Raw genomic sequence first — 72,089 nt, 5'->3', positions numbered from 1 at the left:
CCTAAAGAGGCCTAAAGTCTACCACGCTGCCACGGATCCACAAGTCCACTACCCCCCAGGTCCAAGTCAAAGCCTGATAAGCTTCAAACGGGGTAAAATCTGTCATAGTCAGTCTCAGTCAAGTCAGTCCAAGTCAAGTCTGTCTCAAGTCAGCGTGGCCCTACATGAAATTGTCCAAGTCCACTATAAGTCCCAGTAAGCCCTGTGGTCTCTGAAGTCACAGGTCACCTCCTTGGACCTAGCCAAGCTGTATAGACTGTTACATATGTCTGACTCAGTAAAGCTGCCGTTGTTCCATAACTTGGCGCTGGATTCATTCCCCCCCCCCCCCCCCCCCATGCCTAGCCCAGGATCCAGCGGTATACCTTTGGGTGGTGTAGAGGATAAACCACACCCTGGCGTAATGAACACAAGGGGTTGATGCCATCTGCCCTTAGGGTAATTCAATCTGCCCTCATCACATTCTCACCACACTGTCATTTATAAAAACATTTTGAGCGTTTTATGAGACCCCCACCAATCTCGAGATGTAGCCGGACGAAGCGTGCAGCAGTGTGCTCCACTCCCTGGCTCGATGCTAAAGCCATGTTCACACGGCAGAATGTCCGCGCAGAGAATTTCTGTGTGGACATTCCATTGACAGCAGAGCGCCGGTGTGAGGTGCAGAACTGCGTCCTAAGCTGTTCTTTGTTCGCCCATCCCTTCAACTGTCTGGAGATTTCCGAACATACTGCGAGGGTAGGGGAGGGCAGAGCTGGGCAGGACGCAGCTCTGCATCTCCCTCAGCCCCGTCCACAGTTCCCTTCTCGCACCTCCCTCAGAAAGAGAGGAAGGACGTAGATTTATACAGCCCCGCTCCTGTCAGCAGGAGGGAAGTACATTTTCACAGCCTCGCTCAGGTGACTCAGGGCTGAGGTGACAGGAGCGGGGCTGTGAAAGTCTATGTCCCTGAGCGGGGCTGAGGTGACAGGAGCGGGGTTGTGAAAATCTATGTCCCTGAGCGGGGCTGAGGTGACAGGATCGGGGCTATGAAAATTTACGTCCCTCCTCTTTTCTCCAGGGAGGTTCAAGGACAGAGCTGTGTACGGGGCTGTGTCCTGCCCAGCTTTGCTTTCCCCTCTTCTCGCTGTATCTTCGGAAATCTTCGAAAAGCTGAGGGGAGAAGCTGAGGGGGGACGCAGTTCTGCACCTCGCACCGACAGAATATGTCGGCGCTAGGACCGCTCGGAAATGCATGTCCATGTCTATTCTTTCTGCGGATGCCGGAATCGGAATATCTGCTGCAAAAATTCTGCCATGTGCACAGTGCAGAAGAATCCTATTGAAATCAAAGGGACTCTGCTACAACAGAATGTTCTTGTCAAGAGATAGGCTTGATTGTAAGTCTATGGAGCAGTCTCCTGCAATCAGACAGATTGAGGGGAGTGGAGCGCTCTGCCCCCTTCACCTCTCAGTACTGAGACCTGACCAATCTAAAATTTTGACATGTTTCTTTAAGTGTCAGTATCGCTTTAAATGAGCACAGTTAGAATCAAAAACTTTCTATCTGTTGAACATCTTGGAAAAACATTAACCTTTCTAATATAAAAAAAAAAACTTTATCATAAAAAAACGTTATCTCCTTTTTATAAAATATAAAAATTTTATAAAAATCATGGCTTATAAAAAAGACCACTTGGGGTCCCCATACTATCCACAATATAATCCTGTCTGGCTGCAGCGTCATCTAAGTCCCAGCTGCAGCAAAGGCAGGGACAAAGTCCAGGAAGTGAGGGTGGGACTAGCACTTCTCTGTGCTCACTCCTGTCCTATCAGACTGCAGCATGAAAACAGAGAGTAGGGGGTTACAGAGCAGCATGCAGTGATTGGATGAAGAAACCCAGTACAGCACAGCAGACTCAGGGAAGAAGTGAATGCATGGTGAGTGAGGGCGGGCTTAGTTCTTGCCTTGGACATGCCCCTTCCTGAGAATGAGTGAGCAGCAGATCAGAGGGATTTGTGAGCCAAATACAGAAGCTAGACACATTAAAAAAGACATGTAAAGAATCTGCATGACCCAGTGAGTAACATATAGAAGCATTATTTCTGTGATATGATGGGTACGCTTTAAAGGGATACTTTGCTGCTATCAGACAACTTATCCCCTATGCTTTGGATAGGGGATAAGATGTCTGATCACGGGGGTCCCGCTGCTGGTGCACCTTACAATCTCCCGCAGAACCCAGCGTTGTAAACAAATGCCGGGTTCCTGCAGCAGTGGTCGTGACGTCAAGGCCACACCCTCATGAAATCATGCCACGCCCCCTCCATTCATGTCCATGGGAGGGGGGGGGTGTCAGCCGACACGCCCCCTCCCATATACATGAATAGAAGGGGCGTGGTGTGTAATCACGAGGGGTGTGGCAGTGACATGATGATCACGGCCTGCGGCTACGAGCATCCTGAACAGAATGTTCAGAACGCTGGAGCACTGGAGTACCCCTTTAAGCCCCACTCCTGTGCAACCCAGGAATGCAATTTTTTCGTATAAACCCTGTCCCCTTACTCCAGACAGTTCCCACGAAATATTGTACAGCTCAGAGGCGTAAAGAACTATAGCAAATTTATTCTAAACCACAAAAAGACAAAGAGAAACATAAAGACATGTTTTGTCTATGTTGCAGGAAATGTCAGCAATTTACATATAACATTTTCATTAAAGGGGTACTACCGTGCTGACAACTTATCCCCTATCTAAAGGATAGGGGATAAGTTGCCTGATCGCGCGGGGTCCTGACGCTGGGGACCCCCACGATCTCGCATGTAGCACCCCACTCTCACCAGGCCCCGGAGCAAACATCCGCTCCAGGTCTGATGATGGGGCCGGTGATCGTGACGTCACAGCTCCGCCCCTCAATGCAAGTCTATGGCAGGGGGCGAGACAGCTGCCATAGACTAACATTGAGGGGGCGGAGCGAGACTTCACATGGGGGCGGAGCCGTGACGTCACAATACTCCGGCCCCGTGATCGGCAGTCATCAGACCCGGAGCGATGTATGCTCCGGGGCCTGATGACAGCGGGGTGCTGCGTGCGAGATCGCGGGGATGAGGTCCTCAGCGGGATCAGGAAACGTATCCCCTTTACATAGGGGATAAGTTGTCAGCACAGTAGTACTCCTTTAACAGAGATTAAATAAACCTGCAGAACAGATTCCATAAAATGGGGAACTTGGCTGTAGATGTCAGAATGCTGCTGAAATACCAGGGCATTTCCACAAAAGGAGGGGATGCACCCTGGCGTCTGAGGAGGTCGGTGGCTGTGGTGACTCAGGACAGTGCTCTGGCTCCCTAAAATATATGAGGCGAATTCCGAAAACTGGTTCCTTTGTAGCGTATGTACTATTACTTGTAAATGTTGTTTGCAGGAGTAGTATTATTTGCTGCTGTTTGGGTAGTCCATGTATTCCACAATGGGAATTTTTTTAGGGTCCATTCACACGGCAGAATTTCCGCCTCACACGAAGGCCCAATAGACTTCTATGGGATTCCGCACTCCCATTCAGAGGGCTGGATCAGGGCTGGTGCAAGGATTTTTGCCACCCCTTGACCCTGCCCATTGGCTCCGCCTTTTAACATGCCCCACCACATGGGGTGATACACTGTAGCAAACTTCCTCCTCATGGGGCAGATGTATGGAGGTGCAAGCGATGGCAGGACGGGCCTGTCTGGCCTCGGAGGTGGCACTGTTCTCGGTACCAGGGAGGGTGTGTTGCGATGGTGGTGCTGGCTGGGCAGGTGCTTAGTTTGAGTGGCAGGTGCTTTGGATGCTGGCTGGCTACTAACTTTCTTGCAGCGGGCAGAGTGGCACCCCATCAAGAGGGCACTCTAGGCGGCCGCCTATTTTACCTATAGGCAGAACCGGCCCTGGACTGGATGGTGAAGGCCTTGATGGTGTTGACTGGTCCTCACGTTTCCTGGATCTGAATTCAATAGGAAACCTGTAGAATGTTATGTTTCAGTGAATCCAATGGCTCCAAATACAACACAGACCATCCCGGAGGCCACTGATGCCCTGATCTAGGTTTGGGAGGACGCTATGTATTATATCATCAGGAGCATGCCCACATGGGAGTATGTACAGGCTGGTGCGGGCCATACACACAACTCTCGTTGAGAGTTGCCATCATGATATTCACACAAATAGAATCTGCCTGCTATTTAATTTTTTTACTTTGACTTTTGTAGTGACTTGGAATCCAGCCTTCAAATGCCTAATGAACATGGTTTCTATTGGCCATTGATATGTCATTGCATTCTCAACAAATTGTACAATTTTTATCAGTAAATATTTTTCATGTATTGAATTCATTGTTCATGGAGATTCAATGTATGGTTTAAGAGTTAATTCTTTAAGTTATGATAACTTCCTTCCTCTTCCTTGGTGATGTCTTTTTGCCAAGATCAAATGAACCATAATTTATCAGTAGTTCGGGGACTTTCCATGATTTGTGCTCAACTTATTGACATTTGGCTGATATTGTTTGCACCAAAAGTTATATATTGTAACACCCACCTTCACTTCCATTATACCTGCCTGTGATCTGTACTGATACATTGAATTATTGTCAAATACACCCTGATCCAAATTATTAGGCAAATGATAATCAAGTGTCACAAAGATAAAATATTTCGTTTTTTTTAGTTTAACTCATGGATGGCATTGTTTCTCAGCGCTCTTTTGATCACTGAAAACAATCTCGGACACCTGTGATACTTAGATTGCCAGGTGAGCCCAATTTAAGGAAAAACTACTAAAGGTGGGTGTTCTGCATTATTAAGCAGACACCATTTCTAAGCAATATGGGGAAGAAAAAGGATCTCTCTGCAGCCGAAAAGAGGGAAATAGCTCAAAGCCTTGGACGAGGTATGAAAACATTAGATATTTCACGAAAACTTAAGCGTGATCATCGTACTATTAAGAGATTTGTGGCTGATTCAGAGCACAGATGGGTTTGTGCAAATAAAGGCACATTGAGGAAGATTTCTGCCAGATCCATGCATTGGATAAAGAAAGCAGCTGCTAAAATACCATTACATAGCAGCAAACACATATTTGAAGCTGCTGGTGCCTCTGGAGTCATACAGACATCAAGGTGTAGAGTCCTCCAGAGTCTTGCAACTGTGCATAAACCTTCTATTCGGCCACCACTAACCATTGCTCACAAGCAGAAATGGCTGCGTTGGGCAGAAAAATACATGAAGACTAATTTTCAGACAGTCTGCAACCCTGGATAGTCCAGATGGATGGAGTAGAGGATGGTTGGTGGACGGCCACCCTGTAACATCAGCAAGGCGGTGGTGGAGTCATGTTTTGGGCCGGTATCATGGGAAGAGAGCTGGTCGGCCCCTTTAGGGTCCCCGAAGGTGTAAAGATAACCTATACAAAGTATGTGGAATTTCTGACTGACCACTTTCTTCCCTGATACAGAATGAAGAACTATGCTTTCTGTAATAAAATCATCTTCATGCATCACAATGCACCATCTCATGCTGCAAAAAATACATGTGCATCAATGGCTCCTATGGGAATCAAAGGAGAGAAAGTCATGGTGTTGCCTCCATCCTTCCCTGACCTCAATCCTATTGAGAACCTTTGGAGCATCCTCAATCAAAAGATCTATGAGGGTGGGAGGCAGTTTACATCCAAACAGCAGCTCTGCAGCGTATTCTGACATCTTGCAAACAAATTCAAGCAGAAACTGTCCAAAAACTCACAAGTTCAATGGATAAAAAAAAAAGGTGTAGAAAATGCTTCACTTACACCTACAATGATAAATGCAGGCCACGGTGCATAATAATTTGGAACAGGGCATTGTAAGTTTATGTGTAAAAAAAAAAATACTGTTATCATTAGGAGGTTTGTTCAATTAAATTTGAATTGTACTCTTAATAGTTGATAACATAAGAATTATGCTGACTGTTATTTACATCAATTATTTAGGTAAATGAGAAAAATATAATTTGCATAATAATTTGGAACAGGGTGTAAGGCTAAGTGCAGACGACCTTGTGCTCCGACCTGTTAGGGTATGTTCACACTACGGATTGTGAATGGAATCTCCGCTTGAAGAATTCCGCGAGCGGAGATTCCATTCTGGCCACTGCCGCCAATATACTTCGCCGTCACCATTGACGACTGTGCAGTGTTTGCTGACTTCCGCGCAAAGAATGAACATGTTCTTTCTTTGCGCGGAACAATTCCGCAGTGTGAACGGGTCTCACGGAAACCGATTCACACTGATGTTTATGTTCTCAGCGCGTAATTCTGTTCATGGAATTCCACTCACAGAATTCCATGGGAATTACATACTTATGGGTTAGTTCTGCACTATTTTATTTTTGCACCAAACGAATCTTGAACGGTTCGGAGCATAACTGACACCCCCGAATCCCGAAGAATTTCATTGACATAAATTGGGTCCATCGTGTATTTTCCAGGAGTTGAGAATAAAATAAGACATGCAGTATTTTTCTCCTCCTTTTTTCACTGACAAAGCTCCCTTTAGTGAAGGGTGGACAAGCCCTAAATTTTACATAACAGCAAGAAATCTTTGGTCTCTGGTTTATATATGGATTATGAATTTTCAGGTAAATTTTGGTCAGCTTATACCTTTATGCATCTAATGACATTATTGAAAAGAGGCCATACTCACTGGTTACTTGTACTAGGCAGGGAGGGGGTGTCCAACCAACAGCATATGTCAGTTAAGTGTGAGAGGAGCTATGATTGGATGAGGCTGGACACACCCCCCTCAGCACTCCAGGCTGCAATTCCTGTGTTTGGGCTTCGGTCCTAAGTCTGTGTATGAGATGGAGGAAAATGTGCTCTTGAGCTTTTTTAAGCACAAATAAAACATAGAAAACTTCATTTTTTTAAAGCAAAGTGTATTAGAAATATTTCTTATTTCCCATAAGGAGTGCAATAACAAAATTTTTTTTAATGAGAGTGACCCTTTAACAACCAAAGGCGTAATCTCGCACGCAGCACCCCGCTCTCATCAGGCCCCAGAGCGAACATCCACTCTGGGTCTGATGACGGGGCCGGTGATAGTGACATCACAGCTCCGCCCCCGTGTGACATCACGCTCCGCCCCCTCAATGCAAGTCTATGGCAGGGGCGAGACAGCTTGGATTGGGTATATTTTTAGAATTTCCATAGGAAAAAATGTAGTCTCGAATCCCAATTGCTTCATTTTGGTGTGGATTTGTTGCAGATTTGTTGTATGACGCAGCATTGATAGTGGCTTCTGCATGGAACCACCCTTAGGCGAATGCAATGCCCAGCATCAAGACTTAAATTTTAGGCACAACTTTGAGCACTTTATTAGTTTTTTATTATTATTTAACTTAAAATTACCCAAAATTAAGTGCCTGTGTATCCACCAATTAAGAACTATTCTGTACAATGTGGTCTTCATATTGACATAATAACGACAACAACAGGTGCAAGTAGGGTTCAAATTATTTTTATTTAATTTTTTTCAAGAAATTACAAACATATAACACAGGCCATTACAACACCATGGCCCTACAAGAAATAATACAAGAATAATAACAAAAGGATTAATACACATAGATCGTCAGTAAATACGGAAATATCACTCAATAAAATGATGAATTTGGTCAAATAGTATAAATGTAAAAGTAAATGTCGTGTATTAACAGTCATACACAATAGATGTACATTATAATACAAATCACTTAAGAATGAAAAAAGGAATGGTATAAGATTAACTGGTATTAATAGCCATACCTGGTCGCTCCACATGTCAGATTTAGGGTTAGGGTTAAGGTTTAGGGTTAGAGGTGAGGGTTAGGGCTAGGGTTAGGGTTGGGGTTGGGGTTAAGGTTGGGGGATTAGGGTGAGGTTTAGGGTTAGGGGGTTAGGGTTTAGGGTTAGGGTCACCTAGACTCCTGTCATGTTCGTCTATAAGAAGCAATCAAAATGTAGCTGCTTATTCAATCCTTGTGGCAACACCGTATTTAACCGGTATATCCAGCACCACTTTCTCTGTAAAAGTAGTTTATTCATATTGTCTCCTCTTTGTGATGGTATGACCCTGTCTATGCCTACAAACTTGATAGCTGAAAGATTTCCACCATGTTGTTGGTTCATATGTGTGGCTATAGGGGTACCTATAATTCTAGCTGGCTGGGGGCCAGATGTTGTGGTTTTCGGTACGAGTAGGGTGTTTCTTGGTGTCATGGATGCTGTGCAATAGGCTTATGATAATACAAAATCAGGGTACCACCTGTTCTTAAATCTCTGTCTCATTGCAGCAGCCTCCCTCTTGAATTCATATGATGATGAACAGAGGCGGAGATATTGCCCTTTTGGGATGTCTTTTTTCAGGGGGCCCAGGTGGCAAAAAATGGTACTCTGTAGGATCCCCTCAGCATCTTTATAGATCATGACATCCAGAAAATTAAGTTCGTTCTCATGCGTCTTGAATGTAAAAAAATAGCCCCAGATCATTGGTATTAATGGCATTAATTATTTGCAGAATTCGCCCCTGGTTCCGTTCCACAGTACGAACATGTCGTCTATGAAATGTAACCATATCATGGCTTGTTCGCTGAAATGTTCCCTCTCATGACTAAATAGGTGCGTAGCCTCCCATCAGCCCAGGGTGAGGTTTGCGTAGCTGGGGGCACATGTGGACCCCATGGAGGTCCCCATAGCTGGTGGAAAATGTGACCGTTAAATAAAAAATAGTTTTTAGTCAGAACATAATTCAGCAATTGTAAGACAAATGTGTTATGTTCGTGGAAACCTACACCTCATGTTTTAAGGTAGTATTCAACTGCCTGGAGGCCTACCTGGTGGCGTATCAACGAGTAGAGAGCCTCCACATGGATATTAATAAAGATGGTTCCCTCACTCATACATATGCCCTCAATTCGCCGGAGGAGGTCCATTGTGTCTCGCAGGTAGGAGGGGAGGGTAAACACAAATTGTCGTAAGATCTTGTCTCTATAGATGCTCAAATTCTGCTCTATACCACCAATGCCCGAGATGATAGGGTACCAATGGTACCAGGCCTTTATGCACTTTCGGTAAATTGTAGAATGTGGGGACTATTGGTGCGACCGGCATTAAAAACTCAAATTCCTTGCGGTCTATCAATTTCTTATCCAATGCTTTTTTTTAAGATGGGTGTCAATTCTTAATTGTATTCAGAGGTTGGGTCCCCAGAGGTGGTGGGAGGAGCTTGGCAAAGGATGACGTAGGAGGCTGATGCTGCCTCGCTGACCTGCTGACCCACAGTCCCAGCGTATCCATGTTTCACTGAGTCCCTGGATCTTGTAGCCCTGTGCCCCCAGCTGGATCCCTACTACAGCCTCCTGAATATGTTTTTTTGGGAATATCCTACCCCCTGCAATATTTTTCTATTTTTTCGGTCTGGACTTACCGCTTGGTCTCCCATCTGGACCTGTGTTGAGCTCCCGTGGCTCTGTTTGGTCTCGGCTGGGAGCTCCGGCGCTGTCTGCGTCGGTGTGCACGGCTGGAGGAGGAGAGCCCTGCATCTATTGGCTGACGCGTATCGGCTTGGTGCGGCGTGGGGCGGGAGAGTCGGCGGGATTGGAAGTGCCGGAGGGTACACGCTGAAGCTGCGCACGCCGTCCCTCTCTCCGTCCCTCCCCCCCCCCCCCCGTGGTGGCCTGGCGCTCGGGGGTCCCTAACACAGGGGACACAGAGAAGAGGGGCAGCCACCCCTCTGTAACAGAGATTGAAGGAAGAACTTTAAGCAGCACCGAGCAGCCAAGGACAAGTGGAGGTGCTGGGGACAAGTGGAGGCACTGGATAAGCACCACTGAGACTGAGAGACACAGCTCCTGCCGGGGTGAGTGGATATATGCCCTAAGTAAACTTGGTGTGAAAGTACACATATTGCAATATTACTATTTGAAGGCTGAAGTGTCTGAGGGGACTTAAGGCTATAAGCAGGGGGAGGATAATCTCTTAACTATGGCAGCAGCGGCAGCTAAGAGGCGCGCTAAGGCTTTGGCAAAGGCATTGGCAATTCAGGAGGCGGTGGTCGCTGAGACTTCGCTGGGGGGTACTGAGGAATATATGGAGGACTTTGTGATCGAAAGCAGCGAACCCTCTTTATCATTAAGGGAATTACAAGGTCCGTCCAGATCAAACAATACTCCCCAGAGGGAGATGGAACATTTGCAACAGGGGTCCCCTGGTATTAATTCTGCTGAACCGGCATATACATCTATGGCTAACCCAGAGAGTGCAGAAGTTGTCCGGAGTATACCACTATGCACTAATAAGGATTATGGTCAGCCAAATAAACATGAGAAGGAACCTACGTTAAGAGACATTTTCTCGGCCATAACTGGCCTCTCCACACAGATGGGACATATACAACAGGATATATCTATACTGAGAAATGAATTTCAGAAAATCTCTTCCAGGGTTACAGAGGCAGAGGAAAGAATATCTAGGATAGAAGATGAAGTGGGGGGACACAATAAACAAATTACCCTGAATGCTACAGAGATATCTGTTATACAGTCAAAGTTAGATGATTTGGAGAACCGCTTACAGGCGGAATAATGTTCGGTTTGTTGGATTTCCTGAGAAGGCCGAGGGCCAAAATGTTGCGGAATTTATAGAAAAATGGATCAGAGAGCAATTTGGTCAGGAATCCTTAACACTAAACCCCGCTATAGAACGGGCCCACAGGGTACCATCTAGAATGTTGTCTCCGGGTCGACCACCCCGCCCTATTATAGCCCGTTTTCTTCATTTTAAAGACAAGGAGACTATAACTCGTAAGGCGAGGGATTCAAGGGCCCTGGAATTTAATGGAGTGCGCATTTTGTTGTTCTCTGACTATTCAATGGAGGTCCAGAAAAACAGATTTAAATTTAAGGAGGTTAAAAAAAGACTTCTGTAAATGAGGCTTGTATATGCCTTGTTATATCAGCACGGTTGCGGGTGAAGGCTTTGGATACGATACTCTTTTTTGATAGTGCAGAGGCAGCAACTGAATGGCTTGATAATAATGAGGACCGTATTAAGCATTATCATTCTAAGACCTAGACGGCCTGCCTAGACTGCTTGTTTATGTAGTATGTAATACTGGGGCTGAGTGACATAAATTTCTCCCTCAGCAAGAGTTGCTTTGGTTAGATATTAGGATTTGGATTGTGGGTTAGGGGGTGGAGGCAGTGGCTTCTTATGGGTGTCTTTAGATGGTCAGGTACAGGATTAGTGTTACGCCGAGCGCTCCGGGTCCCCGCTCCTCCCCGGAGCGCTCGCTTCACTCTCCCCGCGGCAGCGCTCCGGTCACGTCCTCTGACCCGGGGCGCTGCGATTCCGCTGCCAGCCGGGATGCGATTCGCGATGCGGGTAGCGCCCGCTCGCGATGCGCACCCCGGCTCCCCTACCTGACTCGCTCTCCGTCTGTTCTGTCCCGGCGCGCGCGGCCCCGCTCCCTAGGGCGCGCGCGCGCCGGGTCTCTGCGATTTAAAGGGCCACTGCGCCGCTGATTGGCGCAGTGGTTCCAATTAGTGTGTTCACCTGTGCACTTCCCTATATCACCTCACTTCCCCTGCACTCCCTTGCCGGATCTTGTTGCCTTAGTGCCAGTGAAAGCGTTCCTTGTGTGTTCCTTGCCTGTGTTTCCAGACCTTCTGCCGTTGCCCCTGACTACGATCCTTGTTGCCTGCCCCGACCTTCTGCTACGTCCGACCTTGCTTTTGCCTACTCCCTTGCACCGCGCCTATCTTCAGCAGCCAGAGAGGTGAGCCGTTGCTAGTGGATACGACCTGGTCACTACCGCCGCAGCAAGACCATCCCGCTTTGCGGCGGGCTCTGGTGAAAACCAGTAGTGGCTTAGAACCGGTCCACTAGCACGGTCCACGCCAATCCCTCTCTGGCACAGAGGATCCACTACCTGCCAGCCGGCATCGTGACAGTAGATCCGGCCATGGATCCCGCTGAAGTTCCTCTGCCAGTTGTCGCTGACCTCACCACGGTGGTCGCCCAGCAGTCACAACAGATAGCGCAACAAGGCCAACAGCTGTCTCAACTGACCGTTATGCTACAACAGTTACTACCACAGCTTCAGCAGTCATCTCCTCCGCCAGCTCCTGCACCTCCTCCGCAGCGAGTGGCCGCTCCTGGGATACGCTTATCCTTGCCGGATAAATTTGATGGGGACTCTAAGTTTTGCCGTGGCTTTCTTTCCCAATGTTCCCTGCATCTGGAGATGATGTCGGACCTGTTTCCCACTGAAAGGTCTAAGGTGGCTTTCGTAGTCAGCCTTCTGTCCGGAAAAGCCCTGTCATGGGCCACACCGCTCTGGGACCGCAATGACCCCGTCACTGCCTCTGTACACTCCTTCTTCTCGGAAATCCGAAGTGTCTTTGAGGAACCTGCCCGAGCCTCTTCTGCTGAGACTGCCCTGTTGAACCTGGTCCAGGGTAATTCTTCCGTTGGCGAGTATGCCGTACAATTCCGTACTCTTGCTTCAGAATTGTCCTGGAATAATGAGGCCCTCTGCGCGACCTTCAAAAAAGGCCTATCCAGCAACATTAAAGATGTTCTGGCCGCACGAGAAATTCCTGCTAATCTACATGAACTTATTCACCTAGCCACTCGCATTGACATGCGTTTTTCCGAAAGGCGTCAGGAACTCCGCCAAGATATGGACTCTGTTCGCACGAGGCGTTTCTTCTCCTCGGCTCCTCTCTCCTCTGGTCCCCTGCAATCTGTTCCTGTGCCTCCCGCCGTGGAGGCTATGCAGGTCGACCGGTCTCGCCTGACACCTCAAGAGAGGACACGACGCCGTATGGAGAACCTCTGCCTGTACTGTGCTAGTACCGAACACTTCCTGAGAGATTGTCCTATCCGTCCTCCCCGCCTGGAAAGACGTACGCTGACTCCGCACAAAGGTGAGACAGTCCTTGATGTCTACTCTGCTTCTCCACGTCTTACTGTGCCTGTGCGGATGTCTGCCTCTGCCTTCTCCTTCCCTACAGTGGCCTTCTTGGACTCTGGATCTGCAGGAAATTTTATTTTGGCCTCTCTCGTCAAAAGGTTCAACATCCCGGTGACCAGTCTCGCCAGACCCCTCTACATCAATTGTGTAAATAATGAAAGATTGGACTGTACCATACGTTTCCGCACGGAGCCCCTTCTTATGAGCATCGGATCTCATCATGAGAGGATTGAACTTTTGGTCCTCCCCAATTGCACCTCGGAAATTCTCCTTGGACTTCCCTGGCTTCAACTTCATTCCCCTACCCTGGATTGGTCCACTGGGGAGATCAAGAGTTGGGGGTCCTCTTGTTCCAAGAACTGTCTAAAACCGGTTCCCAGTAACCCTTGCCGTAACTCTGTGGTTCCTCCAGTAACCGGTCTCCCTAAGGCCTATATGGACTTCGCGGATGTTTTCTGCAAAAAACAAGCTGAGACTCTACCTCCTCACAGGCCTTATGATTGCCCTATCGACCTCCTCCCGGGCACTACTCCACCCCGGGGCAGAATTTATCCTCTCTCTGCCCCAGAGACTCTTGCCATGTCCGAATACGTCCAGGAGAATCTAAAAAAGGGCTTTATCCGTAAATCCTCCTCTCCTGCCGGAGCCGGATTTTTCTTTGTGTCCAAAAAAGATGGCTCCCTACGTCCTTGCATTGACTACCGCGGTCTTAATAAAATCACGGTTAAGAACCGCTACCCCTTACCCCTCATCTCTGAACTCTTTGATCGCCTCCAAGGTGCCCACATCTTCACTAAGTTGGACTTAAGAGGCGCCTATAACCTCATCCGCATCAGAGAGGGGGACGAGTGGAAAACGGCATTTAACACCAGAGATGGACACTTTGAGTATCTGGTCATGCCCTTTGGACTGTGCAACGCCCCTGCCGTCTTCCAAGACTTTGTCAATGAAATTTTTCGTGATCTGTTATACTCCTGTGTTGTTGTATATCTGGACGATATCCTAATTTTTTCTGCCAATCTAGAAGAACACCGCCAGCATGTCCGTATGGTTCTTCAGAGACTTCGTGACAACCAACTCTATGCCAAAATTGAGAAATGTCTGTTTGAATGCCAATCTCTTCCTTTTCTAGGATATTTGGTCTCTGGCCAGGGACTACAGATGGATCCAGACAAACTCTCTGCCGTCTTAGATTGGCCACGCCCCTCCGGACTCCGTGCTATCCAACGCTTTTTGGGGTTCGCCAATTATTACAGGCAATTTATTCCACATTTTTCTACCATTGTGGCCCCTATCGTGGCTTTAACCAAAAAAAATGCTGATCCCAAGTCCTGGCCTCCTCAAGCAGAAGACGCCTTTAAACGACTCAAGTCTGCCTTTTCTTCGGCTCCCGTCCTCTCCAGACCTGACCCTTCCAAACCCTTCCTATTGGAGGTTGATGCCTCCTCAGTGGGAGCTGGAGCTGTTCTTCTACAAAAAAATTCTTCCGGGCATGCTGTCACTTGTGGTTTTTTCTCTAGGACCTTCTCTCCAGCGGAGAGGAACTACTCCATCGGGGATCGAGAGCTTCTAGCCATTAAATTAGCACTTGAGGAATGGAGGCATCTGCTGGAGGGATCAAGTTCTCCTGTTATTATCTACACCGACCACAAGAACCTCTCCTACCTCCAGTCTGCCCAACGGCTGAATCCTCGCCAGGCCCGGTGGTCTCTGTTCTTTGCCCGATTTAATTTTGAGATTCACTTTCGTCCTGCCGATAAGAACATTAGGGCCGATGCTCTCTCTCGTTCCTCGGATGCCTCAGAAGTTGAACTCTCTCCGCAACACATCATTCCACCTGACTGCCTGATCTCCACTTCTCCTGCCTCCATCAGGCAGACTCCTCCAGGAAAGACCTTTGTTTCTCCTCGCCAACGCCTCGGAATCCTCAAATGGGGTCACTCCTCCCATCTCGCAGGTCATGCGGGTATCAAGAAATCTGTGCAACTCATCTCCCGCTTCTATTGGTGGCCGACTCTGGAGACGGATGTTGTGGACTTTGTGCGAGCCTGCACTATCTGTGCCCGGGATAAGACTCCTCGCCAGAAGCCCGCTGGTTTTCTTCATCCTCTGCCTGTCCCCGAACAGCCTTGGTCTCTGATTGGTATGGATTTTATTACTGATTTACCCCCTTCCCGTGGCAACACTGTTATTTGGGTGGTCGTTGATCGATTCTCCAAAATGGCACATTTCATCCCTCTTCCTGGTCTTCCTTCTGCGCCTCAGTTGGCTAAACAATTTTTTGTACACATTTTTCGTCTTCACGGGTTGCCTACGCAGATTGTCTCGGATAGAGGCGTCCAATTCGTGTCTAAATTCTGGAGGGCTCTCTGTAAACAACTCAAGATTAAATTAAATTTTTCTTCTGCATATCATCCCCAGTCCAATGGACAAGTAGAAAGGATTAACCAGATCTTGGGTGATTATTTGCGACATTTTGTTTCCTCCCGCCAGGATGACTGGGCAGATCTCCTCCCATGGGCCGAATTCTCGTATAACTTCAGGGTCTCTGAGTCTTCCTCCAAATCCCCATTTTTCGTGGTGTACGGCCGTCACCCTCTTCCCCCCCTCCCTACTCCCTTGCCCTCTGGTCTGCCCGCTGTGGATGAAATTTCTCGTGACCTTTCCATCATATGGAGAGAGACCCAAAATTCTCTCTTACAGGCTTCATCACGCATGAAGAAGTTCGCGGATAAGAAAAGAAGAGCTCCCCCCGTTTTTTCCCCTGGAGACAAGGTATGGCTCTCCGCTAAATATGTCCGCTTCCGTGTCCCTAGCTACAAGTTGGGACCACGCTATCTTGGTCCTTTCAAAATTTTGTGTCAAATTAATCCTGTCTCTTATAAACTTCTTCTTCCTCCCTCTCTTCGTATCCCTAATGCCTTTCATGTCTCTCTTCTCAAACCACTCATCCTCAACCGTTTTTCTCCCAAATCCGTTCCTCCCACTCCTGTTTCCGGCTCCTCGGACATCTTCTCGGTCAAAGAAATTTTAGCTGCCAAAAAGGTCAGAGGGAAAAAATTTTTTTTAGTGGACTGGGAGGGTTGTGGTCCTGAAGAGAGATCCTGGGAACCTGAGGACAACATCCTAGACAAAGGTCTGCTCCTCAGGTTCTCAGGCTCTAAGAAGAGGGGGAGACCCAAGGGGGGGGGTACTGTTACGCCGAGCGCTCCGGGTCCCCGCTCCTCCCCGGAGCGCTCGCTTCACTCTCCCCGCGGCAGCGCTCCGGTCACGTCCTCTGACCCGGGGCGCTGCGATTCCGCTGCCAGCCGGGATGCGATTCGCGATGCGGGTAGCGCCCGCTCGCGATGCGCACCCCGGCTCCCCTACCTGACTCGCTCTCCGTCTGTTCTGTCCCGGCGCGCGCGGCCCCGCTCCCTAGGGCGCGCGCGCGCCGGGTCTCTGCGATTTAAAGGGCCACTGCGCCGCTGATTGGCGCAGTGGTTCCAATTAGTGTGTTCACCTGTGCACTTCCCTATATCACCTCACTTCCCCTGCACTCCCTTGCCGGATCTTGTTGCCTTAGTGCCAGTGAAAGCGTTCCTTGTGTGTTCCTTGCCTGTGTTTCCAGACCTTCTGCCGTTGCCCCTGACTACGATCCTTGCTGCCTGCCCCGACCTTCTGCTACGTCCGACCTTGCTTTTGCCTACTCCCTTGTACCGCGCCTATCTTCAGCAGCCAGAGAGGTGAGCCGTTGCTAGTGGATACGACCTGGTCACTACCGCCGCAGCAAGACCATCCCGCTTTGCGGCGGGCTCTGGTGAAAACCAGTAGTGGCTTAGAACCGGTCCACTAGCACGGTCCACGCCAATCCCTCTCTGGCACAGAGGATCCACTACCTGCCAGCCGGCATCGTGACAATTAGATACCTCCCGTTCTCCAAATATGGAGAAAATGGATATAGTAAAGGGTGTTTGGGTTGTCTTAATAAATTTATTTCAAGGTACTACGTTATGGCCTGTGTATTGGTACATGTTTTCTTTTTTTATTTTTTTTATTTATTTATTTTTTTTATTTTCTCTCTTCTCTTCCTTTTTCCCCCTCTCTTATGTTAAATTCACTCTTTTATCATTACTATTAAAACCTTTCAGCTATGTCATTCTCTTTAACTAGTTGGAACACTCGAGGTCTGTTAGATAATGACAAACGGGAAGCCGTTCTTCATTTTCTATCTACTTCTCAGGCATCAGTGTTTTGCCTTCAAGAAACACATTTAACCCCGGATCGTCTACAGATTGTTGAGAAATCCTGGATTAAGGCGGCATATCATTCAACCCACACTAATCTCTCTAGAGGGGTGAGTGTTATTATTCACCGTAGGCTCCCTTTCTCATTTATTAAACAATATGTGGACGATCAGGGCCGATATGTAGGTATTGTGTGTAATATTTATGATAGGGAATTCTTAATCCTGAATATATATATACCTCCACCATACTCATCAAACATTATGCGAAAAATTTTCTCTATTATTCTGCTACATGTCGAGGCTTTATTATTGTTGATCGGGGATTTTAACAATGTTATAGACCTATCTCTAGATAGATACTCTGCCACTCAAAATGTAGCTAAATCTAAGATCACCCCATTTGGTAACCTGGTTACAGAGGCGGGTCTGACGGACCTGTGGCGCTTAAGATATCCATTAGCCAGACAATATTCATGTTGTTCAGCTACGTATCTTTCATTCACATAGTCACATAGTTAGTACGGTCGAAAAAAGACATATGTCCATCAAGTTCAACCAGGGAATTAAGGGGAAGGGGTGTGGCGCGATATTGGGGAAGGGATGAGATTTTATATTTCTTCATAAGCCTTAATCTTATTTTGTTCCAGTAATGTATCTAATCCTGTTTTAAAGCTGTTAATTGTTCCTGCTGTGACCAGTTCCTGAGGTAGACCGTTCCATAAATTCACAGTCCTCACGGTAAAGAAGGCGTGTCGCCCCTTGAGACTAAACTTTTTCTTCTCCAGACGGAGGGAGTGCCCCCTCGTCCTTTGGGGGGGTTTAACCTGGAACAGTTTTTCTCCATATTTTTTGTATGGGCCATTAATATACTTATATACGTTTATCATATCCCCCCTTAAACGTCTCTTCTCAAGACTAAACAATTGTAACTCCTTTAATCGCTCCTCATAGCTAAGATGTTCCATTGTCAAGGATTGATCTGGCTTTGGGAAATTTTCAGATTCTTCCATATATCAATGATATCTCTTATGCGCCCAGGACCCTGTCAGACCATTCCCCCCTGAAGGTAAAAGTTATAGTACAAAATGAGAGCCCGGTGAGACCTATGTGGAAGCTTAACGCATACTGGCTGTCTATCCTAGAAGATATTCAGTTTATAAAATTGGAGATTTCTGAATATTTCAGATTGAATAATAATACTGCATCCACTCAAATTATATGGGATGCAATGAAGGCTTATCTTCGAGGGATTCTGCTAAAGTCTATTGTCAACTATAGGCGTGTAATCTTTTCAAAAACAGACACTTTACATGATTTTGTTTGTTTAACAGAGTCTAGATTCTCGGCAGACCCCTCTAGGCAAGCGGGGGAAGTAATGCTTAAAGCCCAAACGGAATTAAGAACTCATTTTCTGGAAGCAGCGAATAATAGGAGAATGATGAAATTACAAATAAAGTACGCAGAAGGTGAGGCGGCTGGGCATATATTAGCTAATGTGTTTAAAGCACATTAGCTAATATAACAACACGGTTATATCAGTCAAGAAGTGAATATCCCTCTAGAGATATGTGGGAATTCTTTAAACAAATCAAACTTCCACAACTCTTAGGGGAAGATCGTGAATTTCTGGAGGTGGAGATTACGCTAGGAGAATTAGAACATGCAGTTAATATATCAGCAAATAATAAGGCACCTGGTATTGACGGTTTTCCCGTTGAATTATATAAGAAATATGGGGATGTCTTGCTGCCAAAACTTTTAGATCTTTTTAAACATTCGATGGATGTAGGCGTCCTCCCTGCATCAATGCGAGAAGCAATTATCGTAGTTATTTTGAAAAAAGGTAAAGATTACGCGGATCCCGCATCTTATAGACCTATCTCTCTGTTGACAAGCGATGTAAAGATTTTAGCTAAAGTTTTGGCATTAAGACTAAACAAAATTATTGCAAAACTTATACATTCTGATCAAACAGGCTTTATCCCAACTAGATCCACATCTATAAATATTAGACGCCTTTTTTTAAGCTTACAGGTCCCTTCGGACTCCCCCGAAGACAGGGCCATATTTGCGTTGGACGCGCAGAAAGCGTTCGACTCCGTGGAATGGCCCTGTCTTTGGGCGACTCTGGAGGTTATGGGATTTGGCCCAAAGTTTATAGCCTGGATAAGGTTGCTGTACAAAGACCCATTAGCACGTATTAGGGTAAATGGACAGACTTCTTGCAGCTTTCCATTGCATCGCGGAACGAGACAGGGTTGTCCTCTCTCCCCGTTATTGTTCGCTATTGTAATGGAGCCTCTTGCAGAATTTATTCGAGCTACGCCCGAGATAAAAGGGTTTCAGTATGGAAACTATATAAATAAAATCTCTCTATACGCAGATGACACTCTATTATATTTGAACGATATGGGTCGATCTCTTAAAAAGGCGATAGAAATATTTACCTGTTTTAGTAAATTTTCCGGAATTACCATAAACTGGGATAAATCCTACTTAATGCCTCTGGATAGACGAGTATCTTATGTAAAGGTGGACGAGAAAGTAAGTCTAGAATGTGCGACCCAAATCAAATATCTCGGTATAGAAATATCATCCTCTGTATATGACTATGAAAAGTAAAATTTAGTACCCTTGCTCAATCGTATTAAGATGAAAAGTGCTGCATGGCGGAAATTAAATCTCTCCCCAGTTGGTAGGGTGAATCTTATTAAGATGACAGTTATGCCACAACTCCTTTATTTTTTACATAATTCTCCTGTTTGGATAAATTTCAGTCTCTTTCAGCGAATTAATATTCAATTTCGTGAGTTGATCTGGAATGGGCGTAAGCCCAAATTAAAATTAGAATATCTTTATTGCTCAAAACAGGAGGGCGGATTGGCTTTGTCTAACCCCTGGATATACTTCCTTGCAGCACAGTGCCAACACCTTAGGGGATGGGACAATATGGAGTCTTCTAATCCTAGTATGACTATGATAACAAGTACTTTGTTACGTAACAATCTAATAATAGCTCTAGAAGCAGATGAACTTAAGAAAAGTAAAAACTCAGCTCTCCCAACCATTAATTTAATACATAGAGTTTGGAATAAAGTAAAAGATATGAGAGGGTTGGGGAGAGTCAATGAGTACACTCCCTTATGGGATAATCCACAGCTTTTAGAAATTAAAAAATTACAAGGCTTTGACAACTGGAAGAGACTAGGGGTAGTATGGTTAAAAGATCTGTTTAAAGCTGGCAACTTCCGTTCTTTCAGAGAGTTCCAGGAGGATTTCAATGTTCCCGCTAATGCATTCTTTCAATATCTACAGCTGCGCCATGCGGCTGGTGCACAACAAAAACATTTCTCTTTAATTGCAAAGAAAGACTTAGTTCTAGATGTAATACTAAAAGAGAAGAAACAGAAGGGTTTTATTTCGAAAATATATAAATTTCTTATCGCGAGTGGCAGGCCGATGCAGTCGGTACCAGCTTTTATGAAATGGCAGAGGGATGCGGATATCAGTAAAGAACAATGGAAAACAGTACTCAATAATATTCCCAGTCAGGCTCTTGGAGAAGGGGCGAGACTATCTCAATTATATATTGTGTATAGAGCATATAGAATAGTGTTGAGCGGCATAGGCCATATTCGAATTCGCGAATATTCGCGAATATATGGGCGAATATTCGTCATATATTCGCGAATATTCGCATATTCGTTATATTCCCGTTTTATTTTCGCGTATGCGAAAATACGCGCATGCGAAAATTATCATATGTGGAAATTCGCATATGCGAAAATTAGCATATGTTAATTTTCGCATATGCGAAATTTCGCACGCCAGTCTCACACAGTAGTATTACAGCCTTTTTTACACCACACAAGTCTTTACACCACACAAGCTGGAAGCAGAGAGGGGTGATCACTGTGATGTGTACTGTGAAAAAAAAAAAAAAAACGAATATTCGTAATTACGAATATATAGCGCTATATTCGCGAAATTCGTGAATTCGCGAATATGCGATATTCGCGAATAATATTCGAATTGCGAATATTCGCGAGCAACACTAATATAGAACCCCGGCCCTTCTTCATAAAATAGGTTACCGTAAAGATTCAAAATGCCCTCGGTGTCTCCAAGATTCCGCGGACATTATACATATGTTTTGGAGCTGCTTAGATATCAGGCGGTATTGGGAAGAAATTATTGGATATATAGGTGCTGTATGGGATATTGACCTGCCTCTGGATCTCAAAACTTGTATACTAGGGTACCTTGATAACTTAGACATACCAGCTCATATAAAGGTGGCTATTGGGAGACTTTTGTACAATGCTAGGAAACTAATAGCACAATTGTGGAAAGATTCATCTCCTCCCAGCAAAAAGCAATTTCTTAAAAAGATGGAGCAGGTGGTCGCTTGGGAGAAAGCGATTTACTTAAAGAGAGGACTAGCAGACAAATTTAGTGCGATTTGGAATAGGTGGATTATGAGACACTAATGTAATTTCGTTTTTGTACAAGAGGGTTTCTTCTCTTTTCCTTTCCTCCCCCATTTTTTTTATTTTATTTTTTTATTTTTTTTAAATTTTTAAATTTTATTTTTTTATTTTTTTAGGCCATTGGATATTGTAAGTAGTACCTAAATACCCTTGATAATTTTTTTTTTTCGAATAATTTTGTTTCTTTATATACTGTTATTGTATTCTTATTTAATATTGCACATACTTATTGTTCTGTAGTTTATTATGTTGCAAAATAAAAAATAAAAAAAGGAAAAAAATAAAAAATAAATAAAAAAGAGGTTGGGTCCCCTGAGTGTCTCGTATGTATCGCGATCATTGAGTTATCTTTTACACATGCATGTGTATTTTAATCTATCCATCAAAACAATATTACCGCCCTTATCTGAGGCATTGATAATCAGTTGTTTAGTATCCTGTCGTTTTTTCAGGGCTTGTCTCTAATGAAACGTAAGGTTGTCCAGTAAGCCCCGATGGGAACTGTTTTTGGATCTCTCAGTGTTAATTCTAGGAAGACATCTATGCATGAAGTGACGCCTAGAGGGGGAAATGATTTACTGGTGGGTTTCGTAAGTAACCTAAATCCCTAAGTCCTTGAATGGGCCTTGGCCCAGAGGGCTCTCATTATCATCTAATAGCGTTACCAAGTCTTTAGCGGACACAAGTTCTTCATCTGACAGGCCAAGGTTCTGACCCTGTCACTTATTTCTCAGTTTGAAGAACTTATGCCACCTAAGCTTGCAGACAAAGAGATTTAAAGGAGTACTCCAGGATGGAAAAATTGTCCTCCATACTGACAGCAGTAAAAAAATAAAGAGATACATAATTCCTTCGCTCCCCCGATGCCTCCGGTAACCCACTCCGGTCTCTGCCGCAATCCTCTTCCTGGTCGCCCGTGGTTGGTGAGTCATACTGCACTCAGCCAATCACCGGCCGCAGCGAAGTCCCGACTGGGCTGGCAATGGGCTGAGCGGCAGTGTGGCATTTTCGGCCCCAGCCCTGGCTGTCCGGGCATGCTGGGAGTTGTAATTTAGCTTGAGGCACCCGGATTTGGAAACACTGCCTTATAGTCCAGACTTAGCTATTTACATAAATATGGGTGCAGCCAAGTGTGTAAAGATCTCACTGTTGGATTAATGTGGCAGGAAAGAATAAAAAGTATTTTCTATCCCCCATTTCCTACATACTGCCCCCACCCCCACTCCAAAACATAAAAATAAGAATTCTGGTCTCCTTAAAGGACAAGAATCATGTAAAAACGACTTATCCCCTACAGGGCCCCCTGCAATCTCCTGTTTAGAGCCCCAGCTCTCCTATACAGTGGTGCACCACAACCCTCACCCGAAGCGGGGGCAGCCACGCCCCTCCACATAGCTCTTTGGGAGTGCTGTTTGGCAATCTTTGCCTCTCCAATAGAACTATAGAAGGGACGTGGCGGCCCCCGCTTAGGGCGGGGGTTGTGACGCGCTGCTGTTTAGGCGAGCCGGGGCTCTAAACAGGAGATTGCGGGGACCCCAGTGCTCGGATCCCCCGTGATCTAAAACTTATCACCTATCTTTCAGATAGGGGAAACGTTTTTTTTTACATGATACTTGTCCTTTAACCCCCGATCTTCCTTGTAGACTTCATGATGGGGATTGTCTCTCCTGTTTTTCCGGCTCTTCATCGCCCTAGTAAACAAGATTTATTTCCCACACGGGGGGGGGGGGAACTTCAGTGTCCTTGTGGTTTCCTCTTGTTACACGCTGTCCTTGGAAACATTTCAGAACTTTTTCTCTTGATTCTATATCACAATGAAAATTAACAGTAAAAGTTACGGTAACAGAGTTCAGGCTGTGATGTTATATGGAGACAGATGTCCAATAATAATAATAATGTGATTGAGTATAATGGGACAGGAAATGAGCTTCACTGTCATGCAAGAGGCTGCCAGGTTAAATATAACTGCTAAATATTACTATATAAACTTCTTTTAAAGCGATCCTGTTCTGTCATGTCATAAAAAGTAATGGTTCTATTTGTTACTCACTAGGTCATGCAGATGCTTTATATGTCTTTTTAAAGTGTATCTGTCATTAACAAAAACTTTTTATAAAATATAGATAATACCATTATATGTATATTTGTAATATACATTGGTTAAAAATTTGTATATTTTTGTCCCTGTGTGTCTCTGTGAGGAGTCCAAATACAGGAAGTGTGGGTAGACAAGCAGGGCTCTGTACACTGAGGACAAGCAGGGCTCTGTACACTGAGGACAAGCAGGGCTCTGTACACTGAGGACAAGCAGGGCTCTGTACACTGAGGACAAGCAGGGCTCTGTACACTGAGGACAAGCAGGGCTCTGTACACTGAGGACAAGCGGGGATCTGTACACTGAGGACAAGCGGAGCTCTGTACACTGAGGACAAGCAGGGCTCTGTACACTGAGAACAAGCAGGGCTCTGTACACTGAGGACAAGCGGGGATCTGTGCACTGAGGACAAGCGGAGCTCTGTACACTGAGGACAAGCAGGGCTCTGTACACTGAGAACAAGCAGGGCTCTGTACACTGAGGAAAAGCAGGGCTCTGTACACTGAGGACAAGCAGGGCTCTGTATGCTGAGGACAAGCAGGGCTCTGTACGCTGAGGATAAGCAGGGCTCTGTACACTTAGGAAAAGCAGGGCTCTGTACACTGAGGACAAGCAGGGCTCTGTACACTGAGGACAAGCAGGGCTCTGTACACTGAGAACAAGCAGGGCTCTGTACACTGAGGAAAAGCAGGGCTCTGTACGCTGAGGACAAGCAGGGCTCTGTACGCTGAGAACAAGCAGGGCTCTGTACGCTGAGGACAAGCAGGGCTCTGTACGCTGAGGATAAGCAGGGCTCTGTACACTTAGGAAAAGCAGGGCTCTGTACACTGAGGACAAGCAGGGCTCTGTACACTGAGGACAAGCAGGGCTCTGTACACTGAGGACAAGCAGGGCTCTGTACACTGAGGACAAGCAGGGCTCTGTACACTGAGTATAAGCAGGGCTCTGTACACTTAGGACAAGCAGGGCTCTGTACACGGAGAACAAGCAGGGCTCTGTACACCTAGGACAAGCAGAGCTCTGTACAACGAGGACAAGCAGGGCTCTGTACACTGAGGACAAGCAGGGCTCTGTACACCGAGGACAAGCAGGGCTCTGTACACCGAAGACAAGCAGGGCTCTGTACACCGAGGACAAGCAGGGCTCTGTACATCGAGGACAAGCAGGGATCTGTACACCGAGGACAAGCAGGGCTCTGTACACCCAGGACAAGCAGGGCTCTGTACACCCAGGACAAGCAGGGCTCTGTACACCCAGGACAAGCAGGGCTCTGTACACCGAGGACAAGCAGGGCTCTGTAAACTGAGGACAAGCAGGGCTCTGTACACTGAGGACAAGCAGGGCTCTGTACACTGAGAATAAGCAGAGCTCTGTGCACTTAGGACAAGCAGGGCTCTGTACACTGAGGACAAGCAGGGCTCTGTACACTGAGGACAAGCAGGGCTATGTACACTGAGGACAAGCAGAGCTATGTACACTGAGGACAAGCAGGGTTCTGTGCACTGAGGACAAGCATGGTTCTGTACACTGAGGACAAGCATGGCTCTGTGCACTGAGACTCTGTGACATGCCCCCACCTCCCACATCAGGATGATTGACAAGCCAGGAGTCTGCACAGAGCCCTGCTTGTCCTGCCCTCACTTCCTGTATTTGGTCTCCTCATAGTGACACACAAGCAATAGCTGCAGGGACAGCATTCCCCCCCCAAGCATACACATTTTCTAACCAATGTTTATTACAAATATACATATAATGTTATTGTCTACATTATATAAAATGTTTTTGCTAATGAAAGGTACACTTTAAGTATCTAGCTTCTAATGATTTAATAAAGTTTAGGGACGTCTCCGCAGCCTGAAAGTAATACGACCAGAAGATGTACTGGAAGTCCAATACAAGTCTATGTGACTTCCGGTGTATCTCCTGATCGCGTTACTCCAGGGCTGTGGAGATTGCTTAATGTCATGGTAAAGTATGGTTAACTGTCCTGCAAGTACAGAGAATAGTTAGTGTGGAGGCAGAGAGAGGGGACGTCGCAGGTGGAGGAGAGAAGAAAAGAGTGAAGGGGAGAGAAGACATCGGTGTGGGGCCAAGGAGAGGGCATGGCAGCTCTGGAGGGCAGGGAGGACAAGCAGACTAGTACTTTTTGGGCTTCAGGAAGCTGGGAAAGCTGGGTAGCATGCAATATGTCAGCCAGCCAGCTTTCCCAGACTCCTGAAGAGCTCCAATCTGGCTGCTTTATCAGACAAATATTTCAAATATTTTTTTTCCAGCAGAGTGGGAAAGCTGGGTGGTAGGGAGTACACAGCACAGGGCTCACATTACTCCCTCAGCTTTCCTAGTCTCCTGAAAAGATTTTCTGTTTGTTGAAGTAGCCAGATTTATATCATAGTCCCCCCTCAGCTAGAGCACCTATAAATGATGATGAGAGTTTTATCATGATACTCTGATGCATTGAGTTGATCTATGTAGCGCTGCCCTCCATACGGGGGTTATTATACGCAGCATTCCCACCCCCGCTTGCACTTAGTTGTACAGAACTATCTATGATTTGGTTACAATCGGCGCCGTCATTTCTCAGTTTCCTCAGCTGGTAATTTGTTTGAAACCCAACTCCAGTTCTTGACATGAAGTCAGAGGCAGCGTGGAGCCCCACAGAAGCCGTCAGCAATATATATGGCTGCTGTCAGTCTCGCTGCTGAGGTTACATCATAGGGAAGGGTTATTGTGTTCCATGAAAAAAAAAGTATGATCATTAAACTAAAACATAACCTTTATTGGCTCAAAACTCATTTATTTGAGGAAGTCACGGTAAAGTAACATGTTTCAGTTGCTTATGGGGATAAATCTCTGATCATGTGGTGTCCGACTGCTGGGACCCCCTGTGATCCCCTGAATGGGACCCCAGCTCTTAGAGAGAAGTATATGCTGTAGATGGCGCGCGCTCCATTCATTCTGTATAGAAGCAATGGAGATGCACAAATGTTGTACTCGGTATCTTCGGCGCTCTCATACAAATTAATAGAGCGTGTGCCGTCTACAGCAGACACTCCTCTCTGAAAGCCAGGGTCTCATGCCAGAGATCACGGGGGGACCCAGAGGTCAAAGCCCCCACAATCAGATACTTACCCCCTATTCTGTGTATAGGGGATAATATAGTTTTCATCCTAAAAACCCCTTTAATCATATATTCTTTCTAGGATTACGTCTTGTCTCTGTCTCTCTCCTCCTCTCCACCCAATGTATGTGTATGTATGTGTGGTAGCGGGGTGTGATGAGGGCAGATGTTGTTACCCTAGGGGCAGATGGCATTAACCCCTTGTATTCGTGATGCTAGGGCGTGGTTTATCCTAAAACCGCCCAAAGGTATACTGCTGGATCCTGGGCTAGGCACGGGGGCAATAAAGACTTAGACACCAAGTTTCGGACAACGGTAGCTTTACTGAGGGTAGACAGTTGGTAAAGTCTATACAGTTCAGCTGGGCCCAAGGAGGTGACCAGCGACACAGAGACCTCAAAGGCTTGCTGGGACTTGTAGTAGGACTGTACAATTGAATGCAGACCACGCTGACTTGACAGATGACAGGGACTGACTTGACTTGACTCATAAAGCTGTGACTTTATCTTACTTGACTTGATGGTGGCTGCAGGACTTAACTTTGAGGTCTCCAACACTCTGGACACACACTAGACGACTGCACTGGACCTCAGCTTAGCAGAAGAGCAGAGCTCAAAGAGAGAGAGAAGCTCCACCCAGGGATTATATGGGGGAGACTAGCAGGGAGCCCATAGGTCACTCTTGGGGTACTTGGTCACTAATACATCCTGGGTAACAATCACATGATATAACTCTTAAAAATACAACACATTTTATAAAACAATACACTGCAGAACATATGTACAGGGGGAAACAGGTGCAGGGGGCCCTGGGGACACTGAAGGAGGCTGCCTGACAGGACAGCAAGGGTACGGGGTAACATCTCCCATACTGGGCCACCACATATGTTCTTTCCAGCATAACTTCCTAACGGCTGGAGATATATTAGGGATGACCCGATACCAACAATCTCTGCAGCCCGAGAGTCTAAATAGTTAAATCATACTTTACCATGACAGCACCTGAAGTCTCATGCAAGTCTATGGGACTTCCGGTACATCTCCTTATCACATTACTCTGGGGTGCAGAGATTTCCCGGGAGTTTTAAACATCCTACTGACTGACCAATGTCAATGGGAGTTACGCAAATTGCATATCTTTCCAATTTCGGCTGCTTTCAGGTTTCAGAGGAGCGGAGAAAGCCGAAAGTAGTGAGGTGTGAATACCCCTTTAAGAAGGGATGCAGAGCATCCCTGCGTAACGCTTTCCTGGCTGGGTACAGCCACTGGTACAGCTTGAACAGAGGGGGTATAGTGACGGGGGTCCCACTCCTGTACAGTATTCAGGGGTGCGATATTCACAGCTGTATACTGTACAGTCGGTATAGGCATAGTACATGTGCGGGTTTCAAAGCATCCAACACATGTATCAGTGTTCACAGGCCTGGTGTATTTTGAAAGTCCTGCTGTGCAAATCTGTGTGCAGAGTTGTGTGTAAATATGTGTCAAAATGTATTAGTATTCTTAACTTAACTATGGTCTGCAGGTCTAATGAGTCTAAAAAATTGGCTAAAATTATACTGTTACTGAACAAATCCTGTATACTGAGACCAATATTACTAACAATACCAGTATATAAGTAGGAATATTATCACCATACATATTACCATGATACTATTACTAACCAAATCCTGTATACTGAGACCAACATTACCAATAATACCAGTATACAAGGAGGAATATTATCACCATACATATTACCATCATACTATTACTGACCAAATCCTGTATACTGAGACCAACAATACCAGTATACAAGGAGGAAATATTATCACCATGCATATTACCATCATACTGTTACTGACTAAATCCTGTATACTCAGACCAATATTACCAATAATACCAGTATACAAGAAGGAATATTATCACCATACATATTACCATCATACTGTTACTGACCAAATCCTGTATACAGAGAGCAACATTACCAATAATAGCAGTAGACAAGGAGGAATATTATCACCATACATATTACCATCATACTGTTACTTATCAAATTATGTATACTGAGACCAACATTACCAATAATTCAAGTATAAAAGGAGGAATATTATCACCGTCCATATTACCATCATACTGTTACTGACCAAATCCTGTATACTGAAACCAATATTACCAATAAAACTAGTATAGAATATTATCACCATACATATTACCATCATACTGTTACTGACCAAATCCTGTATACTGAGACCAACATTACCAATAATACCAGTATACAAAGAGGAATATTAGCACCATACATATTACTATCATACTGTTACTGGTGGCCAGTCTGGCCCTGTCAGAAATCCATACCTGATGTACTGTAATTGTGGTTTTGCTGGTAACATTTCTCATGCAGTTTCACTCTTTATAGTTTGTGCACTTTGACTTCCTTGTGACTTGTTACGATGTGGTTGTTTTATTTTTACAATCAAATTGTGAATCCAAAATAATTGTGTGCAGAAAAAATTGTGTAGCCATATCCTTCTAGATATCAACTATGAGATAAACACCTGTGGACGGAGATATTTTACCTACACCGATACATTGTGGCAAATTTTCTAGACCAGATACAATAAATGAATATGATGGATGCATAAATAAATAAATATGAAGTCTACACTGTCTAGAATAATAAAATAATTAAATACGTGATGTATTCAAATATTATGTAACATGCATATAATGTTACAGTCTATTGAGGCCGCGCATTGATCAAGTACATCAATATGACCTTTTGTTTCTCACTATGTATTCCAATAATGCTAAATAATAGTGCTAAACAGCACAGACAGCTTTTAGCCTTGGACCCTACAAAAAGAATATAAAAAAGAAAAAAAAGAAGACAAGTGAGAGGAATAGGAGACAAAGCCTTCACAAGGAAATAGGTGTTTTCCATGATACAAGCAGCAATTACCTTACATTGCGAAAGAAAATGTATTTCCCGAATGAGGTTTCAACCACAAATACAGTCTCTGCCGTGGGATCTCATAGAATTGGTTTCTATAAAAAAAAATAAAAAATGACTTAGTTCTAACAACATATAACAAATTATTACCGTATTTTTCGCCGTATAAGACGCACTTTTTCTTCCCCAAAACTGGGGGGGGGGGGGGGGGGAAAGTCGTATATGGAGAATACACCCCTATCGCGGCGGTCCCTGCGGCCATCAACGGCCATGACCCGCGGCTAATATAAGACATCACCAATCGCGGTGATGCCCTGTATTAACCCTTCAGACGCGGCGATCAAAGCTGACCGCCGCGTCTGAAGGGAAAGTGACACTAACCCGGCTGTTCAGTCGGGCTGTTCGCGTTGAAATCGCGGCGGTCCCGAACAGCCCGACTGAATAGCCGGGTTAGTGCTTACAGGACACCGGGGGGGACCTTACCTGCCTCCTCGGTGTCTTCTCCGTTCAGGGATTCCCTTTATGCCGGCACTCTCCTTCCTCGTCGTCGCGTACGTGCGTCGGCGTGCGTAACGACGTGATGGCGGCGATGGAGAGCGAGGATACCCGGCCGGCAGCAGAGACGTTCCGGAGCAACGGGGACACGGCGACAGCGATGGAGCGACATCCAGGGCAGCGGTGACGGGTCCGGAGCGGCGGGGACATGTGAGTATTACCTCCTATGCAATGGCCAACGGCTGTCCGAGCATGCTGGGAGTTGTAGTTTTGCAACATCTGGAGGTCCGCAGGTTGAAGACCACTATTGGGTTCAACATTTTTTTAGATTTTGCCCCTAAAAATTGGGTGCGTCTTATACGCCGGTGCGTCCTATAGGACGAAAAATACGGTAATAGGGATTGGACTAATAAGTTTTATATATATATATATATATATATATATATATATATATATATATATACAGCTCTTTACAAATAAGCTGCAGACAGAATTTTTTTAGGGTGGTGGGGGGGGGGGGCAGGGGAAAGTTGCTGAATTTGCTTTTATGTTACGCCTTTGTCTGTATAAGGGTGTGTTCACACGGAGAAAAATTTACGGGCGGAAAAAAGAATAAAATTTTCCTGCGAAATTCGCGCGGAATTGCGAGCGGAAATAGGGGAGGAAAAAAATTGAAGGGTTTTTCAGCCATTTCCGCGTGAATTCCGCGCAATTTTTTTTAACCAATTAACTTCTATTGATTTCTGCAAGCGGATTCCGATTGAAGACTGAACATGCTCATTCTTCAAGCGTAACAGAATTCAGCGCCGGAATTGCGCTAGCAGAATTTCTGCAGAACATGCCGACATTAGGCCTGTTAGGAAATGTGCCCTCTCCATAGACGACAATGTGAACATAGCCTTATTCTGCCTTCTCCTGTCTACTAGATGTTTGTGGGCAGTTTTGTGCAATTATCTTACAGTGCATCCATTGCTCTGGATCAGCTATCTTGACTGCCAGGTGGAGTTACTATTGTTTAGCCTCTCTTTACTAAACACTGGCTTATACAGCACTGTGCGGATTATAGGACCTGCTCTTCACATGTGGATTCCTTTTACCCTATTCTTCGGTTCCTGTCCTTGTTCCTAGATTCCGGTTCTTTCTATTTGTACTGTGAAGTTTCTGTAGTTTTTCATAGTTTCAGTGTTTTGGGTTTTGCCCAGATTGTTTCACTGGGTCCTAGTGCCCTCTTCTAGGGAGAGTTTGTCTATAAGGACATTGCAGGGAACATGGTATAGTTAAGGGCAGTCTTTTTGTTTTTGCTTTTGTTATCATATTTTACTTCATTCCTGACGTTTGTCGTCATTCATTGCATCATCTATTGGTGAGTTACTATTGTTCTTAATTATATCTGCCAGTTTTCGTATGTGCTTTGTATGTTTCTTTCTTGTGACTACCTACCGTATTTTTCACCCTATAGGACGCACCGGCGTATAAGACGCACCCAATTTTTAGGGGCAAAATCTAAAAAAATAAAGATTTTGAACCCAATAGTGGTCTTCAACCTGCGGACCTCCAGATGTTGCAAAACTACAACTCCCAGCATGCCCGGACAGCCGTTGGCTGTCCGGGCATGCTGGGAGTTGTAGTTTTGCAACATCTGGAGGTCCGCAGATTGAAGACCACTGCATAGGAGGTAATACTCACGTGTCCCCGCCGCTCCAGACCCGTCACCGCTGCCCTGGATGTCGCTCCATCGCTGTCGCCGTGTCCCCGTCGCTCTGAAACGTCTCTGCAGCCGGCCGGGTATCCTCGCTCTCCGTCGCCGCCATCACGTCGTTACGCACGCCGACGCACGTACGCGACGATGTGATGACGAGGAAGGAGAGCGCCGGCCATACAGGGGATCCCTGAACGGAGAAGACACCAAGGAGGCAGGTAAGGTCCCTCCCGGTGTCCTGTAAGCACTAACCCGGCTATTCAGTCGGGCTGTTCGGGACCAACGCGATTTCAACGCGGCGATCTCGAACAGCCCGACTGAACAGCCGGGTTAGTGTCACTTTCCCTTCAGACGCGGCGGTCAGCTTTGATCGCCGCGTCTGAAGGGTTAATACAGGGCATCACCGCGATTGGTGATGTCCTGTATTAGCCACGGGTCCCGGCCGTTGATGGCCCCAGGAACCGCCGCGATAGGGGTGTATTCGCCGTATAAGACGCACTGACTTTTTCCCCCCCCCCCCAAAAAAAGAAAAAGTGCGTCTTATGCAGCAAAAAATACGGTACTTGTCATACTTACTAGTTCTACTATAAATCCTGGGGGGATCTGAGTACTGGGAGCCACAGTTAGTGATGTATAGTGATGTCCTGTGTCATAACATGTTTTTTCATAGATTCTTTATGGAAAAAAAATCATCAAACATTTCATTAGAATGTACAGTACATGTTATAAATACCTCTGTAATAGTGTACAGACACATCATACGCCAGAACACCTAGTGTCTGTGGCTCTATATAAGTAGGGCACAGTAGGTCTTACTAACCACAGGGAGCCAACTTGTGAAAATTCCTTTCCAGTAGAGAATATATTTGCTCTGTATTTTTAAGTTCACACTCAAAGTGCTAAAAGTGCTAGAAGTAAATCTAGTTTTATTCAGCCCTACAGATTCTTTAAACTTGTCCTCAAAAGCTACCAAGGGGAATACTACCTCCTCTCATTTGCCTTTATCCTGTGCATTAAAGGGGTACTCCGGTGAAAACCTTTTTTCTTTTAAATCAACTGGTGGCAGAAAGTTAAACATATTTGTAAATTTCTTCTATTAAAAAATCTTAATCCTTCCAGTACTTATTAGCTACTGAATGCTACAGAGGAAATTCCTTTCTTTTTGGAACACTGATGACATCACGAGCACAGTGCTCTCTGCTGACATCTCTCTCCATTTTAGCAACCGTGCATAGCAGATGTGTGCTAAGGGCAGCATGGTGGCTCAGTGGTTAGCACTGCTGCCTTGCAGTGCTGGGGACTTGGGTTCAAATCCTACTAAGGACAACAATAAAGCGTTGTTGTTATTATTATTATAATAATGTCAGCAGAGAGAGCTGTGCTCATGATGTCATCAGAGAGCATTCCAAAAAGAAAAGAATTTCCTCTGTGGCATTCAGCAGCTAATAAGTACAGGAAGGATTAAGATTTTTAAATAGAAGTAATTTACAAATATGTTTAACTTTCTGCCACCAGTTGATTTAAAAGAAAAAAGGTTTTCACCGGAGTACCCCTTTAAAGGGATTATCCAGTTACTAAAAATTTAAAAGTTATCCCTATCCACTGAATAGGGGATAGGTATCTGATTGTGGGGGTCTAACTGCTCTTCCCTTCTCCAAATTGGGGCCCAACTCTTCCTACTGAGCGCTCCAGCCGACACCTTCTGAGATGTACTATTCTCTGCAGTGACGGTCTGGAGGAAACTTTAATTAGTCGTCTTAGGGATGAGGTCACATGTTTTACACACCTGGATTTGGGGATTTTCTACCATTCTTCTCTGCAGGTACCCTGTCAGGTTGGATGGGGACCGTTGGTGGTGTCCATTATTAGGTCTCTCCAGAGATGTTCCATTGGCTTTGGGTTCTGACTGGGCCACTCTAGGACATTCACTGAGTTTTCCCCAAGCCACTCCTGTGTTGTCTTGACTGTGTGCTTAGGGTCATTGTCTTTTTTGAAGGCGAAGCTTCACCCCAGTCTGAGGGCCAGAGCTCTGGATTAGATTTTCATTAAGAATATGTCTGTACTTTGCTCCATTCAGCTTTCCCTCAATTCTGACCAGTCTCCATGTCCCCACAGAATGATGCTGCCCCCACCATGCTTCACTGTAGAGATGGTATTGGGCAGGTGATGGGCAGGTCCTGGTTTCCTCCAGACATGGTGCTGCCCCCACCATGATCACTGAAGGGATGGTATTGGGCAGGTGATGGGCAGTGCCTGGTTTCCTCCAGACATGATGCTGCCCCCACCATGATCACTGTAGGGATGGTATTGGGCAGGTGATTGGCATTGCTTGTTTTCCTCCAGACATGACACTGCCCCCACCATGATCACTGTAGGGATGGTATTAGGGAAAGTGATGGGCAGTGCCTGGTTTCCTCCAGACATGATGCTGCCCCCACCATGATCACTGTAGGGATGGTATTGGGCAGGTGATTGGCAATGCTTGTTTTCCTCCAGACAAGACGCTGCCCCCACCATGCGTCACTGTAGGGATGATATTGGGCAGGTGATGAGCAGTGCCTGGTTTCCTCCAGACAAGAGGCGGCCCCCACCATGATCACTGTAGGGATGGTATTGGGCAGGTGATGAGCAGTGCCTGGTTTCCTCCAGACAAGACGCTGCCCCCACCATGATCACTGTAGGGATGGTATTGGGCAGGTGATGGTCAGTGCCTGGTTTTCTCCAGACATGATGCTGCCCCCACCATACTTCCCTGTAGGGATGGTATTGGGCAGAAGATGGGCAGTGCCTGGTTTCCTCCAGACATGATGCTGCCCCACCATGCTTCACTGTAGGGATGGTATTGGGCAGAAGATGGGCAGTGCCTGGTTTCCTCCAGACATGATGCTGCCCCCACCATGATCACTGTAGGGATGGTATTGGGCAGGTGATTGGAAATGCTGGTTTTCCTCCAGACAAGACACTGCCCCCACCATGCGTCACTGTAGGGATGATATTGGGCAGGTGATGAGCAGTGCCTGGTTTCCTCCAGACAAGACGCTGCCCCCACCATGATCACTGTAGGGATGGTATTGGGCAGGTGATGGTCAGTGCCTGGTTTTCTCCAGACTTGATGCTGCCCCCACCATACTTCCCTGTAGGGATGGTATTGGGCAGATGATGGGCAGTGCCTGGTTTCCTCCAGACATGATGCTGCCCCCACCATACTTCACTGTCGGGATGGTATTGGGCAGGTGATGGGCAGTGCGTGGTTTCCTCCAGACATGATGCTTGGAATGAATTCTAAAAAGTGTTAGGTGCTTTGTTGAAAATTTCAGGAGGCTTTCATGTGTCTTTTGTTAAGGCGAGACCAAAGCCCAGATTGTGATGGTTCTGGACCTTAGGAAGTTTCTCCCATCTGCATACAGGATTTTTGGAGCTCAGCCACAGTGACCATTGGGTTCTACCCTGATTACTCAGTTTGGTGGGGTGGCAGCTCTATAAGGCCTCCTGTTTTTTTATTTTTTCACTGTGCTCTTAAGAACTTTCAGTGCAACTGAAATTTTTTTGTCTCTTCTCCAGATCTGTGGCTCCACACAATCCTGTCTCTACAGGCAGTTCTTTCCCCCTCATGGTTTAGTTTTGCTCTGATATACATTGTCAGCTGTGAGACCTTATATAGACAGGGCTTTGTCTTATCCAATCAGATGAATTTATCACAGGTGACTCCAATCAAGGTGGAGAAACATCTCAGAGATGATCAGGTAAAATGGGAGGAGCCAGAGCTAAATATCAAGTGTCACAGCAAAGGGTCTGAATACTTGTGTCCATGCCAAATTTTAGTTTTTCTCTTTAACAAATTTACAAACGTTTGTAAAATTCAGTTTCTACTTTGTCATTATGGGTTGATGAGTGCAGAGTAATAGGTGGAAACTCAAAAATAAACCCCAAAGGGCAATGACTTTGAAGCCAATCTTAGGGGTCTGTTTCCTATGGGTTGATCCCAAACAGCCTGTTAGACCTTATTGGTGATATCTTCTGTATACAATGATAAAGATTACAGTGCTATTCAATGTTGATGGCCACATGTCCTGTAGTGTTGGGTTGGGCTCTCTGCATTATTTGCTTTGGTAAATCCGACGAATCCCTGTCAGACAAGAGAAATAATTCCTTCTTGACTCCAAATATTTCAATCTCCAGTGTTTAGTACATACCTGGAATATTACTTCTTGACTTTTGAAACAGAAGTGAAACTTAAACCACTATATACAGGATTTATTGCAATTTATTTTCCAAGTTCCAAATTTATCTCTGTCCACTTTGGGTCTTTCTTTGAACATACAACCTCCCCTGGGTGTCAGCCCTTGAGTGAACTACGATAGTCATACTAAGGTCATGGAAAATACTAAAAATCAGGAAGCAGTAAAGTTCCACTTAGTCCATAATATGTAAAAATCAGAGGTTATTGCTAAAAGTAACAACCCAAGGAGTAGATTTTAACCTCCATAAACACAATAGCCCACCACACGTTTGAGAAAATGTAGCATCAATAATGGATTATTTTTGCTCGTTCCACAGAAGCCACACACAGAGGAACATTCCACACTAACAACTTACAGACCATGAAAATTAGACGGACGACAGTCAAAGAAATGGGACTTTAAATCAAAGAAAAAGTTCAGGGTAATTCTTGGAAGGTCATTTCTAGCCCCCCTGCCTCCCGATAGCTGCTATATTAAAATGTTCTATTATTAATAATTTTGATTGAACACTATTGAGCTTATGTATAAGGCATAAATAGTTCATAAATTGTTATTATAATAACATAATATAGTAATAAAATTTGGTAGACTGAAACAGACATAAGTCAATGCAGTTCAGCCTATTATCTGCAATGATTCTAATATATTTCAGACAGCACAGCTCTGGATGTTGGGATTTGGTGGGTGCCCCCTCATGGACGGCTCAAAGAGTAAATCCATAGGATGGAACCTGTATGCTTCTATGTAATTGCCAAAATTCTTGTAGCCAAAATTTTTCTTGCAATCTTTCTTTAGCTCTGAAAAAGTTTCTCATGGCACGTCATAGGTTTCACAGCTAAAACGTGGTCTCTGTCCACTTGTTTTAGGTCAGGTACACCAACACACCAGTACAAGTCTCTGGTCGCTGGAGGGTTTTTGCCTTCTCTTTGTGATGGGTCTGGAATTTCCACCAGATCTCCAAGACTGATGTAGGGTTTCCATAAAGTGCTTACAACTGGTGAAACATGGCACGTTGGGTGTCTCATTGGTCTGTCGCCATTTAAGGTGCTCAATGTGCTTGGTGAGCTACTGGGATTTGAAGCAAATGTGTGGCCATCTGCACTTTCTTCTTTTAACCCCTTAAGGACAGACACAAGTAAACCTGTACGCCCCTGAAAGACCAGGCCTGTTTTTTTAAATCGGGAATGTCTGACTTTATTAGAGAATAACTCTGGTAACGTTTTGCCAATCACGAAAATTCGGACATTGTTTTTTTTTGTCACAAGTTGACCTTCATGCACATAGTAAAAGGAAGCCGATATCATTTGTATTTTTTTTTACAATGCAAAAAATCATGAATTTATTTTTAAAAATTAAAATGTGCTATGCAAGGTTTGCAGAAATTTGAAGGGTGGTAGAACATAGGACCTTCCCCCAAATGACCCCATTCTAAAAATTGGACCCTTCAAGCTATTCGCTAGGGGGTACAGTGAGTATTTTAACACCATAGTTTTTTGGCAGGAATTATTACAAAGTCAGTGTTAAAAATTCTAAATTAGCTTTTTTTCACAAATGCATCATTTGTGGGACATATTTTTTTGTACATAGCTTCTGATATTGAATGAAGTGCACCCTATTTTTTTTTATTGAGCAGCTCGGCCTGTGTTTGGAAATACACCCGCTTAGGCCATATTTGGTTCCTTTGCCGCGTGGTAGGACCCAGAAGGAGAGGAGCGCCATTTGGCTTTCAGGGCATCGTTTTAGGCCGGATGGATTATAGGCCCCACTTCATGCCTGCAAAGGGTTTTAGCTCCCAGAACCATACCGCACCCCCACAAGTGACCCCATTTTGGAAACCACACCCCCTAAAGTATTCACCTAGACAAAAAGTGAGTACTTTGAGTCCTTTTTGTGTGGCTGGAATGGTTACAAAGTCAGTGGAAAAATTTTTATTTTCTTTTTCTCCCCACAATTGCATCATTTGTGGGACATGTTTTTTGTACATTGCATCTGAAAAGTAGAAAATGCGCCCCATATTTTATTACGCTGTTCGCCCCGTGTTCGGTAATACCCCCGCTTAGACCATATTTGGTTGCTTGGCCACATGGTGGGACCCATAAGGAGAGGAGCACCATTTGGCTTTCAGGATATCATTATACAAATTATAGGCCGCACTTCATCTTGCAAAGCATTCTAGCTGTCAGAACAATACCGCACTCCCAGATGTGACCCCATTTTCAAAACTACACTCCCTAAAGTATTCACCTAGGGCAAAAGTGAGTACGTTGAGCCCTTATTGTGTGGCTCCAATTATTTCAAAGTCAATGGAAACATTTTTTAATTAGCTTCTTTTTTTTTGTGGGACATCATTTTGGTAAGTCGCTTTTGAAATGGAGGAAATACGCCCCATATTTTATCACTCTGTTTGTCCCGGGCTGGGCAGTACCCCTACTTAGGCCATATCTGATTGCCTGACTGCCTGGTAAGACCAAGAAGGAGAGGAGCCCTCTTTTGCTTTCAGGGCATCATTATATAATTATAGACCCCACCCCATGCCTGCAAAGGATCGGAGCTGTCAGAACAATACCGCACCCCTACAAGTGTATTGGCTGGACCAGGGACCCTGATTGGTCCCTGGTCGGCTAGTAGTGATGCGTGGCTGTAACATACTGCTGAAACGCAGTATGAACAGGACGCAGTGTAGGGTCACAAAGAGCACATCCGCGGCTTATTTCACACGGCGGATGCCGCCCGGCAGTCACAAGGGCGAGATCACTGCTGTGGCTGGGTAGCTCAATGTGTCCGCTCATGACAGCCAGCGGGAAATCCACGGCTATGAGTGGACACACAAAGCTACCCAGCTGCAGCAGGGAGCTCATTATTGTGACTGATGGCGGGCATCCGCAGCATGTAATATGCTGCGGATGTGCGCCGTGTGATCCTACACATTATGCATTTTTATTTTTCATTATATTTATTTAATAAATGTACTTTATTTTTTTACACTTATTGTTTTTACACTTTTTTTAACACTTTTATTTATTTTATATATTTTTTTTACACTTTTTTTTTATGCTTTGGAATACCGTATTTATCGGCGTATAACACGCACTTTTTAGGCTAAAATTTTTAGCCTAAAGTCTGTGTGCGTGTTATACGCCGATACCCCCCCAGGAAAGGCAGGGGGAGAGAGGCCGTCGCTGCCCGCTTCTCTCCCCCTGCCTTTCCTGGGGTCTAGAGCGCTGCTGTCGGCCCTTTTCACCCCCTGGTTATCGGCGCCGCTGCCCGTTCTGTCCCCCTGACTATCGATAGCCAGGGGGAGAGAAGCGGCGCCGACAGCCAGGGGGAGAGAAGGGGCAGCGGCACCCATTGCCGGCGCCGCTGCCCCGTTGCCTCCCCCCATCCCCGGTGGCATAATTACCTGAGTCGGGTTCGCGCTGCTCCGCTGCTCCAGGCCTCCGTCGTTGCTATGCGCTGAACGGCGCGGCGCATGACGTCAGAGCGCCGCGCCGTGCATAGCAACGACGCTGGTCCCCAGCATCGTTGCTATGCACGGCGCGGCGCTCTGACGTCATGCGCCGCGCCGTTCAGCGCATAGCAACGACGGAGGCCTGGAGCAGCGGAGCAGCGCGGACCCGAGCAGCGCGGACCCGACTCAGGCCTGGAGCAGCGCGGACCCGACTCAGGTAATTATGCCACCGGGGATGGGGGGAGGCAACGGGGCAGCGGCGCCGGCAATGGGTGCCGCTGCCCCTTCTCTCCGACTGGCTGTCGGCGCCGCTTCTCTCCCCCTGGCTATCGGCGCCGGCACCGATAGTCAGGGGGACAGAACGGGCAGCGGCGCCGATAACCAGGGGGTGAGAAGGGCCGACAGCAGCGCTCTAGACCCCAGGAAAGGCAGGGGGAGAGAAGTGGGCAGCGACGGCCTCTCTCCCCCTGCCTTTCCTGGGGGTGTATCGGGGTATACACGCGCACACACGCACCCTCATTTTATCATGGATATTTGGGTAAAAAACTTTTTTTACCAAAATATCCTTGGTAAAATTAGGGTGCGTGTTATAGGCCAGTGCGTGGTATACCCCGATAAATACGGTACTTAGTATTCCAATTATATGCATTGCAGTTATATGCTGTCTGCCAGTTTTACACTGGCAGGCAGCATATCAGGAAATGCCTCAGCACGACCACGACGCAGACCTGGGAGTCCTCCGGCTGCCCAGGTAACCAGCAGCACCCCGCGATCATTGTGGGGTGCTAGAGGAGAGAGACAGAGGGAGCCCCCGTAAGGGGTTAAACTACCGGGACCGAAGTTTTCTTCGGTCCCGGCAGTGCGGCAGGTCCCCGCCCCCAACGGGGATCACACACAGCACCCCGCATCAAAACACTTACAGCCCGTGGTCACTTCCAACCATGCCTGTAAGGGTTAAACTGCTGGGACCGAAGTTTACTTCGGTCCCGGCAGTGCGGCAGGGTCCCGGCTATGTGTTACAGCCAAGTCCTTGCCGCGATCTCGTGGGTGCACTGGGCAGCACCCACGAGAACCATGGACGTGTATACTCGTCCTTTTGGGGGAACGTGCATCCTGCCTGGACATGTATACACATCTATGGTCCTTAAGGTGTTAAACAACCAGTTGGATACTTTGTCCATTATTTTATTGGCGCTTGCTTTGGCTTCTCCCTCTGGTATATATACAACAAGAGCTGGGTCTGTGGTAACCCTAAAAGTCCCCTTTTAGAATGACGGAGACCTTTTGTGGAAGAACAAATAACTATATTCTCTTCAACAGTAGCATTACACTAGGCTCTGACCAAGCCATTGACACTGACCCAACACAATTGCCGTTGGGCTTTGGAAGCACCAACCCTGAGTAACCAGTAATAGTAAAAGACTGGCTGGTCTGAGGACTAAAGGGGCCTGGTCATCCAAGTTTGGTGTAATGAGTGGACTGGCTGGGTTGAAAAGCACAGTGATGTTAGGCCCAAATGCAAATCTGTAGACAACACTCTGGCCTAGGACCATATGTCTGGTGTAAAGACTATTAATTTATGTGCATGCCAAGTGGGTAGTTGGGCAATCCAGGAAAGGTAGTGGTGTAATGGGAACAATGACCAATAAAGATATCAGGAAGCACCAAACTTAGCGACTGGTACAACCCCACTTTACAAAAGCATAGAAAGGGCAGGCTATGGTAGAGAATATCTTCTCAGTGGTATTCGTGGCATTGTAGGAAGGGTGAATGCTAACAGTTACTTTGGGCACACGTTGGATTTGTTGGAAAATCACACAGTCCCGACCCTGGACAGCTCAGTAAATAATGGTACCTTCGAAAATAAAGTTTATTAGTTCATCAACAAAAGTTCTGCAATATTCCAAAAAGAAGCTCACCATACTAGTTTAGATATGTCACCAGAACAACAATGTAAAAGAAACATTCGTACAAAAACAGATGGAGCAGCTGTAAACTATGAATTGTTTTTTTTATTCGTTGTGAAAAACTTTCTCATAGTCCTTATATATTTCTTACAGTCCTTATATTATGATGCAGTTATATTTTAAATGTAGCTTAGTAGAGGGCATCAAATGATCTCCAGAACTTCCCCATTCACGTAAGTAAAAAATTTGAGCAGTTAACACTCCAAATGAGTAACAAATTCACAAAAAAATGATCCTAAAGGAAAGAGGAAAGGGTTAATGAAAGGGAGATGTAACTGAAGATATAGTAAACCCTATGAGATGTGACACCGAAGGCTTTCAGCGTGAACACACTGTCTGATGGATGACGGGAGCTCAGAACTGGCTAAGGAATGAGGATTGTAAATAGTAAGGAGCGTTCTGCTACGTCAACCTTACTAGGGCTTTATGTGCTTCCCAAATGTTGTAGAAGAATCGCTTGTCACCGAGCTGTAACTGAGATTATGAGTTACAAGTCTGCACAAGGCCAAGTCCAAAGCAGATGTTTTATGGGAAAAGGAGATTTTTAAGACTGAGCAATAAACAAGTCAAGAAAATAGAAATAATCTGCAAAATTATTACAGTGTGTCTGTGATTAATGCCTTGTTTCCCCCCCCCCCCCCCCCCCCTAGTTGGGGCTATGTTTGTCTCTGTTCTTGTAACACAGTTTCAATAAGTATTCTATTTTTTCTTCTCCGTGGCTCAGTATGACCATGGAAGTTCCACTGTATTTGTATTCTTTACTGTGCCTTTTGGCTTTATTTAGTGAAATTCAATAAAACGTTGAAATAAAAAAAAAAAATTATTACAGTGTGACCTAAAAACGGAAGCCTATTTCCATTTACAGTACAATTTTTTTTATCTTAATACCCAAACAGCAGGTTCTCCACTTCAGATGACCACTACTTCTAGAAGAGATCCTTGGTAACAGGGCCGGCCCAAGACATTGTGCTGCCTGGGTCCAAGAGTGAAATGCTGCCCCCCCCCTCCCCAAAAAGGAAAAAAAAAGCATTAGTTAGGCAGCAGTTCCCCCACATTAGGTAGGCAGCATAGTTTCCCCACATTAGGTAGCCGTTTCCCCACATTAGGTAGCATAGTTTCCCCACATTAGGTAGCAGTTTCCCCACATTAGGTAGCATAGTTTGCCCATATTAGGTAGCATAGTTTCCCAACATTAGGTAGCAGTTTCACCACATTAGGTATCATAGTTTCCCCACATTAGGTAGCATAGATTCCCCACATTAGGTAGCATAAATTTCCCACATTAGGTAGCATAGATTCCCCACATTAGGAAGCATAGATTCCCCACATTAGGTAGCAGTTTTCCCACATTAGGTAGCAGTTTTGCCATATTAGGTAGCAATTATCCCACATTAGGTAGCAGTTTCCCCACATAAGGTAGCATAGTCCCCCCTCCCCGACACACAGACATACACAGACAGACACAGAGACACACACAGACACATTCACTTGGCCTGCGCAGTGCTTCTTCTCTCCAGCAGCGGCCTGACAAGTGAAGTCACTGACGTTCTCCTGCGTGGGTCTGCGGAGGAACGTCACTTGCGCGACGTCCCTCATTATACCCGGCAGGTTGGCCACTGGTGCACTGTTCTAAAGCGGCTGCTGCGCTATTAAGCTGCTCGGGCTGCGCTGCAGCCACTTTACAACAGGGAGCAGTGGCAGGGCCGACCTGACCATGGATGTAGGTGGCACAAAAAAAAAAGGGGGTGAAAGTGCCACCACTGAAAAGTGCCACCTGGGACCAATGGTCCCACCGGGTCCCATGGTAGGGCCGGCCCTGCTTGGTAACCTGTTAATCCCAAAGTGTTTTCCTAGCACGACCCTAGTATTCTGCTAATCAGTGGGCATTCTGAAATTGGGACCCTCAAACATCACACATTCAGTCCTGTAAAACACTATAAAAAATATATTCTTATTCATGCATGTTATTCCATGATCTTATTAATTATGTGTTTTTCCACTATTCTATAGCTTTATAATATATAATTTATTGTTTAGTCTAATGTAGTGGGAGGAGTCTTTGCATCTGAGCACCATATAGCCAAATGATCAGGGACCCTGGCCTACAATTTTCTATCCTCCATTTTACCATTCTGAGATTCACTCTATACATTTGGTGCCAACTTATGGTAGGGAAGAGAAAGCTAAGGGGCTAAATGGGGCCTGTTTATTGGGCATAAGTGAAATGCTTACCGTACATAAATACATTTCAACCTTGAGTTATCACCATTCCATGTAAATTCCTTTTGACTGCAACTGGCTTAGGTAGAAGAAAGATGATATCCAGCACTCACCAGTGATGCACAGGGAAGATTTATTATGCCATAGTGTAGTACAAGGAGGAGTTTCGGCTTGAGAGCCTTCCTCAGCTGTCTGCCTCAGGCAGACAGCAGAGAAAGGCTCCCACGCCGAAATGCTTCCTTGTACTACACTATGGCATAATAAATCTTCACTGTGTATCACTGGTGAGTGCTGGGTATCATCTTTCTTCTACCTACCCTTCCTCGTGCACCACCGCAGATTCCACGGGAGTGCTGACATATCCAAACATTGAACTTGCAATTGGCTTTGGGTCCCTGTTCCATACATTGTATACATATATTTTGTTCAATAGATAACATTAGTCTACCAGATGGAGTAGCTAAACTGATCCATCCTAACAATTGGCAACATAGAAGCAGTCTATAGTGCCCCACAGGGTCCACTTCATAGGTTTTGGTTAGGTGTTTTACATACTTTTTTATTTTTTTTAAACAATTTGGTGCCGTTTTATGCTGCAAGCTGTTTTACAACATATTTGTGATTGATGACGAGGCAAAACTATGGCTGTGAGGGGGTTATCCATTCTAAAACTGCAGGAACTTTCCAGAAAGAATGTGAAGCTTCAACCTCTCTTCAGAAAGGAGTCAGAGTCAGTGTGTAGAATAGTTAGAAGTTGAGTGCAGGAGGAAGATGAGTGAGCAGACTTGTTAAGCCCATAAGAAGATGTTGTACAAGGACCTAACAGCCCTGGACCAGGCCAGGAGCTTCTGGCCTGATATAACATACCCATGGCTTTCACATCACATATTTCTTAAGGACCTGCACCCCACTGCTGGAAACTGCAGTACATATGTTTGAGCACCCAGTACCTGGAAATTGCACTACCAAAAGCACTAATTCAAGTACCATTGGAAATTAAGCCAAGCTGACAACTTAAAGCCTAAAGGAAGAGAGAGCTAAAGAGCAAAAAGCAAGTTATTACATTTTTCAGCTGTGCATCTTGAGAGTGGAAGTGATTAGTAAAAGAGAACGATGGAGGAGATTAATCAAAACCTGTCCAGAGGAAAAATTGCTGAGTTGCCCATAGTAACCAGAATCAGACCATAACGACTCAGGACTATAACCCTTATCATTCACCCACCTGTATTCCATTGGGCCTCTGTTTTTCATCATAAGCCCCCCCCCCCCCCCTTAGACTTCTCAATATCTAATGTGCAGGCTAGAAGTCGGTACAAAAGTTGAATTTCAACCTTCTGTATAAAGTTACCTTTTAAAACTCTATACTCCTTGGGATAAACTCAGGACCAATAAATGCCCTATATAATTGAGCCATTGTGTTTTTTTCCTTCTTTTTTTTGCCATACTTCATATAGTAAAACAAAGAGTGCCCATGGATGGGAAAAAAAAACATATGGTCCATAGAAGCTGAGGAGATAAAACACCAAAAATCTGCAGCAAGAAATTGTAAGAATGTGCGTCGACCATTTAGGTTTATCACTTGTAGATAATGTATTATACTCAGTTACCGTATATACTCGAGTATAAGCCGAGTTTTTCAGCACGATTTTTCGTGCTGAAAACACCCCCTTCGGCTTATACTCGAGTGAACTCTCCACCCGCAGTGGTCTTCAACCTGCGGACCTCCAGAGGTTTCAAAACTACAACTCCCAGCAAGCCCGGGCAGCCATCGGCTGTCCGGGCTTGCTGGGAGTTGTAGTTTTGAAACCTCCGGAGGTCCGCAGGTTGAAGACCACTGCGGCCTTCGACATCATCCAGCCCCCTCTCACCCCCTTTAGTTCTGTACAGTACTCACCTCCGCTCGGCGCTGGTCCGGTGCTGCAGGACTGTCCGGAGAGGAGGTGGTCCGGTGGGATAGTGGTTCCGGGCTGCTATCTTCACCGGGGAGGCCTCTTCTAAGCGCTTCGATGACAGGTGATGATGATGAGGGTCTGGATGATGACAGGCGGTGATGATGATGAGGATGTTAATGACGGGTCTGGATGATGACAGGGGGGGATGTTGTATTTCCCACCCTAGGCTTATACTCGAGTCAATAACTTTATTTATTTATTTATTTATTTTTTGGGTTGAAATTAGGGGTCTCGGCTTATACTCGGGTCGGCTTATACTCGAGTATGTACGGTATGTCATGTGATGGTTATTGCTTTATATTGCTCTTCTTGACACTCTAATAAACTCACAGATATTTGTACTGATAATTCTATCTAACCTCATTTCTCGTGCACAGTGGTTATATCTCTATTGTCTCTATTGTGTAATACTTATAGGTGCTTTCCAAGACGAGATGTGACCAGATATGCCGAGAGGGAGGGAATTCATTCACTCCTACAAGGGAAATAGATGTTTTTATTTTTTTATTTTTTTACTATTACAATTAGAGAAGAGCGAACTTACAGTAAATTCGATTCGTCACGAACTTCTCCGCTCGGCAGTTGATGACTTTTCCTGCATAAATTAGTTCAGCTTTCCGGTGCTCCGGTGGGCTGGAAAAGGTGGACACAGTCCTAGGAGACTCTTTCCTAGGAATATATCCACCTTTTCCAGCCCACCGGAGCACCTGAAGGCTGAACTAATTTACGCAGGAAAAGTCATCAACTGCCGAGCCGAGAAGTTCGTGACGAATCAAATTTACTGTAAGTTCGCTCATCTCTAATTACAATAATCTTTTACACAGTGTAAAAACTATTGGGCTGGTTTTACTTAAAAATCAGAGTCAACTATTTGCTTCACTTTTCCGATTACCTTCACTTACACCAATTTTTAAAACCTTCTATGTTTCCAACCAGTTTGCAGATCCCCAGTCAGCTCTATCGGGGACATTTATACGGAAATAGAACATTTTTATCTCATAAATGAACATGGCTTAAAGGCTTTAACTACATGACTCCAAATATGTTTTATTTGTAATCATATGAAGTGAGTTATAAGAACTAATTCATATGAAGTAAAGTACTCAGAATATTTAAAGTTAAACGTACATATCATTAGTTTCTTCATTGAAATTGATCATTTTTTTTCATTAAAATAACAGCCAAACAGAACCATTTTTATCAGTGCTGCCAGAAGATACAATTAAAGGGGTATTCCAGGCAAAAACTTTTTTTTTTATATATCAACTGGCTTCGGAAAGTTAAACAGATTTGTAAATTACTTCTATTAAAAAATCTTAATCCTTCCAATAGTTACTAGCTTCTGAAGTTGAGTTGCCGATTTCTGTCTAACTGCTTTCTGATGACTCACGTCCCATATTTTCCCATCATGCAAGGGATATTCTCCCATCATGCACAGCTCCCGGGATGTGACATCATCCTTGAGCAGTTAGACAGAAAACTTCAGAAGCTAATAACTATTGGAAGGATTAAGATTTTTTAATAGAAGTAATTTACAAATCTGTTTAACTTTCCGGAGCCAGGTGATATATATATATATAAAAAAAAGTTTTTGCCTGGAATACCCCTTTAAGTTGATCGTGATGACTTGCAGTGATCAGAAGGGGTATAAAGGGATACACCGGAGGGGAAAAAAAACATTTTCAGGAAGTTGTGTAGTTCTTTCCAGTCGGACTACTGTGCTCTCTGCTGCCACCTCTGTCCATGTCAGGAACTGTCCAGAGTAGGAGCAAATTCCCATAGCAAACCTTTCCTGCTCTGAACAGTTTCTGACATGGACAGAGGTGTCAGCAGAGAGCACTGTGGTCAGACTGGAAAGAACTACACAACTTCCTCTGGAGCATACATCAGTTGATAAGTACTGGAAGGATTAAGATTTCTATATAGAAGTAATTTACAAATCTGTATAACTTTCTGGCACCAGTTGATTTGTAAACATTTGTTTTCTACCGGAGTACCCCTTAAAGCATTATTGCCATTAAATAGAACTAGTGCTGAGACAGGGGTGGACTGACACCTCATGGGGCCCTCGGCCAATAGAAGATTACAGGGCCCTTGTTTGCCCACCCTTTATTGACACCCCATCCACATACAATATAAGATATTTCTCCTCCTGTACAGTAAGTACTGTAAGTGTGGGCAGCACAGCAGTGAGTACAGTCCATAAGTGTAGGCAATATAGCAGTGAGTACAGGTATTGAGTGTACGTTGGTGCTGTGCTCCTATACAGTACAGTACAACTTACACTTACAGCCTGTAAGTTACAAAGCTGTGAATTGTGAGATGGCATACCCCAGCAGGCGGCACCTGTGGCAGACAGCCCCCCTCCCCCTGAGAGTGATAGGAGTGTGATTACAGCAATTTCACTCCTATCAACCCCACACAGCCGATGCAGCTCTGGAGGTGACCACAGTATAAGACAGTGGTTTGTGACAGTGTTATTTATTTATTTATTTTGGGTTAAAAAAATGCAATCGGGCCAGGGGTTTTTAGTTTAATTATTAGTATTAAGGTTATAATTATTATGATTATTATTTGTGGGGTTGTTATCATAGTGGTGTGTTTGGTGAGAATGTGGCTGGACCAGGAAATACTTTGATGGACATTTAAGGACTTATATGGACTCATTACTTGTATATATTGTATGTTGTTTGTATTATTGTTATGGTGTTGTTTATAATTATTGTAATGTTTTATATTTTTTTAATAAAAGATCTACAGTATTAGACAGAAAAATAGTAAGTGCAGTGCTAAAGATGAGGATAGTAACTTCAGCTCTGGAGGTGACTAGAGTATAAAACATGGTGCTAAAGCAGAATAGTTAGTGCAGCTCTTGAGGTGGCTAGAGTATAAAACATGATGCAAGCGCAGAATAGTGAGTGCAGCTCTGGAGGTGACTGGAGGATAAGAAATGATGTTACAGCAGAATAGTTGACTGACTGCCCCCTCCACCATTTAGTGACACCATTTAGAAAAGGCGACGGGGGAGTAGATTTTTGAAGGGTTGTACAAGGTATTTGAGTCACATTCTCCGTACGCCTCTGACTATATGAAAGCCCTAGAGACTGTCCAGAGATTAGATGTTATAACTTCCGAGCAGGGCAACAAAGTGTTAATGGACAAGTTTATTGATGGGGCTCATAACAAGTGGGACAAGGCCCAGCTGAGAATGTTAGCAATCCAAAATCCTAACATGTCATTTCCTGCCTTTAAAAGACTAGCTATCCAAGTAATTGAGTCCGGGCTGAGTTTGAGGATGTCTGTGCTCCCCTTGCGCCTGGTCAGGAACCACTAGGGGCGACAGCCAGGCCTATACCATCACCATCCCCTGTCCCCGCCCCAGTGCAACCTAATTTCCCTGTCACCACAATTCCAGTTTTACAGAGTGTTAGGCAGGACATTGAACAACTGACTAAAGCTGTCAAGGAGCTCACCACCCGACCTGCTCCCCTCTCCCGTAGACCGTCCTTACCTAAGAAACCTCCCCTGCTCCTGTTCCCGCAATCCCAGTTACTGTACTCCTCCACCCAACAGGTATTCTGGGACTCAGAGACCCTTTTGCACTTTTGCAACACAGTCCTGGGATTTAAACGGATTCCCCCTGAGGTCGAGGACTGGAGAACAGTCATCAGGTCCAACCCCCGAACAACCTCCTGCTCTCACTTTATGTTGCCTCCTGCCCCCTTGTAATGGTTGTTGTTGAAGGTGTACCTTTAGAGGCGCTGATAGATACATGGCCACAAGTACATGGCCACCATATATAAGCGAGTTTCCTATCAGTATTGGGTTGCTAGTCTATTGTGTGAGCCTGATGATGTTGATTTCAGAGTCATTGCGTGTAATGGGCAACCAGTCCTCAGACATGGATACTGGGAGCCAACCATTCAATTGGGTAATCACGTACTCACAGGGCAGGGAGTGATTGTAACCAATGTGACAGATAAGGGGTCTGCTGAATTTATACTGGGGATGACCATTATGAGAAATTGTTTTCTCCTTGTATGCCTCTCTTCCCAATATTCCCCCCTCAGACCAGCAGGCTGTGCAGCACCTCCTTAAAGTCCTAGGTGGAGCAGAAGTTTGCCAACAAACAAGGCGAGATATGCAGAGTACGAGTCAAAGACATCAGGTCGGTGACCTTGCAACCCAACACTGAGATCATCACATGGTGCCGTGCATGTTCTGGAGTCAAGAATCGTGATTATCAGGCCCTGCTGGAACTCATGCAGCTGGAAGACCATCCCCTAGTCCGGGCTGCGAGAAGTCTTGTCACTGTTTCAAATGAAAAAGTACCAGTTCGGTTAGTGAACTTGTCTGACTCTGCTACTGTCTTGCCCAAGTATACTCCAGTGGCCCAGTTGTACCTCCTTGAGTCAAGAGATATCGTGACTGAATGTTTGGTGGCCCAACAGCGAGCGTCTCAAGTCGCCAGTGGATCCAGTACTGGTCCTCCAGAACCCTGGTGGGCGCAGCTCCAGGTAGGGGATGCCACTACCCCTCGGGACCAAGTTAATGGAGTTGTGAATGTAGCAAAGAGGTACCATGAAGCCTTCATTAAGCATCCAACGGACTTTGGGAAGACGTCAATGATCCAACATTGTATTGAGGAGTCTCTTACTGCTCTCGGATCTGCTGCTTACTTCTCCACCCTGGACTTAACCAGTTGGTACTGGCAAGTGCACATGGCCCCAGAGGAACGGGAAAATACCACCTCCATTACACCCATGGGTTTGTTCGAGTTTAAGAGTATGCCGTTTGGGCTGTGCAATGCCCCTGCTACTTTTTAGCATCTGATGGAAAGGTGCCTGGGACATCAGAACTTCCAGTGTCTTATTGTATTTGGATGATGTCACCGTGTATTCCAAGTCTTACCAGGAACACCACAGTCACCTGTCAGACGTTTTTCAAATCCTGATCAAGCATGGGCTGAAGATCAAGCCATCAAAGTTTCACTTGCTCAAACCCCAAGTCCATTATCTGAGCCACGTTGTAAGCGCAGAGGAGTTCAGCCAAATCCTGAAAAGGTGAATGCTGTCAAGAACTGGCCTTGGCCTTGCATGGTGAAAGATGTCAGGAGCTTCCTGGGATTAGCCGGCTACTACCGTCGTTTTATCCCGCATTTCGCCCAAATTGCAGAAACCCTTACAGCTCTCCTGTGGGGGGCGGCGAAGGAGAATTATAATGGAAGACTACCCATTGATTTGGCCGAAGAGCAAGAGACAGCATTCCAAGCTCTCAAGTGTCTGCAGACACAGCCACCCATCTTGGCATATACGGATTACAGTCAGCCGTTCCGGTTATATACTGATGCCAGTTTTGAAGGCCTAGGAGCTGTCCTGTCCAAGCCCAAGATGGTCAAGAGCAAATGATTGCATACGCCAGTTGGAATCTGCGAGGAGCAGAGAAGAATTATGCTAATAACAGCTCTTTCAAGTGTTAACTTCTCGCCCTGGTATGGGCCGTGATAGAGAAATTCAAAGATTATTTTGCGGCCACGCCATTTACAGTCTATACTGATAACAATCCCTTGGCACTCTTGAGCAGCAATGGGCTTTGAGGTTAGCCAACTACAGCTTCACTGTCAAGTATACATAGTTACATAGTTAGTACGGTTGAAAAAAGACATACGTCCATCAAGATCAACCAGGGAATTGAAGGGTAGGGGTGTGGCGCGATATTGGGGAAGGGATGGGATTTTATATTTCTTCATAAGCATTAATGTTATTTTGTTCCAGGAATGTATCTAACCCTGTTTTAAAGCTGTTAAATTTTCCTGCTGTGACCAGTTCCTGAGGTAGACTTTTCCATAAGTTCACAGTTCTTATGGTAAAGAAGGCGTGTCGCCCCTTGAGACTAAACCTTTTCTTCTCCAGACGGAGGGAATGCCCCCTCGTCCTTTGGGGGGGTTTAACCTGGAACAGTTTTTCTCCATATTTTTTGTATGGGCCATTAATACACTTATATACATTTATCATATCCCCCCTTAAACGTCTCTTCTCAAGACTAAACAATTGTAACTCCTTTAATCGCTCCTCATAACTAAGATGTTCCATGCCCCATATTAGTTTAGTCACGCGTCTCTGCACCCTTTCCAGCTCCACAGTGTCCCTTTTATGGACTGGTGCCCAAAACTGAACAGCATATTCCAGGTGAGGCCGTACCAATGCTTTATAAAGGGGGAGTATTATGTCCCTGTCCCTCGAGTCCATGCCTCTTTTTATACAGGACAATATCCTGCCGGCCTTAGAAGCAGCAGCCTGACATTGCATGTTATTCTGTAGTTTGTGATCTACAAGTACACCCAGATCCTTCTCTACCAGTGACTCTGCCAGTTTAATCCCCCCTAAGACATACGATGCATGCAGGTTATTAGTACCCAGATGCATAACTTTACATTTATCCACATTGAACCTCATTTGCCAAGTGGATGCCAAGACACTTAGTCTATCCAAGTCATCTTGTAACCTATACACATCCTCTATAGACTGTACCGTGCTACAAAGCTTGGTGTCATCTGCAAAGATAGAAACAGAGCTGTTAATGCCATCCTCTATATCTTTGATAAATAAATTAAACAGCGGGCCCAGTACAGAACCTTGGGGTACACCACTAATAACCGGGGACCAATCAGAGTACGAATCATTGACCACCACTCTCTGGGTACGATCCATGAGCCAGTGTTCAATCCAGTTACAAACTAAAGTTTCCAAGCTCAAGGACCTTAACTTACCTGTCAGACATCTGTGAGGGACAGTATCAAACGCTTTGGCAAAATCCAGAAACACTATATCCACAGCCATTCCTCTGTCAAGGCTTCTACTCACCTCTTCATAAAAGCAAATTAGATTGGTTTGACAACTTCTATCCTTAGTAAACCCATGCTGGCTATCACTTATAATACTATTATCCCCTATGTATTCCTGTATGTAATCCCTTATAAGTCCTTCAAACAATTTACCCACAATGCACGTTAGACTTACCGGTCTATAATTGCCTGGCGAAGACCTAGAGCCCTTCTTGAAGATTGGTACCACATTAGCCTTGCGCCAGTCCCCTGGCACAATACCAGACACCAGAGAATCTCTAAATATCATGAACAGGGGTACAGATATTACTGAACTTACCTCTCTAAGAACTCTTGGGTGCAATCCATCCGGCCCTGGAGATTTGCTTACATTTACTTTACTTAACTTACCTTGTACCATCTCTACATTAAGCCAGTTCAGTACATTATATGATGTGTTACCAGCACTGACCTGGCCAATGTCAGCTCCTTCTTCCTTAGTATATACAGAACTAAAGAACCCGTTCAGTAGCTCCGCCTTCTCTTGATCGCCCGTGACAACCTCCCCATTATCATTATTAAGGGATCCTACATGCTCTGTCCTTGGTTTTTTTGTATTTATATATCTAAAAAAATATTTAGGATTAGTTTTGCTTTCTTTGGCCACCTGTCTCTCATTTTAAATTTTTGCTGTTTTTATTACATTTTTACAGATTTTATTAAGCTCCTTGTACTGTTTAAATGTTATCGCTGACCCATCAGATTTGTATTTTTTGAAGGCAATTTTTTTGTTGTTTATTGCTCTTTTAACATAATTTGGCAGCCATGTAGGATTTAGTTTTAATCGTTTATATTTGTTCCCCTTTGGTATATATTTAGCTGTATAGTTATTTAGAGTTGATTTAAAGATGTCCCATTTACCTTCTGTATCAGTATTTGAGAACACCTCCCCCCAGTCTATGTCCTGTAGTGCAGCCCTCAGCCCAGGGAAATTTGCCTTTTTAACCTCTTCAGGACCCATGACGTATGCATACGTCATCATACCCTGGGTCTTAAGGACCCATGACGTATGCATACGTCATGTCTTTTCCTGGTCTCCGCCGCTCACCCGGCGGAGATCGGAACCGGATGCCTGCTGAAATCCTTCAGCAGGGATCCAGGGCAAACGCCGAGGGGGGCCATGTAGGCCCCCCATGTCGGCGATCGCCGCAAATCGCAAGGGAAATCGCCCTTGCGATCTGTGGCGATACCGGGCTGATCGGGTCTCTAACGGGTTAGCTAACTGACCAATCGCAGGGGGGGGGGGGGGCGGTTACTTCCTCCCGCCCTGCCCGACCCCTGGAAGTCCGGAGAGAACGGGAGGAAGACCGGAGGACGCGGCGGGGGACGGGGGAGTGCTGGGGACCCGGATCCCGGCGAGGAAGATGGCGGCGGCGGCGACAGGTGAGTAGATCTTCAGCCGCGGTCGGGCCCTTTACAGCAATGCACGTCGCCGTAAAGCGACATGCATTGCTGTATTGGGACCCTATATACTACAACTCCCAGCATGCCCAGACAGCCCTTGGCATCTGGGCATGCTGGGAGTTGCAGTTTTGCAACATCTGGAGGTCCACAGTTTGGAGACCACTGTGCCCTTCCAGATGTTGCAAAACTACACATTCTCAGCATGCCCTTACTGTCCAGGCATGCTGGGAGTTGTAGTTCTGTAACATCTGGCCCTTCAGATGTTGCAGAACTACAACTCCCAGCATGCCTGGACAGTTTTGGCATACTGGGAGTTGTAGTTTTGCAACATCTGGAAGGGCACAGATTGGGAACCACTGTATTAGTGGTCTGCAAACTGTAGTCTTCCAGATGTTGCAAACTACAACTCCAAGCATGCTGGGAGTTGTAGTTCGGCAACATCTGGCTCTAAAGATGTTGCCGAACTACTACTCCCAGCATGCCTGAGAATGTTTGGGAGTTGTGGTTTTGCAACAACAGGAGGCACACTGGTTGGGAAACATTGTCTGTTTCCTAACTCAGTGTTTCCCAACCCGTGTGCCTCCAGCTGTTGCAAAACTATAACTACCAGCATGCACTGATAGACTGTGCATGCTGGGAGTTGTAGTTTTGCAACAGCTGGAGGTCCCCCCCCTTGTGAATACAGGGTACATTCACATGGGCAGGGGGCTTACAGTGAGTATCCGGCTGCAAGTTTGCGATGCAGCAAATTTTGCGCGGCAGCTCAAACTCGTAGCGGGAAAATCGCTGTAACCCCCCCTGCCCGTGCGACTGTACCCTAAAAACACTACACTACACTAACACAAAATAAAATAAAAAGTAAAAAACACTACATATACACATACCCCTACACAGCCCCCCTCCCCAATAAAAATGAAAAACGTCTGGTACGCCACTGTTTTCAAAATGGAGCCTCCAGCTGTTGCAAAACAACAACTCCCAGTATTGCCGGACAGCCGTTGACTGTCCAAGCATGCTGGGAGTTTTGCAACAGCTGGAGGCACCCTGTTTGGGAATCACTGGCGTAGAATACCCCTATATCCACCCCTATGCAAATCCCTAATTCAGGCCTCAAATGCGCATGGCGCTCTCACTTCGGAGCCCTGTCGTATTTCAAGGCAACAGTTTAGGGTCACATATGGGGTATCACCGTACTCGGGAGAAATTGCCTTACAAATTTTGGGGGGCTTTTTCTCCTTTCACCCCTTATGAAAAGGTGAAGTTGGGGTCTACACCAGCATGTTAGTGTAAAAAAATAAATTTTTTACACTAACATGCTGGTGTTGCCCTATACTTTTCATTTTGACAAGAGGTAAAAGGGAAAAAAGCCCCCCAAAATTTGTAATGCAACTTCTCCCGACTACGGAAATACCCCATATGTGGGCGCAAAGTGTTCTGGGGGCGCACAACAAGGCCCAGAAGGGAGAGCACCATGTACATTTGAGGTGATTTGCACAGGGGTGGCTGATTGTTACAGCGGTTTTGACAAACGCAAAAAAAAAAAAAAAACATGTGACCCCATTTCGGAAACTACACCCCTGACGGAATGTAATGAGGGGTGCAGTGAGAATTTACACCCCACTGGTGTCTGACAGATCTTTGGAACAGTGGGCTGCGCAAATTAAAAATTTTGTACAGCCCACTGTTCCAAAGATCTGACAGACACCAGTGGGGGGGAAAATGCTCACTGTACCCCTTGTTACGTTCCTCAAGGGGTCTAGTTTCCAAAATGGTATGCCATGTGGGGGTTATTTTGCTGTTCTGGCACCATTGGGGCTTCCTAAATGCGACAAGCCCCCCGAGCAAAATTTGCTCTCAAAAAGCCAAATATGACTCCTTCTCTTCTGAGCATTGTAGTTCGCCCGTAGTGCGCTTCAGGTCAACTTATGGGGTACCTCCATACTCGGAAGAGATGGGGTTACAAATTTTGGGGGGTATTTTCTGCTATTAACCCTTGCAAAAATGTGAAATTTGGGGGGAAACACATATTTTAGTGAAAAAAATAATTTTTTTTTTACGTATGCAAAAGTCGTGAAACCCCTGTGGGGTATTAAGGCTCACTTTATTCCTTGTTACCTTCCTCAAGGGGTCTAGTTTCCAAAATGGTATGGCATGTGGGTATTTATTGCTGTCCTGGCACCATAGGGGCTTCCTAAATGCGACATGCCCACGAGCAAAATTTGCTCTCAAAAAGCCAAATATGACTCCTTCTCTTCTGAGCATTGTAGTTCGCCCATAGTGCACTTCATGTCAACTTATGGGGTACCTCCATACTCAGAAGAGATGGGGTTACAAATTTTGGGGGGTATTTTCTGCTATTAACCCTTGCAAAAATGTGAAATTTGGGGGGAAACACACATTTTATTGAAATCTTTTTTAATTTTTTTTACATATGCAAAAGTCGTGAAACACCTGTGGGGTATTAAGGCTCACTTTATTCCTTGTTACGTTCCTCAAGGGGTATAGTTTCCAAAATGGTATGCCATGTGTTTTTTTTGCTGTTCTGGCACCATAGGGGCTTCCTAAATGCAACATGCCCCCCAAAAACCATTTCAGAAAAACGTACGCTCCAAAATCCCCTTGTCGCTCCTTCCCTTCTGAGCCCTCTACTGTGCCCGCCGAACACTTTACATAGACATATGAGGTATGTGCTTACTCGAGAGAAATTGGGCTACAAATATAAGTATACATTTTCTCCTTTTACCCCTTGTAAAAATTCAAAAATTGGGTCTACAAGAACATGCGAGTGTAAAAAATGAAGATTGTGAATTTTCTCCTTCACTTTGCTGCTATTCCTGTGAAACACCTAAAGGGTCAAAATGCTGACTGAATGTCATTTTGAATACTTTGGGGGGTGCAGTTTTTATAATGGGGTCATTTGTGGGGTATTTCTAAGATGAAGACCCTTTAAATCCACTTCAAACCTGAACTGGTCCCTGAAAAATTGTGATTTTGGAAATTTTGTGAAAAATTGGAAAATTGCTGCTGAACTTTGAAGCCCTCTGATGTCTTCCAAAAGTAAAAACTCGTCAATTTTATGATGCAAATATAAAGTAGACATATTGTATATGTGAATAAAATAAAATAATATTTGGAATATCCCTTTTCATTACAAGCAGAGAGCTTCAAAGTTAGAAAAATGCTAAATTTTCAAATTTTTCATCAAATTTTGGGATTTTTCAACAAGAAAGGATGCAAGTTACCAAAAAATTTTACCACTAAGTTAAAGTAGAATATGTCATGAAAAAACAATCTCGGAATCAGAATGATAACTAAAAGCATCCCAGAGTTATTAATGTTTAAAGTGACAGTGGTCAGATGTGCAAAAAATGGCCGAGTCCTAAGGTGTAAAATGGCTGGGTCCTTAAGGGGTTAAAGTTATATGTTTTTGCCTTCCCCGTCTGTCTTTGTTTTCTACATTTTAAGTCAAAAGTAACTATATTGTGGTCGCTATTACCAACGTTTTCCCGCACAGTTACATTACCAACCAGCTCTGCGTTGTTGGAAATGATCAGATCCAACAAGGCATCACTTCTTGTTGGGTCCTCCACAAACTGGCCCATAAAATTATCCTGCAATAAATTTAGGAATTGTCGCCCCTTTGTAGTTTTAGCCAACCCCGGACCCCAATCTATATCTGGATAGTTAAAATCTCCCATTATTACCACTGTACCTGCCTGGGCGGCCCTCTCTATTTGTTTATGCAGCCGACCTTCTATCTCTTCAGTGATATTAGGGGGTCTGTAGATTACACCAAATACTATTTTTTCAGTATTTCCCTCCTTTTGTAATTCTACCCACAATGATTCCACATCCTCAGAATCATCACACACTACGGCATCGTTCACACTGACTTTCATACCACTTCTTACATACAGACAGACTCCACCACCTTTTCTGTTCATTCTATCTTTGCGAAACAATGTAACCCCCTGCAGATTGACAGCCCAGTCATGCGAGGAGTCCAGCCATGTCTCAGTGACCCCAACTATATCAATATGTTCCTCCAGTATCAAGGGCTCAAGCTCCCACATTTTATTTGCTAGGCTTCTGGCATTTGTGAACATACACTTTACATTTCCATCCTTTATGTTATTGCGGTTAATGGGATTCAAGGGTGTAAGTTTTATTTTCCTATGAAGCCTATTCCTATAAACTATTCTAACCCCTCCCTCCGCTCCACCCCCAGGTACATTATTAAGTCCCCCCCTCTCTATCTACACTATCTTCCCCCTCTTTGCTGTAGGTTCCCTCCCCCCAAGTCCCTAGTTTAAACACTCCTCCACCCTTCTAGCCATCTTCGCTCCAAGCACAGTTGCACCCTCCCCATTGAGGTGCAGCCCGTCCCTACGGTAGAGCCGGTAGCCGACAGTGAAGTCGGCCCAGTTCTCCATGAACCCAAACCCCTCCTTCCTACACCAGGTTCTGAGCCACTTGTTTACCTCCCTAATCTCCCGCTGCCTCTCTGATGTGGCTCGGGGTACTGCCAGTATTTCAGAAAATACTACCTTGGAGGTCCTTGCCTTAAGCTTGTGGCAAGTCAAATATCAATGCCGATGTGCTATCCTGGATGATCCCAGGCGAAGAGCCACCCCAAGAAGATGAGTGGGAGGATGTGGAGATGCCTCTGTTTTATCAGCGGTTTGTCGATCAAAATGTTGTCACTACTCTTGTCGAGGGTGAATCAAGGCCAGAGAAGATTAAAGAGGATCTCTATACCTGGAAGACTCTGCAAGCTGGGAGACTTGATGGATTACTTCCTTGCGAAAAAGTTACCGACCCGACTGCGGCGGGCCCATTGTGACTATGAGTCGAATGGACTGTGGCGTCAGAGGAAATGACTGTTTGTGCACAAAGGACTGTATCGAAATTCTTTAGATATGGCCTCCGTTGAATGACTACATCAGATTCTGATTCCCAGAAGAGATGCGGCTATGGTCCTCAACGCTTACCCTGACTTCGTAACCCATAAGATGGAAGTCACAGTTCAGAGAAGATTCTACTGGATTGGGATGCGGAATGATTGGGATGCGGAGTCGAGAAATGGTGCAGCGAATGCTCTGTCTGCAATGTTACCAAGAATGGACATAAGGTCGCGAGGGCGCCCCTCCATCGCATCCAGAGCAACAGACCCAACCAGTTGGTCGCGCTAGACCACGTGAAATTGGCTCCTACCCGATCCGGGTACACCTATGCTCTCACCATGGTCGACCACTTCTCCAAGTGGGTTGTCGTTGTTTCAGTCAAGGATCTAACAGCCAAGACGGCCGTCCAAATGTTCTACTCCACGTGAGTGCAAACGCTGGGGTGTCCAGAGTCTGTCTTAACTGACCAGCCTTGGAATACTTGGGCCGGCCTTCGAGGCCCAACAATTCCAAGAGCTCTGTCAATTCCAGGATTGTAAGAAGCTCAGGACTATGCCTACCATCCCCAAGGCAATGGGTTGTGAGGATTAATCAAGTGTTCATCCACATGCTGCGAGCAGCCTCTGTGTCACGTCATGAGGAGTGGCCTCAACTGTTACCTGAGCTGATAGAAATCTACAACACCGTCCACTGTTCCACTCGGTATACGCTCTTTTACTTGATGATGGGAAGGCATGGACAGCTGCCTAAGGAACGGATCTTCAGGCTGAAAGCCCCAGCTGACAACTCTCCCTTGCCACCCCAAGAATGGGTATCTGATCATCAAATCCATGAGGCCAAGAGATCTTCAAGAGATCTTCAACAAAAAGATGGAGGAAGCTCGACAGAGGACCTGCCAGTGCTTGTGAAGCCACCGCCCCTTCCACCTGTGGTGCTTGTTCGTGAATATGTTCCCGGTAAAGGGATACATCCTTCCATGGACTTCCCCATGTTTTCACCAACACAGCCGCCCTACATGTGTCAACCTCCAGCTCCTGTCTTGTCCCTCTGGCTCCAGTCTATGTACCTGCTCCCAGAGTTCCAGAGGTGGTACTTGTCCAACTGGTTCCTGTACAACTAGAAGAAATGGTCCCTTCTCAAGTAGAGGAAACACCTGCTGCACTTCTGGATCCAGTTCCTTAAGAGATGGTGTTGCGCAGGTCTCAGTGGTCTACCCAGGGACAATTACCCGCTAGGTATCAGACATAGAACCAAAGTCTATATGCTAACTAATTTCATGCATAGTCAGAAAAAGTAAAGTCAGTAAATTGTATAATAGTCAGAAATGTCTATGTTTCGTATTGTGTACAGAAAGTGAGTTAATGTACAGTACGAAAAAATGTCTTCAGTTAGGACTGTTACCTCCAAGTCAGTATGTATATACTTCAGTCCATGTCAATACTAATTGTTTTTCCTGTCCACTGTGCACAAGGTTTTCTGAGTGGCCACAGAGAGCACCTGGTAATGTAAAGTAGCACGTAAGGTGAAAAGTCATTATATATATATATATATATATCATTGTTTAATATATTGTCAGTATATTCAATAATACTATGGTATGGGGAGAAGTTGCAAACAAGCCGATGGGCCCCTTAAGCAAAGGATTCTGGGTAGAAATCCTCAGGCAGCCCCATCCGACCTATGTCTCATGTGCAGTATACTTATAGTAGTGTCCGTAATTGAAAATGTTTATGTCATTATCAGTATAAGTACTTAAAGGGTTAAGTGTCAGTACAACAAAAGGTAAATGGGACCCTTCACAACAAAACGTTACAACAACCATTAATTTCATCCTGTTCTTCATCTGTTCAATGTCAATGGAGTATGTAAGGACATTCGTAAAAATGCCACATGAACTCTTACTCCTGTTTACAGAAGGACATTCCAACCAATGCCCCAGGAACTATTTTTGTGTGTTCTAACCCAGGCCCATTAGGCCATTTCACATCATCAGTCCTCAAGAACGTTATGCCGGGATGGCTTTTCTCTAGAGGGGGAGTTTGTGGCTAAACAGTACAGAGTCACGTGCTCCTCTGTACTTCTGTCTGGCAGATCCTGTTCAATGTCCGCCATGGGTCCTCTCTCCATAGAACACTCTTTATTGCACTTACTAATGCCATGTTATATAAGAGTTAATATATTGTGTTTTATATGCACTGTTGCCTTAAAGGGGTACTCCGGTGGAAAACATTTTTTTTAAGGTTTTTATAAGTCAACTGGTGCCAGAAAGTTAAACAGATTTGTAAATTACTTCTATTAAAAATCTTTACCCTTCCAGTACTTTTTAGCAGCTGTATGCTACCGAGAAAATGTTGTTCTTTTTTTATTTCTTTTTTGTCTTGTCCACAGTGCTCTCTGCTGACACCTCTGTCCGTGTCAGGAACTGTCCAGAGTAGCATAGGTTTGCAATGGGGATTTTCTCCTGCTCTGGACAGTTCCAGATACGGACATCAGGTGTCAGCAGAGAGCACTGTGGATAAGACAAAAAAGAAATTGAAAAAGAACAAAAAGTTTTCCACCGGAGTGGAAATCTCTCTAAGGCTGGGTTCACACTACGTTTTCTCCCATACGGGAGCGCATACGGCAGGGGGGAGCTAAAACCTCGCGCTCCCGTATGCCTTCGTATGTGCTCCCGTATGTCATTCATTTCAATGAGCCGGCCGGAGTGAAACGTTCGGTCCGCTCGGCTCATTTTTGCGCCGTATGCGCTTTTACAACCGGACCTCAAACCGTGGTTGACCACAGTTTTAGGTCCGGTTGTAAAAGCGCATACGGCGCAAAAATGAGTCGACCGGACCGAACGTTTCACTCCGGCCGGCTCATTGAAATGAATGACATACGGGAGCGCATACGAAGGCATACGGGAGCGCGAGGTTTTAGCTCCCCCCTGCCGTATGCGCTCCCGTATGGGAGAAAACGTAGTGTGGACCCAGCCTAAATTGGGTGGGATCTCTCTAAATTGTCCCCCTTATATAGTGAGGTCAGGGTTCAGCTAGTCTCTTTTAGTGTATGCTGAGATACATTGAAGAGAAGTCTGAGGAGCTTGTCTGGTGTTCCTGAAGGAGGCCTGAGGCCTAGTCTAGCAACCACGTGTCTACTGCAAGTTAATCCCTGCACAGTGGGTGAAAGTCAAAGACTGATGGTAGGAACTAAACCCATTGGAGATTCTGCTGAAGTCCAGTCCAAGTAGTCAGGCCAGTCAGACTGTAAATTACTAAATTCAAGCGTGGCTGCATGAGTCAATACAATTGCAACTACAAGTCCCAGCAAGCCGATAAGCTTCCCTAAGTTCACCCTGCATCTCCTTAGTGCCAGTCTGAGCTGTATGGACTTTAACACCTTGTCTACCCCAGTAAAGCATACCAGTTAACCATAACCTTGAGTTGGAGTGATTATTTGCCCCGTGCCTGGCACAGGTGAAGCTGGCCTACCTCGGGTGGTGTATAGGTCAACCACATCCTGGCGTCACGATAAGGTTAATTACACTTTACCCGTCTAACATCACACTACGTTTTGAAGATACAGGAACTGGATCCAGCTGGGGGGATTGAAAAACCGGTGCTCCTGTATCCCAATATCTCATTCATTTGAATGAGCCGACCGGAGTTATATAGTGACTCCAGTCAGCTCATTCAAATGAATGAGATATGGGCCGGTGCATTGCCGTAGAATGAGATTTGCCATAGAATGAGATGGTCCGCCTCCATCACATCCTATTGGCTCACTCTTGTCACGTGACATATTTAAACGTCACGCATCGATGCGCACAGCAGTGTCAGTTTGGCTATCACAGGGAGAGGATCTCCTCACCCTGTGATAGCTGAAGCTGCACGGAGCTCTCATGGCCTCTGTGGCCCGACAGAAGTTCACACATGTACGCAGCTCATACGGGTGCCTCATATACATTTACTGTTGATCCACAGCGCTATCGGGATCCCGAGGCCCGATGGCGCTGTCATCAGTGTGCGTCCCCGCGAGCGCCCCACGCCCACAGCTCTACTCCCCGTCCTCCGCCCCCCGCAGCTCTACTCCCCGTCCCGTTAACGCTCAGGGAGCGGGGAACAGAAAGTAGAGCATCGGGCGCAGGTCAAGTTATTCGCGTAGTGCTGCGCATGCGCAGTACTACTTTACCTGCGCCCGATGCTCTACTTTCTGTTCCCCGCTCCCTGAGTGTTAACGGGATGGGGAGTAGAGCTGCGGGGGACGGGGTGTAGAGATGCGGGGGACGGGGTGTAGAGCTGCGTAGAACTGGGAGAAGAGCTGCGGGGGACGGGGAGTAGAGCTGCGTAGGACGGGGAGAAGAGCTGCGGGGGACGGGGTGTAGAGCTGCGGGGGACGGGGAGTAGAGCTGCGGGCGTGGGGCGCTCGCGGGGACGCACACTGATGACAGCGCCATCGGGCATAGGGATCCCGATAGCGCTGTGGATCAACAGTAAATGTATATGAGGCAGCCGTATGAGCTGCGTACATGTGTGAACTTCTGTCGGGCCACAGAGGCCATGAGAGCTCCGTACAGCTTCAGCTATCACAGGGAGAGGAGACCCTCTCCCTGTGATAGCCAAACTGACACTACTGTGCGCATCGATGCGTGACGTTTAAATATGTCACGTGACAAGAGTGAGCCAATAGGATGTGATGGAGACGGACCATCTCATTCTATGGCAAATCTCATTCCACGGCAATGCACCGGGTCTGGCTAGGATATGGGAGCACCCGGTTTTCAATCCCCCCAGCCAGATCCGGTTCCCCTATCTTCAAAATGTAGTATGAACCCACCATAAGTCAGCCTCAGCACCTGTGCTGACTCTACGCCACATACTGGCCCCCGGAAGGGGAAAGAAAGGCCCCACTACCAAACATGTCTTTCATCCCATAACAATCCAGGCTCGATAACTGGACTAACCAAATTCCCTATCAAGCTTAGTCTCACCAAGGATTTTAATTATTTCCTGGATACCCCATATCTCTCCCAGCTTTTCTTGGATGGGATATGTGCTTGCTGAAACCTAGTGGCCACATACAACACCTTGGGGACATGTAGAGATCCACGACATCCATTCCTGTCACTGTCTCACATAAGCTAAAAGCATAAAACTCTTTTAAGGGTTATACACCTTTGCTTTATTTGTCAAGTTAAAAAAAAAATCACGCAATTCAACTTCAAGACCCACCTAGGGGCATTTATCATGCGCAGTTGTTATTATCTACATTGAGAAGAATTTGTAGGTGCTTTCCGAGCTGTAAATCATATATACATGGGTGAACTTTACAATGGGAAACATAAATAATATCATCTTTACAACCGATAAAGTTTATCCATCATAGTTACATAGTTACATAGTTAGTACGGTCGAAAAAAGACATATGTCCATCAAGTTCAACCAGGGAATTAAGGGGTAGGGGTGTGGCGTGATATTGGGGAAGGGATGAGATTTTATATTTCTTCATAAGCATTAATCTTATTTTGTTCCAGGAATGTATCTAATCCTGTTTTAAAGCTGTTAATTGTTCCTGCTGTGACCAGTTCCTGAGGTAGACCGTTCCATAAATTCACAGTCCTCACGGTAAAGAAGGCGTGTCGCCCCTTGAGACTAAACTTTTTTTTCTCCAGACGGAGGGAGTGCCCCCTCGTCCTTTGGGGGGGTTTAACCTGGAACAGTTTTTCTCCATATTTTTTGTATGGGCCATTAATATACTTATATACGTTTATCATATCCCCCCTTAAACGTCTCTTCTCAAGACTAAACAATTGTAACTCCTTTAATCGCTCCTCATAGCTAAGATGTTCCATGCCCCATATTAGTTTAGTCACGCGTCTCTGCACCCTTTCCAACTCCGCAGTGTCCCTTTTATGGACAGGTGACCAAAACTGAACAGCATATTCCAGGTGAGGCCGTACCAATGCTTTATAAAGGGGGAGTATTATGTCCCTGTCCCTTGAGTCCATGCCTCTTTTGATACATGACAATATCCTGCCGGCTTTGGAAGCAGCAGCCTGACATTGCATGCTATTCTGTAGTCTGTGATCTACAAGTACACCCAGATCCTTCTCTACCAGTGACTCTGCCAGTTTAATCCCCCCTAAGACATACGATGCATGCAGGTTATTAGTACCCAGATGCATAACTTTACATTTATCCACATTGAACCTCATTTGCCAAGTGGATGCCCAGACATCATCATAGGAACTGTATACAGTCATGGCCGTAAATGTTGGCACCCCTGAAATTTTTCAAGAAAATGAATATTTCTCAGAAAAGGATTGCAGTAACACATGTTTTGTTATACACATATTTATTCCCTTTGTGTGTATTGGAACTAAACCAAAAAAGGGAGGAAAAAAAGCAAATTGGACATACAGTGGGGATCAAAAGTTTGGGCACCCCAGGTAAAAATGTGTATTAATGTGCATAAAGAAGCCAAGGAAAGATGGAAAAATCTCCAAAAGGCATCAAATTACAGATTAGACATTCCTATAATATGTCAACAAAAGTTAGATTTTATTTCCATCATTTACACTTTCAAAATAACAAAAAACAAAGAAATGGCATCTTCGGTTTCAGATTTCTAGACAACTGCTTGGAAGAACCCATGGTGCTGATTGTTGGGGCAAGGTCAGATGGGCATTTAAAACCTTTGAGATTGACATCACCCGGTCTTCCCAGATGATGATTGAAAACAATCCATGACACTGGCAGGTCTCAGCTTTGCAAAGGGGACAGTGCCCATATTATAAGAATGTCTAATCTGTAATTTGATAACTTTTGGAGATTTTTCCATCTTTCCTTGGCTTCTTTATGCACATTAATACAACTTTTTACCTGTGGTGCCCAAACTTTTGATCCCCATTGTAATGTCACACCAAACTCCAAAAATGGGCTGGACAAAATTATTGGCACCCTTTCAGAATTGTGGAAAATAAGATTGTTTCAAGCATATGATGCTCCTTTAAACTCACCTGGGGCAAGAAACAGGTGTGGGCAATAAAAAATAAAAAAATCACACCTGAAAGCAGATGAAATGGAGAGAAGTTCACTTAGTCTTTGCATTGTGTGTCTGTGTGTGCCACACTAAGCATGAACAATGGAAAGAGGAGAGGAGAACTGTCTGAGGACTTGAGAACTAAAGTTGTGGAAAAATTTCAACAATCTCAAGGTTACAAGTCCATCTCCAGAGATCTAGATTTGCCTTTATAAACAGTGCGCTACATTATCAAGAAGTTTGCAACTCATGTCACTGTAGCTAATCTCCCTGGGCCTGGACGGAAGAGAGAAATTTATGAAAGGTGTCAACGCAGGATAGTCCGGATGGTGGATAAGCAGCCCCAAACAAGTTCCAAAGATATTCAAGCTGTCCTGCAGGCTCATGGAGCATCAGTGTCAGCACGAACTATCCATCGACATTTAAATGAAATGAAACTCTATGGCAGGAGACCCAGGAGGACCCCACTGCTGACACAGAGACATAAAAAAGCAAGACTACATTTTGGAACATCATTCTGCTGTTTTCTGAAAATAGAATGAGGCCTACAATGAAAAGAACACAGTACCTACAGTGAAATATGTTGGAGGTTCAATGATGTTTTGGGGTTGTTTTGCTGCCTCTGGCTCTGTGTGCCTTGAATTTGTGCAAGGCATCATGAAATCCGAGGATTATCAGTGGATTTTGGGTCACACTGTACAGCCCAGTGTCAGAAAGCTGGGTTTGCGTCCGAGATCTTGGGTCTTCTAGCAGGACAATGACCCCAAACATATGTCAAAAAGCCCCCAGAAATGGATGGTAACAAAGCGCTGGAGAGTTCTGAAGTGGCCGCAATGAGTCCAGATCTAAATCCCATTGAACACCGGGGGAGAGATCTTAAAATTGCTGTTGGGAAAAGGCGTCTTCCATTAAGAGAGACCTGGAGCAGTTTGCAAAGGAAGAGTGGTCCAACAAGCAGGGCTCTGTACACTGAGGACAAGCAGGGCTCTGTGCACTGAGGACAAGCAGGACACTGTACACTGTGGACAAGCAGGGCTCTATACACTGAGGACAAGCAGGGCTCTGTATACTGAAGACAAGCAGGGCTCTGTACACGGAGGAAAAGCAGGGCTCTGTACACGGAGGACATGCAGGGCTCTGTACACTGAGGACAAGCAGGGCTCTGTATACTGAAGACAAGCAGGGCTCTGTACACTGAGGACAAGCAGGGCTCTGTGCACTGAGGACAAGCAGGGCTCTGTACACTGAGGACAAGCAGAACTCTGTACACTGAGGACAAGCAGGGCTCTGTACACTGAGGACAAGCAGGGCTCTGTACACTGAGGACAAGCAGGGCTCTGTATACTGAAGACAAGCAGGGCTCTGTACACTGAGGACAAGCAGGGCTCTGTATACTGAAGACAAGCAGGGCTCTGTGCACTGAGGACAAGAAGGGCTCTGTACACTGAGGACAAGCAGGGCTCTGTACACTGAGGAAAAGCAGAGCTCTGTACACTGAGGACAAGCAGGGCTCTGTATACTGAAGACAAGCAGGGCTCTGTACACAGAGGAAAAGCAGGGCTCTGTACACTTGTACACTGAGGACAAGCAGAGCTCTGTACACTGAAGACAAGCAGAGCTCTGTACACTGAGAACAAGCAGGGCTCTGTACACCGAGGACAAGCAGGGCTCTATACACTGAGGACAAGCAGAGCTCTGTACACCGAGGACAAGCAGAGCTCTGTACACTGAGGACAAGCGGGGCTCTGTACATTGGGGACAAGCAGGGCTCTGTACACTGGGGACAAGCGGGGCTCTGTACTCTGAGGACATGTGGGGCTCTGTACACTGAGGACAAGCGGGGCTCTGTACACTGAGGACAAGCGGGGCTCTGTACACTGAGGACAAGTGGGGCTCTGTACACTGAGGACAAGCGGGGCTCTGTACACTGAGGACAAGCAGGGCTCTGTGCACTGAGGACAAGCAGGGCTCTGTGCACTGAGGACAAGCAGGGCTCTGTGCACTGAGGACATGCAGGGCTCTGTACACTGAGGACAAGCAGGGCTCTGTACACCGAGGACAAGCACGGCTCTGTACACTGGGAACAAGCAGGGCTCTGTATACTGAGCACAAGCAGGGCTCTGTACACTGAGGACAAGCAGGGCTCTATACAGTGAGGAAAAGCACGGCTCTGTACACTGGGAACAAGCAGGGCTCTGTATACTGAGGACAAGCAGGGCTCTATACACCGAGAACAAGCAGGGCTCTGTACACCGAGGACAAGCAGGGCTCTGTACACTGAGGAAAAGCGGGGCTCTGTACACTGAGGACAAGCAGGGCTCTGTGCACTGAGGACAAGCAGGGCTCTGTGCACTGAGGACAAGCGGGGCTCTGTGCACTGAGGACATGCAGGGCTCTGTACACTGAGGACAAGCAGGGCTCTGTACACCGAGGACAAGCACGGCTCTGTACACTGGGAACAAGCAGGGCTCTGTACACTGAAGACAAGCAGAGCTCTGTACACTGAGAACAAGCAGGGCTCTGTACACCGAGGACAAGCAGGGCTCTATACACCGAGGACAAGCAGAGCTCTGTACACCGAGGACAAGCAGAGCTCTGTACACTGAGGACAAGCGGGGCTCTGTACATTGGGGACAAGCAGGGCTCTGTACACTGGGGACAAGCGGGGCTCTGTACTCTGAGGACATGTGGGGCTCTGTACACTGAGGACAAGCGGGGCTCTGTACACTGAGGACAAGCGGGGCTCTGTACACTGAGGACAAGTGGGGCTCTGTACACTGAGGACAAGCGGGGCTCTGTACACTGAGGACAAGCAGGGCTCTGTGCACTGAGGACAAGCAGGGCTCTGTGCACTGAGGACAAGCAGGGCTCTGTGCACTGAGGACATGCAGGGCTCTGTACACTGAGGACAAGCAGGGCTCTGTACACCGAGGACAAGCACGGCTCTGTACACTGGGAACAAGCAGGGCTCTGTATACTGAGCACAAGCAGGGCTCTGTACACTGAGGACAAGCAGGGCTCTATACAGTGAGGAAAAGCACGGCTCTGTACACTGGGAACAAGCAGGGCTCTGTATACTGAGGACAAGCAGGGCTCTATACACCGAGAACAAGCAGGGCTCTGTACACCGAGGACAAGCAGGGCTCTGTACACTGAGGACAAGCAGGGCTCTGTACACTGAGAACAAGCAGGGCTCTGTACATTGGGGACAAGCAGGGCTCCGTGCAGTGAGGACAAGCAGGGCTCTGTGCAGTGAGAGCAAACAGGGCTCTGTGCACTGGGGACAAGCAGGGCTATGTACACTGAGGACAAGCAGGGCTCTGTACACTGAGGACCAGCAGGGCTCTGTACACTGAGGACAAACAGGGCTCTGTGCACTGAGGACATGCAGGGCTCTGTGCAGTGAGAGCAAACAGGGCTCTGTACATTGGGGACAAGCAGGGCTCCGTGCAGTGAGGACAAGCAGGGCTCTGTGCACTGAGGACAAGCAGGGCTCTGTGCACTGAGGACAAGCAGGGCTCTGTGCACTGAGGACATGCAGGGCTCTGTGCAGTGAGAGAAAACAGGGCTCTGTGCACTGGGGACAAGCAGGGCTATGTACACTGAGGACAAGCAGGGCTCTGTACACTGAGGACCAGCAGGGCTCTGTACACTGAGGACAAACAGGGCTCTGTACATTGGGGACAAGCAGGGCTCCGTGCAGTGAGGACAAGCAGGGCTCTGTGCACTGAGGACAAGCAGGGCTCTGTGCACTGAGGACAAGCAGGGCTCTGTGCACTGAGGACATGCAGGGCTCTGTACACCGAGGACAAGCACGGCTCTGTACACTGGGAACAAGCAGGGCTCTGTATACTGAGCACAAGCAGGGCTCTGTACACTGAGGACAAGCAGGGCTCTATACAGTGAGGAAAAGCACGGCTCTGTACACTGGGAACAAGCAGGGCTCTGTATACTGAGGACAAGCAGGGCTCTATACACCGAGAACAAGCAGGGCTCTGTACACCGAGGACAAGCAGGGCTCTGTACACTGAGGACAAGCAGGGCTCTGTACACTGAGAACAAGCAGGGCTCTGTACATTGGGGACAAGCAGGGCTCCGTGCAGTGAGGACAAGCAGGGCTCTGTGCAGTGAGAGCAAACAGGGCTCTGTGCTCTGAGGACAAGCAGGGCTATGTACACTGAGGACAAGCAGGGCTCTGTACACTGAGGACCAGCAGGGCTCTGTACACTGAGGACAAACAGGGCTCTGTACATTGGGGACAAGCAGGGCTCCGTGCAGTGAGGACAAGCAGGGCTCTGTGCAGTGAGAGCAAACAGGGCTCTGTGCACTTGGGACAAGCAGGGCTCTGTACACTGAGGACAAGCAGGGCTCTGTACACTGAGGACAAGCAGGGCTCTATACACTGAGGACAAGCAGGGCTGTGTACACTGAGGACAAGTAGGGCTCTGTACACTGAGGACAGGCAGGGCTCTGTACACTGAGGATAAGCAGGGCTCTGTACACTGAGGACAAGCAGGGCTCTGTACATTGAGGACAAGCAGGGCACTGTGCAGTAAGGCTCTATGACACGCTTCCGGCTTACACCGAATATTGTGGCTTCCTCCCAGAGAAGACTGGAGGCTGGAATCACGGCCAAAGGGTCTTCAACTAAGTCCTGAGTAAAGGATATGAATACTTAGGTCACTGCACAATCTAATTTCTCTCTGACCACATATCTCTGAAGAGCTGTCTTTCAAGTTAAAGGGGTACTCCACTGCCTTAGAGTTCAGAACATTTTGTTCCAAACGTTGGGTGCAGGCTGTGGGGGTTGTGATGTCATGGCCATGCCCCATGTGAAATCACACCACTCCCCCTCAATGCAAGTCTATGGGAGTGGGCGTGGCAGCCGCCACGCCCCCTCCCATAGACTTGCATTGAGGGGAGTATGTGAGGGGTGTGCCCATGAAGTCACGACTTCCGCAGCTGCACCCAATGTTTGTAACAAAATATTCTGGACGCTGGGGCGTCAAAATAATCAAAAGGAAAACAATGAAGGAAATGAAATAATAAAAAGCTCTGACTTTATTCCCAGAGCAGTGGATGAAGAGAATGCGGATTATCTGGGATACAAAGGACTATAAACCTGACTGCCAAACCTCCGCCGCCTCCAGGTATTAGGCAATGGCATGTTACTATACGGAGAACGTTCGCTCTGCCAGCTGGCAAGCCGAGAAGATGTAATAGGAAATAGGATGAAGATAAGATTGAAGAAAAATCTGGGTCAACAAAACCACCAAAGAGGACATTACTACGTTCAGGTGGGGTCCTGAAAAGCAAGACAGCTCCTTGTAAATATTATGGAATCCCCTCATTTAGAGGACTTATTTTTCCATCTTTTCATCTGGAAAGATAATAAAATCTAGGTAATACATTGTATACAATGTAATGGAATATATAATCTATATTCCAAGTCCCATATCCCAAAATATTGGAATAAAAAAACTAAAATAACAAAAAAAAAAAACTCGTCCCACAAATACAGCCCTCATATGGCTACGCTGGTGGAAAACTTTGAAAGTTACAATTGCTGTTAACATTGCCATTGTGCTCCGCCCCTTACTGAGTCTGTTTTGGCTCTTTTTATTTTTTTTGCCCCAAACAGCCCCAAAACGGGCCAGGGAACACAACAGACTGCACTGGGTCACCACTGGGTTTCGATGGATCGCATTGACAATTTTTTCCTCTGTTAAACTCCCGTCATTTTGACGGAATGGCTGACGGAGCGACTGCAATGGGAAAGAAGCCTAAGGGTTGGGTCACACGTAGCGCATTCACAGTGTATGTGACGCGCCGGATCCGCTACTGACCGCCCCTAGAGTCAGCCTTGTACTTTGCCTGTGTGTCTTGGTTTGTTTGCTTGTAGCAGCAATCCGCCACTACAAGCTGGCACAGACTGAGCTGTGAGTCGCGCGCGCATGCGCGGCGTACTCACAGACATTACGCCCGCTCTCGGC

The sequence above is a fragment of the Hyla sarda genome, chromosome 1 (genome assembly GCF_029499605.1).
Source record: "Hyla sarda isolate aHylSar1 chromosome 1, aHylSar1.hap1, whole genome shotgun sequence".
Taxonomy (NCBI): Eukaryota; Metazoa; Chordata; class Amphibia; order Anura; family Hylidae; genus Hyla; species Hyla sarda.
Note: the sequence above shows the minus strand (reverse complement) of the source record.